The following is a 72089-nucleotide window of genomic DNA, read 5'->3' as shown; positions in this document are numbered from 1 at the left end:
TAAATAAAATTTTGAATCCCATAAAGTGGATTTTTTTTCTTCTTGTAAGCATCCTTTTTTATTCATTTGGTATTCATTCTCTCTATTTTAACTACTACAATTGAGAGATCTTTTTCAGCTATGAATAACTTAAAAATAAAATGAAATATAAATTTCTTGCTAATTATCTTTTAATTATATTGAAAAGAAAATTGCTAAAAAATTGACACTGATTCTATTATCGATGAATTTTATGATACGAAGAATCGTCCACTTCATTAATAAAAAGTATATACATATTTTTTGTACTTTAAAATATATTCTCTATTGGTATATTTTTGTAATACATTTTACATTATATAAGTTTTGCATAATTTTTTAATATTATATATGTTATTGCCCCCCTCCCCAGTGATAATATTTTTGGATCCATCCGTGCCTTTAACTATGTCACTCCAAGGCCCATTAGATTTAGGTTCTTCATTTTTCATGACAGAATTTGATATATCATTATCATTACACGATGCCACGATGCGCTTTCAAAGAGCTTTTGTCCTCCGCTGAAAATCTCAACCACATTTGTATGGCAAATACGAGGGTGTGCTACTCATTGCTCTCGTTCAAGATGGTAATAACAATATTCTGGCTATAGCGTTTGCATTCATAGAGTCTGAGTCTACCGAGTTATGATCATTTTCTCTTAAATTTGAGATAGTACATGACTCCCTAACAGGGCCTTTTTATCATATCTAATAAATCTCAAGTCATAAGTGGCGCCCTTAATGTATTCAATAGTAGTTGGTATCCTATAGCAGCTCAGTACGTTTATTGTATACATCACATGGCTTTCAATTTTCTGATTCGATTTAAATCGATAGAGGACAAGATGTATCTTATTAATGCAATGTATAGTTCAAACAAAGAGGCATGTGAATGGTATTTGGACGCCTTGAGAGCATTATCAAAAAATATGTTGGGTAGCGTTTGTTTTTAAAGACAAAACAGAACATGACACTGAGACAGAGACAATAAGACGGAGATATTAAAAATTATTGTTTGTGTATTGTGTTTGGATACGATGTACAAGACACTAATGTAATATCCAATATTATGTTTGGATACATATGGACAAGACTAAAATATTATATGAAATGACTAAAATTGCTATGTGATTCTAAATTTTTTGTATCAAGTATAAACTAATTTAATAGAAAATGAGAGTAGAACTTGAAAAAAAATATTTGAACGGGCAAAAAATTTTAATAAAAAATTATATAATAATATTTATTTTAAAATAAAATTTATAAATATAATTATTTTATTTTTAAATTTATTATTAATATGTAGGAATACATATGGTTAATATTAACAAAAAAATAAATCTGAATTTGATGAATAAAAAATTTTGTTTAGGTTAATAAATTAAATTATTTTTAAATAAAAAATCAATTTTATAAAAGAATTCATTTTTACATAAAAAATAGCTTTTGTACATAAAAATCTATTTTTATTTAGAAAATTAAATTTTTTTATCTAAAAATCGGTTTTTATTTTCAAAAAACTGATTTTTTTAAATTATATAAAATCAATTACAACTTATACTTTTTTTTAGTATTTTAAAAGATTAATTTTACCTTTGATAATATTTATCTTTCAAAAATTCCAAGACTAATTATTTTTGTTATTATTTTTATTACAAATCAAATAATTTAATACAATATTAAAATGATATTGAAGTAAAAACGATAAGAATAAAAATTCTATAAAAAGAAAAGAGTACCTGAAAAAAAAAAAGAAGGAGAACATAGAAATAGAGAAAGAACATGGAGAAGAAAGTACGTTTTCTAAAAACAACGCAAATTAGAAAAAATAAGAAGGAATAACAGTGGAATAATAAAAAATATCTATAAACAAAAAGAAAAAAAACTCATAAAAAAAGTTCGTGTCCCTCTTCCAAATCTCGTATCCATCATTGTCCTTCGTAAAAGAATAAACACAAAATTATAAAAAACTATCTCGAAGACAATGTATTTAGTGTCTATATCTCTACTTCCAAATATTTTTTAAAAATGTGCTGTTCATATCTCTTTATATTGTCTTCGAAAACAAACACTACCTTAAAAATTTGGAATGGACTATGAAATTTAGGAATGCCCTATAGCTCCGTCATTGTGTGTTAGAGGTCATAAGTATAGTTACATGAGTTTTCAAAACTTGGAAAGAATTTAAAAAATGTGCAAACAAACTCTCCTAATTATCCAAATTCTTTCCAAATAAAATAAGAAGCATATCTCAACTTTACCTATATATAGCTGCGAATGTACTGATCTCGAATGTTGAAAGTAAAAAATCTTCTGTACCACATCCCAACTGTAACATCACCCGAATACGTGTTTACTATATATATCTCAGATGCACCTATAACCCCTTAAAAAATTGGGCAGTGCTATGATGAGGATGGTAAATTTTTTCAGCATGTGAGGAAAGGAGGTGGATATCTTATAATGGAAACACGTGTTAGAATGCTCTTGGTTAGAAGAGACAGGTCCTGCTAGAGGTTTAGGTAGTGCAGATGTTGTGGACCAACCTGATGTTAATTGATGCAAGATTAGATTAGCAGTAATTGTGATGTGGTGATAATTAAATTATTGAATTTTTGGGTGTTAGATCCAATAATTTTTGTTAAATGGTGGACTTATGTTATTACTGATTGGAACATAATAAAAGAGGTTGGGGAAATAACAAAAAACAAATGAATGGATAAAGACTTGCGTTATTTGGGCCGAGTAATTATCTTTTGTAGTTAGATTATTTTTGAAAAATAAATATATTAGTCCTCATTTAATAATAATAATAACAACAATAATAATAATAATAATAATAACTATGTGAAAAAAAATGTTAAAAATAACGTGAATAAATTATTTTTATAATTAAATATAATTATTATTTTTTATGCTTCTCATAAGTTATTAGATTAATTTAGTTGAACTTAGTTATTAATTAAAATGACTCAATTATATAATATCATCGTATTATATTTATATATTATATATTATATTTATTTATTTATTTATTGGGTATATTTTTCACCGAATATATAATACTATATTTATTTGTAATTTTTAAATGAATTAATGAAATATTTTTTGCTAGACACTTAGACGATCATTATTTTAGTTGTCAAAATTTTCGTCGAAAATTGGAAAGAGTTAAAAATCTGAAAGTGCTTTCTCCATCAGAATAGCTGTAGCTCAAAATGTTTATTCTTTTATTATTATTATTATTTTGGATAGAAGGTGTTTTCTTCTTTATTTTTTATTTTTTTGGACATCTTTATTTTTCGGACATCTTTAATTTAAAAATAGTAATATTATGCTTATTTTTTAATTTAAAAACTTAGTTTATCAAAATTAAATAAAATTGTTAATTTAAATTACATCCATTTAAATTTTAAATTAAATTTTTATAAATATAAATTATTTAAATAAAGTTAGATTAATTAAAAAATAAAAACAAAAATAATGATTACCCATTCCACCCAATCCAATTCACTGGCTTCATAGTTAACCCTACCACGCACTTGTTTGTGTAATTTTTGTTATTGTTTTTATTTTTTGATTTTACTTTTGTTGTTATTATTACTATTATTCTTTAGGTCCATATCATATTTTTTGCTTGGTTTATAACGTTATTAGTTATTAGAATCCTATCGTATGGATTACACAATATTTAGACTAGCCCTACAAAACAAAATCCAAATATCATAGACCAAAAATATTCTTCGAGACACCAGACAAAAAATTCAGAAAATTATTCATGGGATTACCAATTAATCATCCATTAACATTATTGACAATTCGGTGGACAATTTCTGTCAGTTCTGTGAATGCAGCAGCATATTGTAGGGTATTTGGCAGCGTCACAACACGTGTCAATTAGCCACATCATTTCAGCAGCTGAGGAAAAAAAATTTATTCAGCACAGTAGCATTGGTCTTACTTTTATACTGTATTCTCTGCACCATTTCATTATATATAAGTAGGCCAATGCTATTGTGCTGAATGAATTTTTTTCCTTAGCTGCTGAGACGATGTGGCTACATTAAGGGATTGACATGTGATGTGACGCTGCCAAACACCCTGTAATGTGCTATTGCATTCACAGAACTCGCAGAAATTGTCCATCGAGTTGTCGATAGTGTTAATGGATGATTAATTGGTAATCCCATGAATAATTTTCTGGACTTTTTGTCTGGTGTCCCAAAGAATATTTTTAGTCTATAGTATTCGGGTTTTGTTTTATAGGACTAGTCTAAATATTAGGTGATATATACGATATGATGCTAATAACTAATAACGTTATAAACCAAGCAAAAAATATGATATGAAACTAACGAATAAGAATAACAAAAATAAAAATAAAACAAAAAAAATAATAACAAAAATTACACCAGAAGCAAATATGGTAGGGTATGAACTATGAAGCCAGTGAATTGGGTTGTGGTAGGGTATGAACTATGAAGCCAGTGAATTGGGTTGGGTGGGATAATAATTATTTTTATTTTTTTAATTAATCTAACTTTATTTAAATAATTTACATTTATAAAAAAATTAATTTAAAATTTAAATAGATGTAATTTAAAATAACAATTTTATTTAATTTTGATAAACTAAGTTTTTAAATTAAAAAATAAGCATATTATTACTATTTTTAAATTAAAGATTTTCGAAAAATAAAGATATCCAAAAAAAATAAAAAATAAAAAAGCACCTTCTATCCACAAAAAAATAAAAGAATAAAATACATTTTGAATTATATAGCTATTCTAGTGGAGAAAGCACTTTTTAGATTTTTAACTCTTCAATTTTCGAAGAAAATTTTGACAACTAAAATAATAATTGTTTAAGTGTCTAACAAAAAAGTTTCATTAATTCATTTAAAAATTACAAATAAATATACCCAATGAATAAATAAATAAATATAATATATAATATATAAATATAATACGATAATATTATATAATTGAGTCATTTTAATTAATAATTAAGTTCAACTAAATTAATCTAATAACTTATTGAAACATAAAAAATAATAATTAAATTTAGGACAATTTACATAAATAAATTGTTACCCCTTTAAAATTACGCAAATGCATTGTTTCCAAAATGATGACGCAAATACATTGTTTCATATATTTATAGAAATTGCTACTGGCAGTAGCGGTTTACATAAACACAGAACCTGCTGCTGTCAGTTACGGATTACGTTCAAATGTAAAATCGCTAGAGCCTATCGCGGTTTCTGTTTGTTTGGGGTTGGTCATAATAATAATTAAATTTAATTATAAAAATAATTTATTCGAACTAATATATTATTATTATTATTATTATTATTATTATTATTATTATTATTAAATAAGGACTAATATATTTATTTTTCAAAAATAATCTAACTACAAAAAATAATTACTCGCCCAAATAACGCAAGTCTTTATTCATTCATTTGTTTTTTGTTATCTCCCCGACCTCTTTTATTATATTCCAATTAGTAATAAGATAAGTCCACCACTTAACAAATACTATTAGATTCAACACCCAAAAATTCAATAACTTAATTATCACCACATCACAATTACTGCTAATCTAATCTTGCATTAGTCAACATCAGGCTGGCCACAACATCTGCATTACCTAAACCTCCGGCCGGACATGTCTCTTCTAACCAAAACTACTCTAACACGTGTCTCTATCAAAAGATATCCACCTCCTTACCTCCTTTTCTCACATGCTGAAAAAATTTACCATCCTCACCATAGCACTACCCATACTATGTTTCTTATCCCGGGTGCATACCACCCGTATCTAGCTTTAGTAAAAGCATAATTTCAGTGTCTAAAGTGTGACACAATACACATAACAATAAATATTTTACATGTTGCACACTTTTATAAATAAAATATTTAATTAATTTAAAAAAAATTCTGATACAAAATCAATAATTAGAGATATGACGCCTGCTCGTTCCAGACTATTCATTGAGAAGGCACACATACGTCAATCGTCATCAACTTTTTTTAATGCTTATACCGATGTCCTGGACAACTCACAAGCTAGTTGAAACAATAATCCTATTTTATATCATATTTTTTTAATAAATAAATTAAATTAATTATTTAAAATATATATTTTTAAAATTATTTATATTTTTTATATATTATTATTTATCTCGTTTATAATATCAAAAGAAATATATTAACTGATTTATATCTCGTTTAAATTTAAATATTTTTTCTTATTTATTTAATTCGTTTACATACAAATGAAATACTTTTAAATACATCTCATTGTAAATGAGAAAGTGATAATATAAAAATAAAAAAATAAAAAACATATATATAAGTAAATAATAAATTTAATTATTTATTTAAAAAATATATATCATACATTAACTTTTGAACGCTTATTTGGTCTGAAAATCTTTTAAAAATTAATAGAATTGATCTTCAAAAGACTTATAATTTTATATAATAAAATATTTTAAAAAATAAATTGATATCACAAAAGAATACTTCACAAAAGGAGATGTATGTAGCATATTCACTCAGAGGGTTTCTCTTTTTTCCTTAATGTTAATATTCTAGTTTTTTGTTAGGATTTTTTTAAAATAAATAAAATAAATATTTTAGTAAATGAATATTTTATTTACCAAAAGATGTAATTTGTCGTAATTTTATAAATTAAAAATGAACCTTATCCAACGAGATAAGATTACATAACGTTGACGTGTATATTTCGTTTATAATGTAAATGAGATACGTACAATCTTATTTCATTTACATTGTAAATGAGATACGTGAATAATTATGACGTTTACAGTATAAAAGAGATATGTTACGATAAATTTTCAACACATATAAAAGGATGTACAATCTTTCGTATTCTTCACAAATATTTAACTACTTCTTCTCTACCCTTTTCTTCAAATAATAAACCAAAATGTCTAGTAGTGGATATTTGGTTGTAATTGTGTATTCAAATTGCCATATGAAAAATAGTGATAATGGGGTAATATTTGAGTGTGAGAATCTCACTCTGTTGCGTATCCAATGAGTAAGTTCTTTGTCCGAGCTAAAGAGTTTGATATTGAGTAGCGTCGGTGGTAGCAGAAGAAAAGAGATCGAAAGGGTGGGGTACAGGTTGCTATCACCAATAGAAACAAGAGTTTTTTAGTTTCCTCTGTTTTGTCTCCATAGCGACGAGTATGTGCGCCTGATGTTTGACATCCATGGGAGAATCATGGTAGAACAAGCGATGGAGTTTTCTCCGGAGGTTGGTGACATCGATGGCGGTGGATCTGGGCATTCGGACTTCCTGCAGGATGACCCACCTCTCGCACCACCATCGCTACACGTTGCTTGTCCAGTGGAAGACATGGACATTGACGGTGAGGACTCAGACGAGGAGTATGTTGTGAATAGCAACGAGAGCGGTTCTTCTGAAGATGATTAGGAAAAGGAGTATGTACCGGAGACCCTAGTTGAGTCATCACGTCGGTATCTTCTACCTGCCTCAAACTCAATTCCGGCCTTGTCATCTGTACCCAGTCACTATCATACATTGGATCTGGGCACGATGCAAGAGAAAAATCCATTTTCCAATACTGGTGAAAGACGATTACAACTTAGACAGTAGTGTGGAATTTCGGATTGGCCAAAGATTCAAAAGCCGAGATACAGTATGTGCGCCTGATGTTTGACATCCATGGGAGAACCATGACAGAGCAAGCGATGAAGTTTTCTGCGGAGGTTGGTGACACTGGTGGCGGTGGATCTGGGTAGTCGAACTTCCTGCAGGATGACCCACCTCTCGCACCACCATCGCTACACGTTGCTTGTCCAGTGGAAGACATGGACATTGACGGTGAGGACTCAGACAAGGAATATGTTGTGAATAGCAACGAGAGCGGTTCTTCTGAAGATGATTAGGAAGAGGAGTATGTACCGGAGACCCTGGTTGAGCCATCATATCGGTATCTTCTGCCTGTCCCAAACTCAATTCCGGCCTTGTCATCTGTACCCAATCACTATCATATATTGGATCTGGGCACGATGCAAGAGAAAAATCCATTTTTTAATACCAGTGAAAAACGATTACAACTTAGACGATAGTGTGGAATTTCGGATTGGCCAAAGATTCAAAAGCCGAGATGCAGTATTGCAGGACGTGAAGAATTACAGCATTCGCAGAAGTGTTGAGTACCGAGTTGCGGAGTTGGATCGATTAAAGTACCATATGTGCATTGCCAAAGTTGCTCCCGAAGCCATGTCAGTTTGAGGGAGAAAGACTCCTTCCTATGTGCTCTCTGCTGGTAAACCACGGGAGGCCGGGCACCAAGTAGCCACTCTACCAACTCTCAGATCTTCGTCCTATACCAAGTGTGCAAATTGCAGAAACACCCACCTACTGGCTCTCCATGCGCCCGTAACCTAAGGTGGTATGCGACGTCCTACAGGGTGATGGTGCATTCACCCCATGGCAGATGGAAAGTTTTCGTCTCCGGACATCAGTGCTCCATGAATGTTGTAATCAGAAGATTGTCAAATACGAAATTTTTAAGAGGCACCGTGTCGCCGAAGCTAACCTTCTTCAAATAGGGGACAATGACATTCGGTGGGACAAGTGTGTGACTAACTCACCTTGGAAGAAGCAACCGAGGCTTCTGATAAAAAATAAGAAGTTGAATAAAAAATCTATAAAGCTATGAAATTAGATTAATTAACACCAAAAAATACTCCCAATTAACATTCACATAAAAAATTAACTTAAATAAAAATATTTACTTAATAAATTAACTTAAAAAATATTAGCTTAATTAATTAATAATTTTATTAGTACACATGTACTTAATAAATAACTTAATTTAAATAAAAAATTATATTAAATAGTTAATAATCAAGATACTACACAATTAGTTAATTAATAACTAAATTAAATTAATAAATAAGTAAAAAAATTGGCAAATGAGTAGAAATATTTATTTAATAAATTAACTTAAATAAAAATATTTACTTAATTAATTAATAACTTTATTGGTAAACATGTATACTTAATTTAAATAAAAAAATCATATTAAATAATTAATAACAAAAATACCCCGCATCTATTGAATTAATAATTAAATTAATAAAAAAATAAAAATAAATTCGACAAATAAGTAAAAATATTTACTTAGTAAATTAATAAACAAGTTAGTTAATAACTAAATTAATAAACATTAAGTTAATAAATAAATTTAAATTACTAAAAACAAACTCTATTAACTATTTCTAACAATACATTTATCCAATTAAAATGTCTTTGTACACTAGTTATATAAAAGTACCTTAATTATAGTTTCACTCATACATGCTCTAACATAAACACAAAAACAACAATACTAACTTCGAAGTCGGCTGTTCCTACAATGTATCATGCCGCATTTAGGCGATTGATGTCCGGATCATGTGTATCTGCGCGCGTCATGCTCGCCTAGTAAATCGATAATATGGTCAGAAAATGGTAGAAGTTAGAGAAAATTTGAAAAAATGGGTGAAAAATAACTTCAAATGGTGTTGTAAACAAATTTGGTAAAGAAAACATTTATATCATTTACAGTATAAACGAAATAAAATTTCACATATCTCGTTTACACAATAAACAAAATAAAATCCTTACACAATACATATATAAACGTGATACGGCCACGCCGTTTCATATTATAAATGAGATAGTACAATTTGTATTTTTATAAAATTGCTACAAATTATAATATTTTATTTATTTAAAAAAATCCTTCTTTGTTAAAATTAATATGTTTGAAAATTTTCTAAACCTAATAATATTAGGTTTTCGTTCAACCCCTTTTTTTAGTCTGATTCTCATTTGGTTAAGAGAAAAGATTACGAAATAATTCAAAAGGTTAAAGGCCCAACTAAAACGGTGGCCCGTGGGTACATTTAAAAAAAGAAACATTAATGGGATTATCATTGGACCAAAAAAACTTTAAAACGGGAACTGGAATACCATCTCTTGCGTACATGGATTTGGTTTTCTTTGATTCTTTTCTACCTATGTCCAATTTTGAAGATTATGCAAGTCACTTATTTGGATTCTCTAAAATTTGAATTTTATTTTAGAGAATAAAATTTAAAATATAATCTCTTACCATTAATTTTATAGATAAGACTAAAAATAAATATGAACGAAAAATTATTCAAAAATAGAAGATCACACTTTATTTTTTAAAGTAAAATTTAAACTTTAAAAAATCTAAATCCGCAAGTGAATGTCTTATTAACTTACAGTTGAAGTTTTAGCTAAGTGGTCCATCATTATGCTTCTTAATAGGATTGAATGGGAATCCAAATCTCACTAGAGATAATGGATGAACCCTTAAATATATGTGTGAATGTGAAAGTGTGTGTGAGTTATATATATATATATATATATATATATATTCAACTTATCATTCCTTTCATTCTCCCCATCCAGTTAAAAAAAAAAAACATACATGGTGAATATAAATAGTGAACAAACCGTCCATCTCTTTATTTTCTAATGGTTGACGTTTTGAAGTTCTCACTATAACAAAACATTCAACTTTTTGAGAATTTTTTATTTTAAATTTTAAATTATAAATTATAAATATTAAACAATAAATTTTAAATTCTAATAATAATTCTTAAAACTTAAAAAAAATTAAAAAAATTATAATAAAAAATTAGCTTAATTAAAAGTTATTTTTTATACGTTCTCGTGAAAAGATAAAATAAGCATACATTTGTTCTAAATTTTGAAAGAAAATAAAAAAAAGTAGCTCTACGACTTATATATATATAATATTAGTTTGGATTGACCTTATTTAAGTAAAAAAGTATTTTTATTAAATTTTAAATACATTTAGATACAATTTTTAAAAAATATTTTTATTAAAAAGTTATTTATTTTTTTTAAACGCTAATAATATCTTAATTAAAAAAATAAAAATAAAAGACATTTTTAATACTTTAGAATTTTTTTTAAAAATTGGTTAAATTATTTTAATATTAAAATACAGTTGGTGTTATGCATCGTTATGATGCAGATTCATGTTTTATTGAAATATTGGAAAGAAGCAAAAATCGTTGCCAACAATTTGTACGGAGTAAAAACAGGACAAAAAATGCCAAAAATTGGAAGGGTGATTATTGCGTGGATGTAAAATAAATTTTGAAAAGAAAAAAATGGTGGGGTGACTTGATGTACGGTTAAGGCGATTTGTCCTGAAAAAAATTGAATAAGGACTCAACGAGGCTTTATATTCATCTTGTTGTTCCTCTTCTTTTCTATTTTTGTTTTTCTAGTTTATTTGTTGTTGTTGTATTTAATTTAAAAAAAATATTGAAAAAAATATGGATGATAGAGTTAGTTTAAGAGTACATTATAATGGCCAAATTTTATTTTAGACATATGAAGGTGTAAGATTTATGTGTGAGAATTCATGTGATATTGTTGTTCCTTTCACCATATTATTTGAAGAACTAAAAGGTACAATTTGTAAAAGAATAGATCTCAGATATTGAAAATAGTTATTAATGTTGTGTACAGATAGTCAGATATCCTATAATAGTATTTGGAGGATTCATACAATTCAAGACGAAATATGTCACTGATGAAGCAACGATGCAAGAAATGTTTTCAATATATTACAAAAGTCGATCACAAAACTTCGTCATCGAGCTATACATTGAGTTCGAACACTTGACATATGGGGTTGAAGAAGCTGATTGAGACATGGATTGAGAAGGCTACAATAGTGAAAGCGAAGATGAATTTGAAGGCAGTTATGAAATAGATGATCCAACTATAGATGAAAACGATGTTTATTGCATTAAAGAGCCAGATGTAGAAGAAGTGGCAAATTTCTTAGCAAGCCGACATTCGTTTAGGGAGCCATCTTTTATGCGCAATTTGGACCATGCAGCTTTAAATGCACCGGAGTTTCTTAAGTATGCGCATGCTGGTATGCGAATATGATATTAATAGAGTATATTTATATTTTGTACTATGAGATGATGATTCTACCGTGGTTGCTAATTGTAATGTATAATTGCTTTTTGTGGTATTGTTGCAGACCCACCTATTTTTACGGACTCTGAATTTGTAATTGGGATGGAATTATGTTATGGAGAGATTATGATCGCAACCATCAAAGACTATACAATTCGTAGAGGAGTTGACTACCGGGTATATGAATCTGAACCAACGATATTTTATGCTAAATGTGTACAATATAAAAACAGTTGTGATTGGCTTATCAGGGCTAGTTTAATCCAAAAAAATATTGCTGGAAAATAAGATGTTATAATAGTAGCCACACCTAATCTACCATTTCTCAAGACCATTACAAACTGGATTCAGACATAGTCCCAGAAGTGATATAGCCATTATTGGAAGCTGACCCATCTCTGAAAGTGTGATCTATGATTTCAGATGTACAGGAAAAGTTCAATTACACAGTGCTATCGTAAAGTATGGTTGGCAAAACAAAAATCAGTGGAGAAGATTTTTAGTGGTTGGGAGGCCTCATATGAGGCTCTGCCAACATGGTTTGCAGCTATGTATAAAAAAGAACCATCAGCAGCTGTGCAGTTTGAAACAATGCTTGTTTATCGAGGGGATGAGTTGGCTCAGGATATCCAGGTATTACAGTGAGTGTTCTGGAGTTTTTACCCTTGTATTAAAGCATTCAAACATTACAAACCAGTTGTGCAAGTTGATGGCACACACTTATATGAAAAACACAAGGGAGTTTTGATGGTTGCAATATCACAACATGGTAACAGAAATATTGTGCCTATTACCTTTGCCATTATCAAAGGAGAGACCGTTGATGCATATTACTTTTTTCTTTCTAATTTAAAAAGACATGTCGTAGCTCGGGATGGTGTGAGTCTTATTTCTGATTGTCATGAGTCTATTACTTCAGCCATAGCCCGTAGCAATGGAGCATGGGATCCTCTGAGAGCTATCCATATGCATTGTATTATGCACATAGCAGCAAACTTTTTGAAAAAGTTCAAGGGCCATCAGTATGCTTTGGCATTTGACGGTAGACATAGATGATGCCATATGACCACGAATCTAGTTGAGTGTATCAATGGGGTCTTGAAAGGGACACTCAATTTTTCAATGACAGAACTTATTAGAGCCACTTTTTATAGATTCAATGAGTTGTTCACTAGAAAGAGAGCCAAGACCGAGGCTCGCATTAATGCTAGAGATATTTTTTCTAAAGCTATTATGATTAGACTTAAACAAATCAGCAAGCATAAGAAAACATTCAGGTTAGTATGCTTGATAGGTGGAAGGAGGTGTTCGAGGTCCGTGAGATACCATCCGGTATGGAGTACGAAGTCAATCTACGTCGCTGGTAGTGTGATTATGGTGATTTTCAGGTGGATCGAATTCCATGTCGCCATGTGTTTGCATGTTGTGCGAACTAGTGTCTTGATTGGTAAGTTTACACGAATGAGGTTTATCAGATGGATGAGGTCAGAAAGGTCTATAGAGCCAAGTTTAGGCCACTAGAAAACCCAACTACATAGTCAGTGGTTGAAGGACCAAGGATGATACCTAATCCAAACCTCAGGCGAGTGTGCAAAGGGCGTCCAAAAATCACTCGATTCTTAAATGAAATGGACATGCGCGAGATGCATGCTTCAAGGCAATACGGGCTATATGGTGCAGAGGGTCACAATTTTAGTAGATGTCCTTATAGGGGTGGATCAAATGTAGAAGGCAATGTTCCAAATAGTAGGGCTGCACACGGATCGGATCGGATCTGATATAAACTAAAATTCTATCAAATCTGCACTGCTCCCATCGGATCGGATCGGATATACCATATCTGCATTTTTTTAGGCCGTATCCGATCCGTAAATGCGGATCAGATCGGATATCGAATATATCCGTGTAATAAAAAAATTGTTTCAAGGCCCTTTTTTTTTTGCTGTTTTTTGCAAAAGATGTCTATAAATATCATAAAATTAAAAATTAAAAATAAAACAGCAACTCAGCAATTAAAAATTAAAAATAAAACAGCAACTCAGAAATTAAAAATTAATATATATATATATCATAAAATTTATGACAACACTTGGTGAAACAACACACTAAATCATTATTTTAACATACTAAAACATACTAAAACAGCAACTCAGCAATTCGGCACACTAAATCATACTAAAACAGCAATATCAACATACTAAAAACACTAAAACAGCAACACTAAATCATACTAAAACAACAATCTCGGCATACTAAAAACACTAAAAAAGTAACTCAACAAGTTTCAATTGACATATCTCTTCCAGTCTTTCAACTGACACTATATCAGCAAGCATTCATTCCTGTTAAGAAATAACAAGTGAGAAAAATTGGTAAAACATGTTAGAATAATAAATTATTATATACCAATACAAGCACTATTGAATACCTAAGATGGTTGATGAGATTGCATTCCACTTGAACTTCAGGATCTCCGACACTAGTAACTCCAGAAAATTCTATTCAATTCAACAATAACAAAATATGTCATGGTATGTCAATGCTCTAAAATGAAAGACAAAAAATGAATAATAATTAATAAAATATAAATGAACCAATTCATTATATACCTGAATCAACAGCGGCATTTCCTTCATCAAGCTCAACCAATATCAATTTTGAGTGCAAATTAATGCCTCTATAGTGGTGGGACTCAAACACCTGCGATAAGGGTCAAGGACACGACCTCCCGTGCTAAAAACTGACTCAGATGTCACAGTAGAAACAGGAATGGCTAATATATCTCTAGCCATGCAAGAGAGAACACGATACCTCAAAATCTTTCCTCTCCACCACCTCAATATATCAAATCCACTAAAATCTTCCGCCACTTCATCTTCCAAATACCTATCCATTTCATTTTTCTTCAACTCACTTAATTTTATCCTCTGAGTTTGCTTCCACTTGCTCATAGGATCTTCAATTGTAATACTATCATTCTCACTCATCTCTACACTAGGATTTGTAGTAGTATCCGAAAAAATGCTAGCATCTTGAGTGTCTTCAGCGGGTCGCGGATTCCATATGCTATATTACTCAAACAATTTACCAATGATATCCTTCAATTTTCTAAATATCTTTGAAGATTTCTCACCTTGACCATACATCTCAGACAAAGTAAACTGAATATATTCCAATTTATACCGCGGATAAAGAAAAACAGCAACAAGTAATAGATAGTTCAGAGATGGCTTGTTTGCTGAAGTTAAAGGAGTAGAAGTATAAGAATGATCAGAATCATCCCAATACTTATCAAATTTAGCCTTCATCGTTGATGCCATTCCATTCAACATTAAATCATCACTCGTAATCCATTTATTCAAAGTGCATAAAATCTTACACAATACATGGAAAAAAATATTTGAAGTGACATTCAAAGAACTAGAGAATGAAAGCGGTGCATGATAGAAAATTTGTAAAAAACGTATAAAGATACGAGCTCTACTCCAATCTTCGTCACAAGGAGGCCCCCCATTATCTTCAAGGTATCTTTCAAAATGAGCATCTTCCCTAGCAAGACGAGCAAATGCCTTTTCAAATTTTTTGGCCACTTCCAACATCATATAAGTAGAATTCCACCTCGTCGACACATCAAGAATAATCATTTGTCGACTCATAATGTTTGCCTCATGTGCACACCTCCTAAAGGTTGCTAACCTAGACAGATATGACTTCATAAACTTACAAGAAGTTCTAATCCTAGCAATAGATGACTGTAAATCTTTCAAACCATCACAAACAATCAAATTTAAAATATGGACAGCACATCTCAAATGAACGAATTCCCCATCCAACATAGTACAATCATTCCATTCTCGCATGATTTTAACCAAAGTATTCACAGCAACAAAGTTTGCACTAGCATTATCCACAGTTACAGTACAAAGTTTTCGAATACCCCAATCTTTTAAATATTTTTCTAAAACTTTTTCCATGTAACACCAGTATGATCAGCAATCAAATTAAAAGTCAGGATCTTCTTATTCAATGCCCACCCATCATCAATATAATGAGCTGTTACACACATATAGTTCATGTTTTGAACAGACGTCCAAGTATCAGTAGTTAAAGACACCATCTAATGATTCAGCTCTAAAAGGGACTTAAGTTTGATTTTTTCCTCTACATACAACTGCATACAATCCCTAGCAACTGTCATACAACTCGAAATCTTAAATTGAGGTTCTATTTCACCACAAAAGCCCCTAAAACCCAAATTTTTCATAAACCTAAATGGAAGCTCATCAATTATCACCATCTTACAAAGTGCAAGCCTACACCGATCTTGATTAAAGTCTACTGCCTTTAATGTTGGTGGTTCCTCTAAATTAGAATTTGTGAACACAAGAGTTTTCTGTTTTTTATCAACATGATTTTTCAGGTTCTTCGCAAAAGTTCCAATATGCTTTTTTAGGTTAGAGCTTAGAGGTCCCATCCTTACGACTATGACATTGTAACCATTTCAAACAATGTTTACATTGAGCCTTAGTTTTCTTATCTTTTTTTTAAGTGATCCCAAACAATAAAAGGGGGTCTATTAGACTTTTTTTTTTTACTTGACTGGCCAGATTGTGCTGCTGTCGCCAAAGAAGGAGCATCACTTGAAACTGGATTGGTATTTGTTTCTCCTCCCCTTGTTGATTCTTCTGGTGTAGATCCAGCGACACTTGGTAGAGTAGGAATGCTCCCAACTTCAAACCCACTTGCATTGTTAGTAAGTGCTTGTTTATCAGCCATTCTAATTTTCCAACACAATTTTACAAATAAATAAACCATATCACTATATCAGATTACAGACAACAGACCCTCAGTGTCATATGACTGCAATTAAATAAACCATCTTAATTTCCAAACAATTAAACCATATAAACCATATATCACTATATCAGTTTACAGATCAGATTAGGAAGGAATACGAGTAGCCGCTCAACAATCTATGTTGTGCATCATTGGGCAATCTATGAACTATAAATTAAGGTTCTAACTACAAGATTTTCATCATTCAAACATAGCTTCATGTAACTGGTCAGAGAACAATGTATGCGTCAAAATTTAGGTACGGATTTCATTTTTCTTTTGAAAATTTCAACAATCTGAAAACATAATAAAGTAGCAAAAATTCAACACAGAGCAATATCACAAATAAGGAAATACCAGAACAGATAAAAATTTTAGCGAAAATATGCAGAAAGCCAGAGAATGAAGAATATGATTTAGATTTTAGCAGCAAAAACAGATTAGGGGTTAAGGGATTTATAGCTTTGTATGTGCGCTATATATAGTGGGAACCAGATCTTTGCAGGGAAGAAGAAGAATGAGAGAGATCCTTTACGTTCAAGGAGAGCAATGCGGGAACCAGGTCAGTTCCAAGTTCTGGGAGGTCGTGTGTAAGGAGCACGGCATAGATCCAACTGGTAGGTACATTGGAAATACCGATCTGCAGCAAGAGTGCGTCAATGTGTACTACAACAAAGTAGAGCCGGTCAGAGAGGAGAGGGAGAGGCTAAGAGAGGTGAGGAGAGTCTGAGAGTATGGGTGAGAGTCTGAGACTAAGAAGAGAGTCCAAAGTCCAGAGGCAGAGAGTGAGAGTCTGAGAGAGGTGAGGAGCGCCGTAAGGTAACATTAGGGATTTAGGGTTAGGTCAGAATAACATTAGCTATTTATATGATGTGCGGACTATCGGATCTGCGGATCGGATCCGCGGGTATCACTTCCAAAAATTCACAATCCGATCCTACCACAGTGCGGATCGGATAATATCCGCAAAATTTGGATCGGATGCGGATAATTACCGCAGGTATGCGAATATTATCCGATCCATGTGTAGCCCTACCAAATAGTTAGTGGTTGAGGTGATAACGTATGTAGTCACACCATTTTAGTGCCTAATGACAATGCCTTATTGGTATATTCTCCGTTTGCATTCAATTGTCAATTTATGTTCTAATTTTCGTATAATTTAAATTCTCGCATGAAGTGTCACTTTAACTACAAATCAAGAAAAATAATCTCTGATACGTCAAATTTAACATAGTTCAATGTACCAGATTAAAGTCTTAAAAATAACAAACTACAATAACAATAAAGTTCAACATAATCTATGGATAGAAACACGATAACAAAAATAACCTAGTCCAAGAAAAATACTAATCACAATTACAATAAACTTCAATATAAATCGCGTTGTGAAACACGATAGATAAAAATGACATAGTCCTAAATGAAACAAACCACAATAACAACAAAGTTTAATATAGTCCATGTTTTCAAACACGATATAAAAACACCATAATCTAAATAAAATAAATTACAATAACAACAAAGTCCAACATAGTCTGTGTTTTCAAACACGTTAAAAAAAAAACAACATAGACATAACAATAACAACCCAAATGAGGAGATACTACTTGCTAAACTTGTTCTTCACTGCCTTTGCCATACTCTTCATTTTTCTCCCAACATTCTTCTTGATTGTTGTCGGGGTAAATCAATTATGGCTTTTTCGCGGAAGATCAGTTCGTAAGTCATAACCCCTATCACGAACACATCCAGCACCCATATGATACACAACAATAATGACATCAATATAAAGTTGCACTATGTAAATTAAAGATAAATCCTACCCAAAACACAACCATGCATTACTAATAGATTCAGTTGTATGGAGCTAAAGTTAAACAAAATTTATTAGAATAACTTTGGCGGGTGCACATGCATCCTCAACTACCCCATCATCATCATCCTCATTAGTGTTGTCATCATCATCATTAGCATCCTCGTCGTCACTGTCTTTCACCCTATCACGGGGTGCATTCACTGAGGTGTGTATCAAGGCATCTGCCTCCGGCTCTTAGTCCTCCGCCTCGACCTCCTCCTAAATTGTTGCTGCAATCGCGTTAAGATCAAACTGAGGTATGCTCCCACTAGGACTTGTGGGATTGACAAATTCAATGCCTCGACTGAGACCACTCCCACCTGAGTCAAAGGAGAAATGACCCCCCATAATGTCCAGACATCGATCGCATGTGAAGTCTCGAATCTAAAGACATACGGCCAGGCACCACTTTAAATGGTCTATCATCTTGAGGTTGGAGGATTTGACTTTGACTTGGATAACTTTCCCACTTTCATTGATCTATATCATCAAGAAACCTCCAAATTTGATTCATCACGGCTTGAACCATTTTAGGGATAAAGAACTATTGTTGGTCCACTTGATTTTGACGACATCCTAGGACCATGATGAACTTGTTGTTGTGGATGTGCTTGTGACGGTTGGTGTGGAGGCACTGGTTGTTCACCAGGAATATTGAATGCGGCCAATAGCAAATGACGAGAAAATTGGCATCTGTACTAACTCATATAAAACTCAAACGCATCATAAGTAATGACTGGATTAAGATCAGTAAGTTGGCGACCAATTCGGTCCTACCATATTAATATCTACTTATCGTATGCTACAATCCAATTCAAATTTTTTGGATCGGTCAACACATTGTTATGCACATACCAAACTGTCTCGTCATCCTATCGGTGGGATGCTATTCCACACACTCAAATGAAATCAGAGGAACCGTTGCATTCCATATCTGTCCATCGTGACAGATATCGACCAGAACCAGGTGGGGAGGAAGCATGTCTTGATTGTATAAATTCCACACAAACTGCATCAACACGGCAAAAACCACATTTTATTTCAACAGATGCTAAGCATTATAAATAAAAATTAAATGACAACTAAATTAATATATGAATCTATACTCTAACAACATTATCCACCATGTCCAATAACTCCTTAAACTGTCGTGTTGTCCAATTTTTATAATCATTCGACGGAGATCTCCAATCAACCCACCTATTGAAACACATTTCATTACTCAAGTAACTATGTTATTATGTGAAAATAGTTAAGTCAAATAAAAAGTATAAATTTAAGATACAATGCACCACATTATACAAAGTAACACATACTGGCAAACTAGTAGAAATTGTGGAGATTGAGAAACCGAAGCTAGTAAAGACATCCGCTCCCAAGCCCATATGTGGAGGAGAAGAACTAGACCATCTATGTCCTTACAATTAAAACGTGATATCCGTCACAATGATCGATATATATGAGTAAAACATGCTGAACCCCAAGTAAATTTCCTTATCCGGTGAAATTCATGGAGCAACGCTAGAAATTTTTATTGGACTCGAGTGCTAGATTTATCATAGAACAAGGTCGTTCCAAACAGTAACATAATGTGAGCTTTTAAATACCTTTGTATAGCAATAACATCAATCAAGTCAACATTATCTTTATACCACTTAAGCCACATCAACTTAATGAAACTTCCTTAAAAATCCTTTTCTGTGAGTGCACTTCCAAACCGATCCATGCACTCATCCACTAGGAGGTTGTGACTACTTATTGTTAATCCTGAAACTAGCATGTCATCGCTTCAAAAGCCAAGAATCATTGCTACATCCTCCAAAGTTATCGTGCATTCATCAGTCGGAAGGTGAAAGGTATATATGTCTAGATACCATCTTTCAATCAAGGTTGTCAATATTGGCGAGTGTCATTATACTCTTTCAATGCGAGATATGTATCCAAATTCAGTCTTATTTAAAAATTCAGTAGCAATTGAATCACAGAATTCTAACACGTTCAGATGTCTAGATTCCAATAAACAAATAAAAAAATTACGATAAGACTTAAATATAAAGTATATATCTTTAATTTTTTTTCATACTTTAAATAAAAATCTAACTTAAAACAAACGAATTATAGCCATTTTTTCATCTTTTGAATAGTTTTTTTTTTCATTAACATTTAAATACAATAACTACATATATAAAAAATACTATTTCTAAACAAATTTTTTATTTTAATTATTATTTTTTGCAAAACAACAATTTGTTTACTTTTCGATGAAACAGTATTTCTACACAAATTTAATAAAATATTTTTAAAATATATTAACATAATAAAATATATTTTATTAACAATATATTTTCCGTTGTTATTTTTTTATTATGTTATTTTATTAATATAATAAAATATATTAAAAAAATCGTTCATACAATTATTATTACAATTTAACATGGTAACATAAAAATAAAAATGATACTAATTATCTTCTAGTATTATTATCTGTAATGAAATTATAACTTTTAATAAACATATTTTTAACTAATATTAATAAACATACTGCTAACGTTAGTAAACATATTTTTAAAAAATATTAATAATAACTTTTAATATTTTCATTCTAAACATATTATTACCGTTAGTAACAATTTTTTTTAAAAAAAATATTAGTTATAACTTTTAATATTCCACTCTTATTAATCACGTATTATTTTAGAGAAAATTCCACTCCCCTCCCCTGTGAGATGCTAAAATGACATTCCCCTCCCCTCTATTTTATAAATGTACATTTCCCTCCCTTCTAACTTTTAAAAAACCTCATTTTTAATCCATTTTAAACTTTTTGTGTTAACTAATGTTAACTTTATCCATTTTTTAAGAAAAAAAAATTATTTTTTAAAAAAATATTCATTAGCAAAAATTTTATTTTTTATTATTAAATTTTGCTTAATAAAATATTCTTTAATAAATTATTTTTTTATTGATTAAATTGTATTTTTAAAAAATTTAATAATTATGTTATTTTTTTAAATACCCTTTAATAATTTTACCAAAATTTTTGTTAACAATTTGTTTATATTTTACTATTAATTTTTCGATATCTATATATTATTTTAATATTAAATAAAAAATTTTAGTAAGATTATTTTTCAATATCAATAAATATTAATTGTTATACATATTACCAGTGGTAAGATTTTTTTATTTAATATTAAAATAATATATATTAATATAAAAAAATTAATAGTAAATATAAAAATAATTGTTAACAAAAATTTTAGTAAAATCACAATTTAATAATTAAAAAATTATTGAAAAATAGGTGTTTTAGAAAAAAATAATTTAATTATTAATTTTTTTGAAAATATTTCGTTAAAAATACAATTTAATTAATAAAAGAATAATTTATTAAAGGATATTTTGGTAAGCAAAATTTAATGATAAAAAATAAATTTTTTGTTAATGGATATTTTTTCAAAAAATAATTTATTTTTTTTTCATAAAAAATGGATAAAGTTAACATTATTAACACAAAAAATTTAAAATGGATTAAAGAAGAGGTTTTTTAAAAGTTAGAAGGGAGAAAAATGTACATTTATAAAATAGAATGGAGGGGAGTGACATTTTAGCATCTCGCAGGAGAGGGGAGTGGCATTTTCTCATTTTTTTATTATACTTAAATATATTACAAAAAAAATTATAGCACAAAATTTTAAATTTTAACTAATCACATCAATTTTATATTGACTCTAAATATTTTAAAAAAATTTACTCTACATATTCTAACATTTTAATTAATTGTAAACACTTTTTTAACTAGTTATTTCCAAACATATTTATAAAAATTAAGAGTACAGATTACTTTAATAATATCTTAACTAAACTAAATTTTTAAACTACACTAACAATTTTTAACACATTAAAGGCCTCTAAACAACACTAACTAATAATCAACATTAATATTAATTAAAATTAATATTAAATAAATTAATTTACATATATAAAATATCTAAAAATTAAATAATATGTTCTTCAAATTTAGTATGAGCCATCATTGTTATTTCATTCTTTTAAATTTAAAATTTTAATAAGTACACACACTCATATACTTTTCAAGTTTTCATATATTTACTAATTCTTTTTTGGTCGGATACAGTCAATAGGAATTAAGTCTCAGACCTTTGAAATGAAAAGAGACAGAATGTCGTGTGAGCTAAGGTTTATTGGCTTCCCTCTTTGTAATTTTAATGAGTGAAGATAAAAATGGCTTCATTTCACTTTCCTTTGTTTTGGTAAAGCCCAATGAGATCCATTTTCTCTTTTGTTGTGGTTTTTTTTTTTTTTTTTTGGTCCGAAGCCACCTGTTGTGGTTCACTTGTGGAAAAGAAAGAGAAGCAGCGAGCCATGCGTCCCCCGACGCGCGCGGCCAGCTGCATGTTGGACAGTTGGCATCTCTCCAGCCCAATGCCTTGTCATGAAATCCCGAAAATGTCCCTTAAATTGGGCTTTCATTTCCAACGCCACCCTCATTTTTTCTGGCACAGACATAATTCGTCCTCTTTCATTTGAGTTTGATGATTGGATTCCGCGATTTCAGTCCTTTTAATATTGTTTTTCATAAAACTGAATTACACACCAAATAGTTCACATAAACAAAAACTGGCCCAATAATAAAAAAATTTTATTTAACTATGAAATAATTTTTGTTTATTAAAAAAATAAAAAATAAATATTTTTTATAAAAAATCAAATAAAACTGCCTCATAATGCTTAAAAGCTAAAAACTCATCGTTTTTATAATTCCGATAACTATAGAATGTTGAAATGAACTATATTGACTAGCTTGTATTTGACGTAAATAGGAGAAAGTATAGGTAACTCTGGCCTGTGTATAGTGTGCTAGTTATTAGAAATACCAAAAATGTCCAAGATTGCCTAATTATGGTTGATATGATTAGATAAAAGTAGGTTATAGATCAGATGTACCACACTACACAGTAAGAGGGATGATGACAGAGTAACTAATTTAGTCAGGAATATCTGCAATTCGATCAGCCATCATAGTACTTTACAATTCAGAAAGGTAACACTTCAACTTACTATGTTAATTAGTAATTAACTCACCTACATTATTGTTAACATAACAACATTTTGGTGGTTATATTATATTAAATAGCCAATTGAACGTCTGCTATGCCTAAATTAACTTACGCTTTCAGAAAGAACAAATATTGGACAACATCATTTATAAGTTAGTTACTAAAATTAATGTAAAGATTAAAAAAAAAAACTCATTTAGATATGAAATTTATCTTTATATATATTTTTTCAGTATAAAAGAGCTCAAAATTTTATATTAATGAGTGATTTTGGTGGTTAATTTGAGTGTACATGTAGGATAACTCTATTTGATCCTTTTTAGATTCTCTGTTGGTGGATAACTTTTTTTGATACCCTCAAGAAAAATATCATTCATAACATAGTACAATTTTAAAGATTTAGTTAAAATATGATCTAAGAATATATATTAAGAATGTAATAATTAAATTTTTTAATATATTTAATGTATCAAAAATATAAAAATATTTTTAAAAGAAATTTAGTTAAATATTTTTTTATATATATTCTTAAAATATAAAGGCATATTTATTATTAGCAAGGAAAGAAAAGAAATTGAGTAGATTTTTATTTTTCTTAGATGTGTTTGAATGAAAGGAAAATAAGAAGGAAATAAATGTTATAAAAAGACAATTTTACCCTTATATTATAAAATATATTGAAAAAAGTAAAGAGGTAATATTGGAAGTAGAGAGAAAGAATTAGTTTTCTCTCTATTTTCTCTTCATTGTTGGAAAGAAAAAAAATTGGTAGATTCCATCCAAATTTTTTCATCCATTTTCTTTCTTCTCCCATTTCTCTCCTCAACCAAACAAAGAAAAATAACTATTTTCCTTCTTATTTCTTTTTTTTCCTTTTTTTTTTCTCCCATTTTCACCCAAAACAAACACACCATAAAAGTTGTCCTGGAGGGGCATTGCTTAAGGAAGTAAAAGAGAAAAGCTTTTGTTTTCCAATGCATTCTTACAAATTTTAAAACATTGGCATTTAGTTTGTAAATTTTTTTTTTGTTAGTATCCTTAACTATTGTCCTTAGAGTGTTAGTTAGTAATATCCTAATGTTTTATTGAAATCTTTTACTTATGATATTTTTAAAGAATATCTTTGAAACAATTATTAGGAGCATTAAAAGATTTTTTTGTAAATTATTAGGAGCATTAAAAGATTTTTTTGTAAATTATTTTAACAATCATATTATATATGTATATATATAATAAAATTATTCACAAATCAGATATTTATATGAAATATATATTAAAATATATAAAACAAGAGTTTGACTAACAAATACTCTAAAAACACATAACTATTAGTAGCAAATTTAAACTTCTACTTTAATAAATACACAATAAATATATTAAAATTTTATCATCGTTTGACTAACAAATATTCTAATGGTGTGCATTTTTTCTATTTTTAGGATTTTATAAAAAATAAAAAAAAATCAGTTTTTTACTTTTACTTTCTATTTTTTACAAAATTTATTAAAAAATAAAAATATAAAATGAAAATACAAATTAAAGACACCATTATATTTTGTTTTTTATAAAAAAAAGTTATTCAATAATCTCAATATAAACATGTATTAGTTAAACTAACTCATAAAATAATACATATGAATATATCATAATTTCATTCTTAATTTTTGAAATGCAAAGAACATATTTTTACTAGAGATCTCTTATTACTTTTTTTTGTTTTCTACGGTATCTTTCAACTCGACAGGTCAATAACTAATTCGTCGCGGATCTGAGCTTCATTTAAGGGTCTGTCGTTGGCCAATAAATTACTGCATGCACAAGACATGATTCGAATCCCAACACTTACTTAAACGGACGAGTGAGCTGACCACCATTCGACCAACGCAAATTAGTTTAGATCTCTTGTTACTAATCTAATGAGTTTAATGTTGAAGATTCCCGTCAAAACATAATTATTGGAATGTGAAGACTTATTATGGTCCAGACACGTGCGACGTTTGAAACCATTTGGAAAACTTGTATCTCACCATGTTATTGGATTTTACTTTGTGTTCAGGAATGAAGCCAATCAAGCCACCACTTCTTGATATTTTTCTCTTAAGATTCTATTCCGATTCCTCCTCCAATTCACTGGTCTATGATAATGTTTGGTTTTTCTTATGAAATAGACGAGCCAGAAATTTGTGTTTGGGAGAAAATTGTGTTTAAAAATGACAAAAAAGGCACAAAATTGAACTTGTTCAAGGATAAGTTTTATTTATTAGGGGAATAATTTTCGAATTATAATTTCTATATTCAAAAAAGAAGAAATAAAATGTGATAACTTTTACTATTTCGTCGTTTATTTGTTTTAGAGTGAATATCCACTCGATCCCTGATAATTATCTCAAAAGAACGAGATTTTAAAAAAAATACCCAATCCGATTTCTGATAATTTTTTTGGTACTGATTAGTCTTTATGCAAAAAAATAACATTGATTTTTTTTGGCACATGAATTAATCAGTCCCATAAAAATAAAGCTTAGGAACTAGATTAATATTTTTTGTCAAGAATCTCATTATTTTTTGAGGTAATTGTGAGGTTGATTTGAGTTTTTCTCTTTGTTTTAAAATAGCTAGATTCAACATTGCTGTATTATTGTTGTGGTTGTTAATTAATATTTTAAATAGGATAAATTGAGAAAAATAATTTTAAAAAATAGTTAATATATATTTAATCAACATATAAATTTTCATGCATAATAGAACAGTTTTTAATATCCGAACCTGATGGCAGAAGCAAAAGGCCAAAAGGGACATTCAAATTCAATATCCGCCGCTGGTTACAACGTGACGTTTGTATAAAAAAATTTGTCTAAAATGACAACCTTATTATTCTATGCTTCATTAATCATTATTATTATGTAATAATATCCGCGCACCTAATTGCTTATATTATATATGCTCCATATAAGGACAATCCCTTCAACAGTTCCACGAAAAGATTAGTGTTAGCTTGCAGATTTGCTTACATATAGAATATTGGAATATGCATATTCTATTTTTTTTTTTAAATGTCGGGTGATTAATATTTTTTGCTTATTTTGTATTCGAGTAAATATTGGTTTATTTTTTACTAAAAATGTTCATTTCTAACATTTTTTCCCCTAAGAATCAAAGTATTTATTATAGTTGGATATAGTGATGATTTCTTTTACTAATATAATTTATAAGCACTTAAATGGATAAAATAACCAGCTTAAGATTTTAAATTTTTTTTCATACTCACAACAGAAGCTAAACATTGAATACTTAATTAAAAGAGAATAAACTTTTTACGTTCAATCATACTCCTCCAATGATATATTCTAATATTCTGCTTCAGTGATGGATGAATATTCAATTTGAGTCCATCAATTAGTAGGCCACAAAAATCTATTATATCTATATATTATTAATTTTATAATTAAAATGTGTCACATATCACTTTTTTATTAAAATTAAAATTAAATCTTATTTTTTAAATTAATTTTTTTTTACTAATTTTATAACCAAAATGTGCCACGTGTCACTCTTTTATTGTAATTGAAATAAAATCTTTTCCTAAAATATTAAAGAATTCTTTTCTTCTTCTTACTAATTTTACAACCAAAATATAACACATATCACTTTCTCGTTACAATTAAAATCAAATATTTCTCTCTAAAATTAAAGAATTCTCCCATCATCCCTCTTTCTTTCTCTATCTCTCTTATTCCTTCGGCCACTCTATATCTTTTATATATCATTACTAATGATGACTAATTACGAATTTAACAATCAAAATATACAACATGATATTTTTTAATTGTATTAAAATTAAAATTGAAATATGAAAATTGAAATATACTTATATTATGTATCATGTATTACATACTATTTAATTTAATAACCAAATGTGTCACATGACATTTTCTTGTTAAAATTGAGAGAAAATATTTTTCTCCAAAATTAATAAACTCCCTTCTTAAGTTCTCTCATCTACCTCTCTATTTTTCTATTTTTCTCTACCATTTTCACTCTATGTATAATTTATATTTTATATTAGTAATTTGACAAATCTCATTCTTCATCTTTATCTTTCTTTCTCTTTTCTCTTATTCTCTATTTTTTCTACCTTTCTGTTCCACATAAAATAAAATTAATGAAATAATATAATTCAAATAAAAAATATTATTATATATATATTTTTAGTTTTTTAAGTTTTAAATTTTCAACGCTTATCTTTCTAATTTATATTTTTATTTCTCTTCTTTCAAAGATTTATTACATATAATTTAGAGAAAATACTAATATTATAATTAAAAGTTAGAATCAATATTCAATTATTTAAAAAAATTGAGTTAATTTTATAACTATCAATATAAACTTTTTATACTAATATCTAATTATAATTTTATATACATAAAGAGAAAAAATATTATTTTTAAATAAAAAATATAAAAATTAATTATTTCTATTTGTATAATAGACTTAACACCTAGTTATATGTAAAAATATACAGTTATACACGTTAAATTATTTCAAATTTTAGATAACAAATATTAAAATTAATTTTTTTATTATAAATAGCTAAAAATTTTATTATCTAATTTTTTATCTATAGAAATTTTAGTTTTTTTAGTCAAAGATTTTTGTTAACTTATAATTTTTTTGTAAAAGTAATTTAATTTTATAAATTTTTTATATTATGTATAATTACTGTCAGAATAAAATAAATCATAATTTTAAAAAATTTATATTTTTATAATGTTATTATGAGTAAAAATACTAGTAATGACTAAGCTTCTAATCCCAAACTCAATAGAAAAGGGACACCTGAACACAACGTCGATACCAACATGTTCATTAAAAAATATTGTCGATATATAGATCAGTGAATAATTCGATATGTAAAAAAGGACAGAGAAAAAGGGGGGAAAGAGCCATTGTAACTAGCCAATGGCACGAACATTTTCTTATAGTTATTTTATCTTGTATATTAAGCTTATGCAAATAGTTTATGGGTATTTATCTTATATATGGTTAAATTTGAAGGATTATCATGTGTTTATAATACGTAGTGAAAAAAAAATAAAAGTAATTCTAAAGATCTATTTTGTGCTTAAATTTTATTTTAATAATAATATATAGATCAGATTTAAATACCTGTGTGTATGCTAGTAAAAATCACTTTCTCATTCGATGGTACGAAGGCGCTATGCGTATCTACACCGAGACTAATCTTTGCTGTCAACTCCTTAACCAATGGATATCTGATCTAAATTGAGAAACCTCTTGCAACTTTTTGTACGCCATAAAATTCTTTTTCAAGAATTAGGCTCACATACATTTATGTGTGTAGAGGTAAAGGAATAAAACTCTTGTTATTCTCTCTGTTTTTCTCATGTTTTCCTCTACTTTTGGCATACATATATATAGTATGAGATTTGTTATTGATTTTAAATTGGAATCTCAATTCAAATTTAAATCATATCTTGAAATTCTAAATCTCAATCCTTCAAATTTATGAATCATATCATAACTCAATTTGAAAACAGAATCATTTAGGATCTCATCCAAATTTAGAAATAGAATAACTAATTATTCTCAAATCTCATTTAATATTCTCAATTATCATACTATTATTATATTCTTGGTGCTAGCAAAGAATATAATAATATTCCCTTTGAATTAATATAATTATTTATTTGATCAAATCAAAATAATAATTAAATAATTCTACAACAAAGATTAGAACACTCGTTAGTGTGTGACCCCATAGATTTAATACTAAGCGGGTAGTAAACTAGTCATACTAAATTTACTAATCAAGGTTGACGTCTAGCAACACTTCTCAACGACCCGATAGTATGAAGTAATATATTTTTACTAAGAACTTTAGAAGAACAAAGTATAATTCCTTCCATCTTTTCAGCTCTTGATTAACCCTTAGAGTATGGTTTAATTGTCAAACTCTAACTTGTTACCATTATTATAATGAGCTGTGAATGACTTAAGAAATTCATTTCTTCATTCATTCAATCCCCTTGGCCAAGGTTTTATTCATCTCAGTCATTATAATCATAGAGCTCAAACTCTTTACCGAGAGTTGACGGATTCCTTATTGACTAATCATTAATTCTACAAGTATTTAAATCATACCCAATATCCATTCAACTAACACCCTAAGCTATTAGGTGTCCGGAATCAAAGTATAATAAATACATTGTTAATTACTATGATAGTCGCAGGTCAAAGGAAACTCTATTACTATGTTCATCTTGAGAATATCCTATTGACAAATATGCGGTAATTATAATCATTAGGAATTCTCAGAGTGAACCAGTTCAATGGTCATATCCCTATATGCACCATCTATATATATAATTTAATAAATGAGATCTATTAATCTTCATCCAATGAAGACCATTATATATATATTGATATTTCCGGATTATTAATGTCCTTTTTAATAATCCTATGACCAAGAATAATTTAGATTAAATTATAAAAGATTTATCTCTCAATATTATGATCACTATCACAATGATAAATCTCTAAATTTAATCAAGAACCTTATTATATTAACATTTTAATATAATAACAATAACAAATTATTTGACACATGATTGATTAGATTGTGGTCATACTCCTTATTCCCAACAATCTCCCACTTACACGAGAGCCAATCATGATAGATTGGATCTTGGGCATACTATTATAACAATAAAATTTACAACTCATCTATTAATGAAAAACTATATGATAACTTCTTTAATTTTTTAAACAAACTATATATACACGATCAATAGATTTTGGTTGTCTTATTCATAATTTTCATGGATATTAGATAAAAAATTATTCTAAAAAATTAAAAAAATACTAATGTTTTCCAAAGTAAATTCTATGCTATTTGAAAAGATTTAATCTTTGTTTGAAAATATAATTTTTGTGATGTTTGTTGTGAGATAAATTGTTTTAATACTCTTCTTATACTGCACAAGAAAAAGTTTTAGGATATTATTCTAAAAAAAATTCTAACAAAAAAGATTTAAGAGACTTTAAGTTAGAAAAACTAAAAGTCTTGCATTATTTTAATTTAAAGAATAATTACTTACGCAGCTAGTTTTATGGTTAAAAATACTGTTTTAAATTCGGAGGAATATATAATATAATTTCAGTCTTAGCTAGAATGAGTTCCATCATTTTATTTATTTAGGTAGGAACTAAACCAATAATTAATTTGGCTTTATTTTTTTTCTTTTCTTTTTCGTTTGAAGAGGGAAAAAAAAAACTACATGCTAACTTGAGACTCCAACGCGCTTGCCCCTTTAATACGCAGCAAGAAAACACTATGTAAGTTGCTTTCCTTGTTCTCAGTCAAAAGGGTCCCAAGGGTAAAGTAAGTATGAAACACCACCATGACATAAGGCTGGAAAAGTTAACTAATGATATTTCCAATTGAAGATTTTTATAATTATTTGCCTATTGAATGTGAGTTTAATCATAGACTCATAGGAACAAAGCAGGTGCTTGCATTGCTAATGCCAAACATCACCATAGATATTAGAGATATAGGACCAACATTATAATTTGGGCTACAAAAAGAAGGAAATCGATTATAGATAGGTTCATTCCAAGCAGAAGAAATAGGAGTTTGGAATTTGTATCGTGACTTTAATTTGGATGTAATAATAATATAAAGTATTTTATATAATTATTTAATTGTATTTTTTTAAATTATTATTTATAAAATTAATATAAAAATAAATTTTTTGTTGATATAATAATTAATAATTATATATATATAATTATTTTATACTAATAATATATTAAAATTAAATTCTTTGTGGTATCTTTTCTTTAACCAAAGGTTAATGGGCTGCAAAATTATACTAACTAAAAAAATCTCCATATCTTACTAAAAAAATTTACAAGATTAATAAAATTTATTATTTTTAATTAATATTTAATTAATAAAAATGTTTTAATTTTAAATTTTAATAAAATAAAATATTAGTTCGTATTAATAAAAAATGTTGATTTCATGATATTTCTTTATGAGAAGTAATTTTGGTAAAAACTCAGGTGCAGTCGACTTCACGTGAAATTGATAATTAAGAGTCGTTAGATGATTTGACTAATTTAACTATATTTTCATTTAACGGTTCTCAACTATCAATTTTACGTAAAATCCACTGCACCTGAGTTTTCACTAGTAATTTTATAACTGACATAACTTAATAAAAAGTAAATAAATATTTCTTTGTAAATAGTGGGAACATAAAAGTAAAATTATTAACTATATATTAGTTTTTTTGATTTTTTATGGTATTCTCCAACCTATACATTAAAGACTAAGTGTGTATTTAGATTACAATTTGCAAACAGAGGTTGGTATAAAATTGATTTTGCAAAAATTGATTTTGATCAAAAGTAATTTCGTATTAATGTGGTTTATATTTGGTAATTTTTATTCAAAATGGATGATAGTAAACTAAATATTGTTTGGATTACATTATTTAAAATTATTTTTAAATAAAAAATTATAGAAAAAGACATAAATTTAAATAATTATTTTATGTTATCTTATAATTTTATTTTAATATTTTTGTTAGTACTCTCTGTATTTGTATTTCTTAGTATTCTAATAATATTAATATAATTATACTACAAAGTAAAAAAAAAATTCTATACAAAAAAAATAATGATAACAATAACAGTAAAAAAACTCATATAAAAAAACAAAAATTTTATAAAAAATAATAATATACATAAAAAATATTAAAAAAAAATATTATAAAAAAATAATATACATATAATAATAAAAGACATAATTGATATAAAAAATATAAATTTTAATCCAACACAAAAAATATAAACGAAAAAATTAAAATTTATAATTTTTGATAAATATAAATTTAAAGATAAAAATTATTTTTGTATTTAAAGAATAAAAACATTGATAAATATAAAAATAAAGCGTTTAAAAAATTTAAATACATTTTTTTTTTCAACGTAAATTCAAACACATTCTAATTCATTGCGGTATTAAATTTTATTTAAAAATTTGTAGTGAACAATTCATAAGACCATAATTGATTATATATCAGTGGAAGAAACTCTTTAGTCACCTAATCTTTCTCCGCACCTTTTAATAAGCGTCTCCACATGTGGCCATTCATATTTTAGTCGTTACATAAGTTACAACTAGGAATGTAAATAGAAATGAATTTAAATAATTTGATTTTTAAGCGGTGACAATAATTTAATATCTATCTATAAAATGAGGCCCCACAATGTTGGCCTTTTATGTTGATGCAAATCACTTTAGTAGTAGTATTAGTGGCATTAACGGATAAAAAGTCTTGAGCCTATGGATTGGCTTTCAATTAAACTTTGTTGACTGAAACCTTGTAGTGTAGTATCTCCCTTGTCTGTTTTTAATATTCGCTTATGTCATTGTCTAATCTTGCTTTTTGTATGCCTAGCATTAATTATAGGCTGTTGTTAAATTATTTTTAAAAAAATATATAAATAAGTTCGTATCTTTTTATTTCAAAGATAAATATTTTTTTATTAAATTTATTTATAAATAGATTCTTGATATATATATATATATATATATATAATATACAAAAAATACATAAATCTTTTCATACTAAATTTAAATTATGACTAAAAAATCGATGTATTTCTCATTTATAATGATAATTAATTAATTAATTAATTAAAGAGTTGTGATATTTGTCTTTTAGTATATTTATATGTACATTTTTAATTTTTAGATATAAACGTGAATATAATAAAAAAAAGGAAATAACTATGTATCATTTAAAAAAAAGAAGAATGTATAACATAAGATGTGCCCAAAAAATAATATAAATATCATTTTCATAATAAAATAGACTAGTCAAAGTGACAAATTTTGTTTTCCCAAACAACCTCGGCTGTTACTCACAACAGGGGATTAGAAGTAATTATGATGAGGATGCATCAAAACCTCAACTTAAAAAGCTCTTTGGAAGTATGAAAAAACGTTCAATAGAATTGTTGACCAGCACAGTACAGAGAAATGGACTTTTGACCAAAACATGAAGTGGTTAATTTTATTAATTACCACTATACAGTATTATTAAAAAAAAATGCATGGTGTCAAACAAAAGAAAAATAATTCCTTAGAGTCCAAATCATTTTAACTTCACTCATAACATCATTTTATTAATAATTATTTTATTTAATTATTTGTAGTAATTAATAACTATTTTATATTCTTAGCAATAATATTGAGTACTTTCTATATCTTAAAAACATTGACTACATTTATTTTTATTTAGAATAGTATTTATTAAATAGTAATTAAGAATATTTTTTCTTGGTCAAAATAATATTGAGTATTTTCCATATCTATGAAACATTGACCGTATTTACTTTTATTTAACATTGAATTTATTAAATATGATTTATTATATTTTTAAAAAAATATATTTAAATTATCATTAAATAAAATATATTTTTTATACATAATACAAAAAAATTTGTACATAATACATAAAAATATAAATATAGTAAAAAAACATATATAAAAAAGAATAATTAAAAAAAGTGTAGAAAAAAATAATGAAAAAAAAGAAAAAAAGAAGCACACTGCATATATACTATATTTTAAGAAAAAATACATTGTGAGTTAGTTAAAGACTTAACGTAAAAAAATTTAGACACATAACTTTATTGTTCTTTTTATATGGAATATCTTGTATTAGTAATTTAATATCTTTTTTATTAATCTGAAGTCAATTATCAAATTATATTTTACGGGAATACCTTTGAATAATTCAAGCAGAACATCTAAAACAATATACTAAACAATTAACCATATTTCCATGTTTTTTAAAAAGATTACTAATATACTAATTTATTATTAAGACTAATAGGTTTTCACTCGATAAAGGAATGCAATAAATTAATTCTTTTGGTGAGAACTAAGGCAAATATTAATAGTTTTGAGAAAGTAAAGAGTACATTATTTTTAAAAAATTAAATTGTTATTAAAAATTTAAAATAAATAAAACATCTTAAATTTGAACTATTGCCATAAAATATAATAGATAAAAATTAAAATTTATTTAATTAACAAAAAATATAATATCCTTACTTGATAAAAATGTTTAAAAATTAGGGCTTGTTTGGGTGTGCTTTTAAGAAAAGATTTTTTTTGAGTTATCTTTTTTTAAAAGATCTTATAGAAAAGTAAAAGTAATTTTTTGTTTGAATATCTCATATAAAAAGATATTTTTATCTATCAATTATGTTTGGGTATAACAATATAAAAGTATTTTTTGTTTATTTATTACATGAAAAATATCTTTTTTTAAGGAAAAAAGATCTTTAAAAAAAAGACGTAAATTACATCTTCTCAAAAAAGATTTTTTTTTATTTTACTAATGCTTTTATTTTTACTATTAGAAATTTGCCAAACACATTAAAAAATAAAAAAAATCATTTTTTTACAAAATAATGATATCCAAATATACACTTATTCTAAAAGAAATTAATATGAAAGAAAAAAATATACAAAATATCAATTCGTTTCTAATGATTATGGAAAAGCTCGGCAAGACTTTTTAAATATACGGATAGGAAAGTCTTAAGAAACAACAAATTTTATAATTTGTAGTTATTAATTAATTATTATTAGTATTTTTAGTAATGTAAAATTATTTATTTTTTATTAATTAATTACTGGTTAAATTTTAATAAAAATGTTTGACTCTATAAATTTTTTAATCTCTATTTTTGTTGGTTAAGTATCCATTTCTTTACTTCTTTAGTAAGACACTTATTATAACTAAATTAATGTGAAAAATAGTAAAGGCTTGGTTGATTCTGGGTTTGGGTGTATGAGGGCCATATTCGTGTTTTCTATTTTTGGATGGAGCCATCATTCTCGTGCTGGGCAATGGGCATAAGCTGATTTAAGATTCTGTGTCGTGGCCGAACCGGTCACTGCCAAAAGCCGAAGGCATCCTTAACAGGTTTGACCTAAAACAGTGACTTTGACCCAAACACTCCACGTGAATGATTGAATCGTCCCCTCCCTCTACTACTATACTGCTAGTAATTTAATAACTAAATGTTACATTTCTGAAATTCAATACTCATCAAGCAATCCTTTTTAGTTTTAGCGAAGGTTATGATAGCAAGAATAATTGGATGAGATTTTTTTATTTTTTATTTTGGTAATATTCAGCTTTTGTCTCACTGGAGTTACGAGTCTATGACACATAGCATAGCACCGAGTGTAGTGTGACGTTAGGCAATTAATATATGAATTATTAGTAGGAGATAAGATACACATGATGATATAAGAGTAGTAGCGGAAAATGGATTCGCTAGTTCCCTTCTTTTGTGCCATTCTGTCCTGTTCTCTTCTTTGAAGCCTTTGTAAAAGAAAAAATAAATAAATAAAAATAAATATTAATTATTAAAAGCAGTGAAAGAACAGAAGCACCAAATAGACAGAGACATATTCCATCTTTTTTTTCCCCAACCATTTTCAAAGTTATTCAGTATCCACATCTTGCAACATTTATCTCTGATTAATTAATTAAGAGAAAATTATTGAAGGAAAAAGAAGTATATATAGAGAATATTAATATTGAAGGAGTGTAGAGTTTTGGGGTCCCTAGTCTCTCATAGTGTGGGCGTGTGATAAGAGCAAAGAAAGGGTAGCAGCAGAGAAGTCACAACATTTAGATCTTGAGAGAAGAGAAGAGTGGCGTTGTTGTGGGAAATGGATAGTGCAGAAGGAGCAGCACCTCAAAGTAACAGCACAAGCAGAGACAACTACCTGAGGCAACTCAACAAGCTCTCTCAAAAGATCTCTAAACCCGCCACCACCAGCACCACCGTCGCTAAAAAGCCCAACCCCTTCGAAGCCCACCAGAATCAAAACCCAACCACCAACGCCAACAACAACAGCCTTCAACTGTCGTCGCAGCATCAGAACCTGCAGCACCAGCCACCAGTCTACAACATCAACAAGAACGACTTCAGGGATGTTGTCCAGAAGCTCACGGGCTCACCGGCCCATGAAAGAATCTCCACCCCTCCCCCCATTCACCAGCCCAGGCCCCCGAGCTCCCGTCTCCAGAGGATCCGCCCTCCTCCGCTTCCTCAGATTGCTAACCGCCCGCCCTCTATGCTTCGCCCCCATCAGATGCCGCCTCCGCAGCCCACCGTCAACGCTGCTGGCCTTGGAGGCTTTTCTGGCTTCGGCAGGCCAGCAGCGCCGCCTCTCTCTCCTCTTCCGCCGTTGCCTGCTGTCCACGCTGCCGCTGAGTCCCCTGTTTCCGCCTACCTAAGGTATCTTCACGGTAACAACGTGGACCAAAGCTCGAAGCATTTCTCAGGGTTTTCGCCGTTGCAACCTTTGGTCTCGCCACGCTGGAACAGCTTCAATCCACCGCAACCGCAACCCCAATCTCAGCATCAACCTCAGTCGCAGTCTCATCCACAACCAGAGTCAAAGCCTCAGCCTCAGGTTGCGTCGGAGCAAGAATCGCAACCACCACCACAGCAGATTCCATTGACGCACCAGGCGGTGGTTCCCTCGGAAGCGCCGCCACCGCCGCAGCCGCAGCCGCAGCCAACGGTCACATCGCAGGCGCAATTTCCGTTTCCATCTCCTCCTTCACCATTTGGGTGCTTGAATTCACCGTTCGGCCTTTCCTCTTACCCTCTGTTATCTCCGGGTCTGCTATTTTCCCCAAATTCAGGTCAATTAGGGTTTCCGCAGCTTCCTCTTTCACCAACCGTGCCTGTTCCGAGCCCTAGGTGGAGAGGTCTTTGAAGTAGGTAAGAAGCAATGGGCAATGGCCAGAATATGATGTTGATGATGGTTTTTCGAGATTCAGGTTATAGGATTGGTTCTTTTGTTGGTTCTGTAAATGGTTTTAGGAGGCAGTGGTGGCGGCAATGACGGTTTATTCAATTTGTGGTGGTTGGACTTAAACTAGTCTACTGCTACTTCTTAATTTACTTTGCTTTATTTTATTTTCTGTAAATGGGATATCAAAGACATGAGAAAGGAACAATTTTGCATTTATCTATGGTTTTTTTAGGGATATTTGGATATTTGGGGGGAATCAGGAGAAATTAGGTTTATACAAATATAGTTCGATCATGCCTTTCTTTCTTTCTTTTTTTTTTTTAAATGTAAAAACCTTTTATTGTTGCCTTCAACATTTCTCTTTTTATGATGTCTTTTTTATGTTTTTGCTTTTTTTTAATCTTCTATTTCATTTAGTTGAATATGTAATTGTCTTGTAATGTACTAATGTAGATATTGCTATTTCTTTGCTGTTTGTCAGTCTAGCTATATTAGCAACATTTTCTGGCTTGAATTAGTTGGTTTTGAGATAATGGTCCCCTACCTTCTTTTTTAAGGGGTTGTGGTCTTGCAGTGCTGCATCTGGAAGCCTCAATGGTCTTGAATTAGAAATAGTTGACCAGTTTTGCTGTGAATGTCTTAGGGAGCAGTCTTGCTCCTTGGAAATGTTATGGTGAAGAAAATTTGGTTTGAAATTCTTCCATTGGAATCATGGTTAAAGAAATGTCTTTGTTGGTGTTGTTGGAGAATGCCAATGGCTCTACCTTGTAGAGATTTCACTATATTACATGGGCATTCTTTTAGTGCTTTATGCTCTATAATGCATGGCTACTTATAGATGATTGTTGGATTCATTTATTTATATTCCACTATTCACTTTTAGATGATTGCCATATACATATATAATGCACTGGTAAAGCTTGGATGATTATTATATCCATTTATGATGCTTTGGCACATTTTAAGGTACTTGCTGTACATGGGAGACTTTCTGGGGTACATCCTTGTTATTGTCTAATGCTAATGAAGTTTCTCTTCATATTTGAGGAGAGATGCGAAATATACTCGTAGGTTTATTTGGTTATATTGGTTGTGATTCTTGCTCTTTGAACTTAGCCTTTTGGATAAAGTTTTCATGGTGGAAAGCTCTCAATCTATTTGCTTCTGAGTTGATTTGATTACTCATGTATAAAGTTATGTGATGTAGTATGGATGTGGAGTTCAAGTTAAAGTGGTTACAATGACAGTTTGAAAGCACTGATAAATTTTATGTTAACTCAACCCAAGAGTGGGTTAAACTGATGATAACTGATTACTGTGTAGAGATTTCTTTGCTTCATTTTGGATTGTTCCTTGTTCCTCAAACTTCCCGTTGCAATGGAGAAAATGAAATTGAAAATGCATACAAAAACTAATTGAACTGGTATAGTGATTAAATTGGATGAGCAGTGTAAAGAGTCCCTAATTCTTGTTTCATTTGGATGTTATAGCTATTGTCTTAGGTGCAATGTTGAAGTTTAGAGAATGATGGTTAGGTTTAGGGTGTAGAGGAAAATTGCCTTGGAATCAGTTGAAAGTCAAAGTTTCATTGAGAATCAGCGTTCCCCTGTAATTCACGTAGATAGCATCTTTTGGATTACTTTGTTATCACTTTAGATGGTTCTATTCTGACCTTAAAATTCGGATTTTGGATTGGCATGTACATTAACAAACAACGTTGAATATTATATTTTAAAAAGATAAGAAAGCCTCTTCCAACTCTATGGTATACGTGTTTATCCCAGGGCTTCTGCATGAGACTCGTGAGGTTTTTAGGAATAAAAATCTTTGGGTTGTGATACCATTAAAAAAAAGTTGTTTTGCCATGTTTAGACATCGTGGGAATACTGACCCAATAAAAAAGACATCGTGGGAATATAAGTGTTCCAAAGCTGTAAAGGGTTCTGAGCTTGAAAGTAAGAGGTGGGAGGTGGCGGGGACAGTCTTGAATGTGCTTTCAGGTTAGCTCCGAACAAGGGGTAAAGGGTATATATAAGAGATTTTGATATTTAAGTTAACAAGAATTTTAAACAAGTTTGAGCATATTAGGATTGAGAAACACTTGATTTGGCCAAGTACGTTGGCATGGGACAAGCCCATAGCTGATGAATTAGTTTATTTTGGTAGGGGTGAGGACGGGTAGTGGGTACCCGATTATCCGTCTGAACTCGAATCAAACCAATTAAATTGATTTTGAAATCACCGGATAATCGGGTCTAACCTGAACCAAATCGATAGCTATTTATAGTAATTGGTTCGGGAATCGGTTCTAGGATACGAAATCCGAATCAATCCGTAAACCTAATCATATATTAATTAAATAAAAAATATATATTTCTATTACACTTTTGTATTTAGCTTCTAATATGTTTGGTATTTAATATGTTTGGATTTTAATGTGTTTAGTGTTTAATATGTTTGGATTTTAATGTGTTTAGTTTTTAATGTATTTGGTGTTCAACATGTTTAGATTATTTCTATTGATGTTACATGTTATTGTACTTGCTGAATTTTTAAAATAAAAGTTTGAATTTTTTATAAATTTTAAAGTCATCGGATACCCAATTATTTGAATCGAATCAATCTATTTTTAATCGGTTTGGTTTGGTTTGGATATATATACACAAAAAAACACAAATCCAAATTAAACTAAACCAATTACTTTTTAATTGGTTTGATTTTAATTTTACTTTAAACTCGAATCAAATCGATCAGTGCTCACCCCTATATTTTGGACCACAGCTTTATTCATTTTGAGCCATGGTAAGAACTATAAGAATATGTATCAATGAATTTATCTATTTAAGAGACGGAAACAGTTGCGCTGACTGGATGGCCAAGGAGGCAATGAAAGAGCAACCAGGAGTGAAGTTTGTAGCTCAACCTTCAAGCGCTCTCAGTTTAATTATTGATGATGATTGAAGAGGGGTAATGTTACCCCACAATGTTTCTTCTTTTGTCCTATAACCTTCGGGCTTAATGCCCCTTCATGTACCAAAAAAAAAAGGAATAGTAAAATTTAAGATTAAGACTGAGAATTAAGGAATAAATTTAGTTTAATACAATAAGAGTGATGCGTAAAATTCTGTTATCCCTTTAATAATTTTCCAAATCTAAGGCATGATTGATTCAAAGATGTTATGTTAACCGAAAAAAAAGTGTAGGCCCTTTTCGTATTGGTGTGACTTCACAATTGGAGATGGTTAAAGTCAAATACAGATGAGCCAAGCAATTGTTTTTGGTATATGATGGGGTCATAGGCCCAGAGGAAAGGATGGGGCCACAGACCCAGAGAGAAGGTGCTCATGGGCATGGCTACCTCCTTCGGCGGAACGTCCCAAAAAGTAAGCCCGGGTTCCAATTCTCCATCCAAATATACGGTGAGAGATCATATTTTATTTTTTAGTCTCACTAGAGAGTTAATGGAGTATTTGTACAATGTGTATATTTATTTGGCCCAATATGAATTAAAAAATGAACATTCAGAATAAAATGCTACTAATTTCTCAAACCCAATCCACCTATATTATTCAAAATAACCATCCGGATATCAGAGATAATAAACATCTGATATTCTACTGAATCGCTATATTCTCATTGATACTTCACTTTCTCTTTATTTTTTCAAAAAAAAAAAAATTGTGAGAGGATCATTCCTCTTTGAAGGTATGAGAGAAGTTATTGGAGATTCGAAATTTCGAATTCAGGCACATGCGGTTTGTATTAGTAGTCCCTGTTCTGTTGCCTTCTTCAGTTTCTTTTCTTCATTTGGGCCTGTAGGCCCTCTACTCTGACCAAAAACTAAGTCCAATGTAAATAGTGCAACGTGTCTACTGGTTATTCACTTTTCATATATACTTTCTCATCAGTTTTTTGTGGTTGAACTAATAATCACACAAAATGTTTTAAACCATAGATGTATTAAAATTATTTTTCCAAAAAAATGAATAGTTAAACAAAGTAATTTTTAATATAATCTTTTATGTATAATTAAATGAAGGTATAAAATTTTCTTATATTGATAATATTACATTTTAAGGTTAAGTTTCGATTTGATAAATTTTAGGCTTTTTAAAAATAATTTGTTAAAATTAGCTTTTTTAAAAGAAATAATTTTTAACATTTATAGTAATTATATTTGATAAATAAAAATAAAATAATTTTTAATAAATACAAACTATAAATATTGTGTTTGATAAAATTATTTAATAAATATAAAGTATAATAAAAAAGTAATATATATATATATATATATATATATATTACATTTCAAAATTAAAAGCTCAAACACATAATCTTTTATTATCAAATACTAAATAAAATAATTATGTTTTTTAAATGACGATTATGGCTATTCTTCAAACTCAGAATAAAGCGAATGCACAGAAAAGGAGGCAAGCAAAACAAAAGGAGAAAGCAAGAAGGAGTCGTCCTAAAAATCGAAATAAGGTGTGTAACACAGTACTTAAATGATTTACAATTATTGGAATGTGAGGGGCATAGAGGGTGTTGAAAAGTTGGGAATGAAAAAAAAAATTTTAAGAGAAAAAATAAGGTAAACATGTTATGATTGATAAAAATAAAAAAATAGGTAGTGACTAAGTTTGATGTAGTGCAAATTTGAGAGAATGATGCGGTGAGTTGGAAATTTGTGGGATCGGATGGTGCTTTTGGGGGTTTATTGTTGATGTGGGACGACATGATGTTTAAGTCGAGTAATTGTTATAAAGGGGAGAGATGGTTGTGCGTGGAATGAGTGTTGACGAATAATAGTTTCAATTGTGTGTTTTGCTTGGTGTACAGTGCACATGCCAAATAGGACAAATTTATTGTGTGGAAAGAGTTGAGCTTTATCTCTGGGTTATGTCAAGTCCCAATTTGCTACATGGGTGACTTTAATGAGGTTGTGACAATGGATGAGAGAAAAGGAGCCAGTACATTAATAGCATCAGCGAAAGATTTTAGAAGCTAGATACAAGATATGGAGCTGGTAGATTTAGAGTTGAATGATGGTAAATTTACTTCATTTAAGGGCCAATCATGCAGTCGTATTGATCGGGTGTTGGTTAGCGTGGAATGGGTTGAAGAGTTTCCTGAGATGCGACTTAAAGGTAGACAGAGAGGTTTATCGGATCATTGTTTGTTGATAATGGAGGATAGTAGAGTGCGCGGGGAGGGGGGCCAAGGCCGTTCCGAAGTTTAGATTCTTGGTTCATGCATGATGGTTTTCTCAGAATGGTAAAGGAGGAATGGAGAGGGCTAGAAGAGGTTAATTTTACTAAAAAACTGAAGGCTTTAACGATACCGTTTAAGAGATGGCATAACGAGAAGTTTGATGATATTGAATTGAGGATAAACAAGCTAGAGGATGAAATCTGGAAGGTAGATGAGTTGGCTAGTAATCGATGCTATGGTGCAACTATGGAGGCAAGGAGGAGGGCTCTTGTTAGCGTTTGCAAGAAATAGTATATCAGGAAGGAGAATCATTGGAAGCAGATGTTAAGGTCTCGACATGCTAAGCACATGGATAAGAACACTAGATATTTAGTCTCAGCTTGAAGACAGAGCAATCACATCGATGCCTTAGTGATAAATGGAAGGGTGGTGAGGAATCAAGCCAGGATCAAACTCGCCATAAGAGACTTCTGCAAGAACTTGTATCATCAGGAAGCGTCACATTTGATAGGCTTCCGTGATGGGCTAGTTAATAAGATACATGAAGAGGAGTCCGCAGAGTTAGATAGGATTCCTTCGGTTGAAGAAATAAAAGATGTAGTGTAGGATTGCGAGTCGTCAAAGGCGCCTGGGTGTGATGGCTACAATATAAACTTCATTAAGAAGTGTTAGGAAGAAATTGGGTCTGACTTCACTAAGACTATCATAGATTTCTTTCAGTCAACAGAGTTACCAAGATATTCTAATGTTACTTGGGTGGTGCTGGCTCTGAAATTTGTTGAAACTAGAGAGATCAAAGATCTTTGGCCGATTAGCATAGTCGGATGTGTGTATAAGGTCATATCGAATGTGCTAGTTCGGAGAATATAGAGGGTAATGCCAGGATTAGTAGGAGAGACTCAGAGTGATTTTGTGAATGGTAGGAAGATACATGATGAGATTTTGATTACGTGTGAAACGGTGAAGTGGTTGAAGACGAGTAAGAAGAGGTCGGCAATAATCAAGCTGGATTTCCAAAAAGCTTATGATAGAGTGAAGTGGACTTTTATGGATATTGTACTTCAAAAGATAGGGTTTGGGCAAAGATGGAGAGGGTGGATTAAGGAATGTATTTGCAGGGCGTCGATGTTGGTTTTGATAAATGGGTCGCCTTCTAAGTTCTTTAAGATGGAACGGGGTTTAAGGCAAGGTGATCCTCTTTCTCCATTCCTATTTGTTCTTGTTGTTGATGTCTTTTATAGGATGGTAAGAGAGGCAGTAAGGAATGAAAAGATTACTCATCTGCTGGTTAGTAAGAACAATATTGAGTTATCCCACGCAATTTGCAGACGACACCATACTATTTTGCCCACAAAAAAGGAGACTGTCAGGAACTACAAGCGGCTTCTGTGGTGTTTTGAGATGATGTCAGACTTGAGTGTTAATTTTTATAAATCTGGCTTTATTCCGGTTAATTGTGAGCATGAGTTGGTACAAAGGATGTGTAGAGTGCTGGGGTGCAAAGAAGCTTCGCTGCCAATCAAATATCTGGGTATTTCTCTGGGAGCGAATATGAGATTGGTCAAGACTTGGAAGCCAATAATTGACAAAGTGGAAGAGAAGCTCAGTTTGTGGAAAGCCAAAATGCTCAATAAAGCTGGTAAGTTCATCTTTATTAGATCTATACTGAATAGCCTGCCAATTTACTACTTCAACTTATATAAGATGCCTAGAGCAGTAGTAGAGAAGTTGATCTCCTTGCAAAGGAGGTTCTTGTGGAGTGGAGAGGATGGCAAGCACGGGGTACCTTTGGTGAAGTGAAAAATTGTGCAAACTCCAAAACGGCTAAGAGGGTTGGGAGTGAGTGATGCAGTTGTTCTAAATGTTGCACTATTATTTAAGTGGTGGTGGCAGTTTTCGAAGAAAGATGGTTCATTATGGAAGAAAATTGTGTGTCCTTGCAATGACATGAACCCAAATATTCCATTTTCTAGTAAGCTTATACCTAAAAGAGGAGGTCCATAGAGGAATATTTGTCAGCTACAGATAAAAGATCAGCAGGTGAAGGATAAGATGGTCAAAGGGTTGTCTTTGAAGATAGAGGATGGAAGAAGAATTTGATTCTAGGAAGATAATTGGTTGGCCTGTCGTGTGCTGAAAGACATTTTTCCATGGCTTTTCTCAGTTTCAAACCAAAGGGGATCTGTAATTAAGGATTGTGAGTCTGGGATGAGTTAGAGTGGATATAGAATTTTCAATGGAGAAGGAAACTGTTCCAATGGGAGTTGAAATTAGTGAATCAGCTTTATGGGGTGCACAATTTGTCAATTTAGCATCCGAGAGAGAGGACAAAATAGTGTGAAAATTTGATAGATCAGACATTTATTCTACTAACTCCTTTGTGCAGATTTTGTAGGCTAAACACTCTTGGAGAACATTTTCACTTATCGCTTCACTTGTTCCATTTGGAGGGGGTTGGTTCCACCAAGAATTGAGTTGTTCACCTGGTTTGTGTTAGTTGGCAGGGTCAATACTAAGGACAGATTAAGCAGATTTGGCATTATTGATCAAAATGATACTAATTGTGTGTTGTGTAAAAAGGATTCTGAGAATGATTACCATTTATTTTTTGTTGTAAGTTTACTTGGTAGGTGTGATGTTCTTGATTGTTCGCCTATAAGAAACTATGGTCTGTTCCAAGAACAATTAAGCAACACTTCGAGAGTTGGACATGGACTCCTTCTAGAAACAATGAACGCAATAGGTGGTTGATTAGTTTTTGTACTATCATCTGAAATATTTGGTTAGAAAGAAATAACAGGATATTCAGAAATCAAGAAGCAAATGTTGTGGAAATTATCAACAAGTTTATTAGGAACTACAAAGAGTGAACCGATTTTGATTCTTCTAGTTATTGATGACAATGCCGAGATTACTACAATTTAATTTCCTATTTTGTTACCTAATAACTTGGTACTTTCTAACTACTCCATCTTATTATATTGAACTTTTGGTTTTTTAAAAAAATTATGCTTTTTAAAAACTCACACACTTTTCTAAAAAGTTTGCGAAAGTGTGTAATCTCAATGAAATTTTTCAGAAAATGGAGTGAAAATTTATTGGGCGGCATCTCCAAATCTCCATCACAGATGACTGACTCAGTGAGGAAAATTAAAAAAACCACCAACCAATAAATATTGTCTATAATATCTATTAAGTATTGCACTATTACGTGACCCCCTTTGGATCTATTTTGGTGTTTAAGTAACTTCTTCAAAGGAAATGGTCTATGCTCTAAAGACAAATGGTGGGATTGGATATTACGAGGAAATATCCTGCTTTTTGGGTTGAAAGAAACTAATGAATTCCTTGCTCTTTTCTTTTGCTTTAGTTTTTTCTTGATATTAATTAATTGCAAATTGCAAAACGTAAATTGTCCTAAGTGTTGGAGTTTCTCTGACATACCATTGTGATTTAGTTTGCATTTTTTATTTTTATATTTAGTATTTTTTATTTTTAAAATTTTGTGTAGAAAAAACAGACAATAAAATCTTTTTCTTCACTTTTTGTTTTTCTTTTTATAAAATTAAAAAAAATACAAACCAAACACACTCTTTAATTATCTAAATTTCTGAGTTTGGTCTTCAAATATCACTGATAAAACAAATAGGGTTGATCATTTAGCAAGCTATCATCCTGATATTTAAACTCAATTTTTATCAGTGTTATGATAGTCGAACTCAAAGAAATTATTATTAATAATAAAAAAAGTTTCACCAATAATTCAATCCAGAAAGGTCAGTTCTCGTCTTGGTAGAAAGATTACCCACTTAAAGCTCAATTAATGATATTATATTTAAGCACAAAAATTAAGTAGAGCATCCAATAACAAAGACATAGTTTATGTTTCTCAAATAATATTTTGTGTAGATTATAGCCATAATAATCGCAATACGGAAGATATATTATGTACTTGTTTTATGAAACTAGTATACAGATTTTGCTCCTGTAATACATTGTTCAATTCTGTAATATTTCTTGTACTTGTTCTTGCTCACTTTTTTTTTTTTATTGAACTGGGTTCTTGCTCACTTGATTTCCACTTTCTTCGTCTAAAGCATAAGTGAAGTAAAGCCTTTCGGCCACTAATTTTTTTATTTAAATTAAATAAATATAATATTTATCAAAATAAATAAACATTAAAAAAATTATTAAAATACATCTTCAGTCATATTTTAAGTACTGAGAGTCATTGTCCAAAATGGCTACATCTCGAGTGCATTGACTCATTGTGAATGCAACTGTGATATGAATATAAACATATTTTAGATACACTGCATTCAAGATACGCACGTTTATTCAGGTCAGTATATCCGAGATAAGGAAAAATTACCAGGATATTACCAGACTAATCTTCTATTTGTTTATCCATTTTGGTGAATACTTTTTTTACAAAAATATTGTAACGTAAATAAAAAATGGACCCGTAATTTCGAAAGTAACTAGTTATATAGAAAGGATTATAATAGGTAACCCATGACTTTCTTGAACATGAACAATAGGCCCTAAAATTGGCCCAATTCAAGTAAAACACACTATACCCCAAATTACTCACCTAAATCTTAATATTAGAATAATCATCCACACACCTAGGGAATTGAACATCCGATATATCCATTGTTCACATTGTTCAATATTTTCATTGTCTACCTATACTTTTCCATACAGAAATCATGCTTTATTACACATTAAACACATTTAATAACAATCATTACATTAAAGTGGCAACATTGGAACCAAAAGGCCTAAACTCTAAACTGCATGCGTCGTCATGGATTCGAGTGGGGCGTATTGGGACACCCACGTCTGGTGTGGCCCTCTCTGCGACGGAGCCCACATCTCTTCTTCGCACGCTCAATGGCATCTATCTCATTCCGGATCCGAGTGGATATCAGCCTTCCCGATGCCTTCCTTCGCATGGCTGAGTTGGGCTTCAGGCGTGCACCGTACTATGGATTCAGGCGTGCACCGTACTATGGAGGCCACATCTTGTCGTTTGGTATCGACCGAAATACCTTCTCATACACCTTGAACACAGAGGTCATTGTGTACACGGGATCCACGAAATGACCCAATTCAATACTCGCAGCTGCACATGCCGCTAGGGCATGTTAACATGGGTAATACAGTGACTGGAACAGGCCGCAGTCACATGTACTCGTACTCTCGGTCAGACGAATGCGATATAAAGTCTGTGACCAATCATCCACCGGCCCTATTGGGAAAAACCACCACAAAGAAGAATTAATTGTTCTCCATCAGAACAAAATCGAAAGAAGAGAAAGAGAAGAATGGTTTGTGAATTATGTGGAGAGAGGTATTGGGATGGTCTTTATAAATAGACTTATTCTACAACATATCTTGGGTACATAGATATCTATACTATAATGCACATATCTTGGATGCTGAGACCCTAATTATAATCTTAACTATATCTCGGATGTTGAGGGGGGCATTTCGATATTTTTCCTTATCTCGGATGTACGGACTCGAATCAGAAAATGAGTGTATCTCGGGTGCAGCATATCTCAGATATGCTTAGTTCATATCACGATTGCATTCGAGATATGATTTGCAGATACCATATGGCAGCATGAAGTCAGTGCACCCGAGATGTGATCATTTTAGACAATGACCCTCAGTACTCAATATGTGACTGAAGATATATTTTAGTAATTTTTTAATATTTATTTATTTTAATAAATATTATATTTATTTAATTTAAATAAAAAATCCTTTAGACTACTCAATAATGTTTCTATTAGCAACAATACTTTAAAATTTAAATTGATTTCTACTACTCTTTAGAGAAATTAATCTTTGTTTTTTTATAGTATTAGATTAATTTCAGTAAAATAAAAAATAAATTATTTATCATTCAAAATTTCAACAAAATAATTCTTCTATTAAATAACTTTTTGAAAAAACTTACTTTTTTCTCACTATAAAAACTATTAAATACGAATTTATCAATCTTTGTATTTGTATCTAATTAATGAGAAGGAAAGAAAAAAAATAATTTGGACATTACTCTTCTACTATAGCACTGATGTGATTGGAAGAGCATCATGCGAACTCCGATTTTCATTTATTTGGACGGAATGCTAACCAACGAGCTCAATTCCATATCTAAAGTTTGGTCAAAAGCACTCATCAGTGCTATGCCATAAAGAAGTTATCCGCATTTTTATATTTTTCCATCAATAGCATAGTAGTATATTATATTAGCATGTTACTAATATATTCACCAATAAAATTTGAGTATATCTATACACATATTAAATTTACAAACTAATAAAAATTTAATTAAAAATATAAGAAATTTAAATTATTAATATATTTATTTTATATTTATTAAATAAAAATATTTAAAATTTTGTATTAATAATAAATTTATCAAAAAACATATTTTAGCTAAACGACTAAACTCATCAAATTTATTCAAATTTATGATCAAACCGATTTTTATAATTAAATTCATCCAAATTTTTAAAAATTAAAAGTTTTATGTTTTTTATACGCGCCTCTTTTTTTCACATCTTTTTTTTTAATGTTATTTTTTTCTCAACTTCTCTTTTCTTTATTCTTCTTTTTTTTTTGTTGATTTTTTCTTTCTTTCTTCTGTCACCAAAATTTTTCTCCTTCTTTCGGATGCCTCTCTTCTAATTTTCTTTCTGTTTTGTTCAAATTGCTACTATTAATGAAATATTTTATTCAAATAAATCATTTTAAGTTAACATTATAAAAACATAACATAAAAATAACACAAAAAAACAAAAATTTTAGTTAAAAAAATATATAAAATATTTTAAACTTACGGAATTTTCAGTTGAATAAAGCAGAAGAACAATACATAAATTTTAATTGAGGAGTACATAAATTATTTTAAATTGTGTAAATTTTTTAGTTAAGTAATACAAGAAAAGCATAGAAATTTTAAATAAAAAACATAAAAATGTAACTTAAATAACACATAAATATTTTGAATTTGTATTAACCATACAAATTTTCTATGTTTGCTTTCTATATTTCTCTTCAAATATCTTTAAAAATGTGTTTATCTTAAAAAAATTTTGTTTATCATAACAAATTTTTTATCATTGATAAAATAAAATTTTATATTTGCTTCTTATGTTTTTTCAAAAAAATTTGTGTTTATCGTTAAATAATTTATATTTGTATTTCATGTTTCTCTTTAAAGTTTTGTGTGTTTAACTTAAAAAAATTATGTTACAACTCAAAATTTGTGTGTTTGCATAAAAAATTGATTTTTTTTCATATTAATTTTTTCATTTGTTTATTTTTTTCATAAACTTTTTTAAAATGAGAAGTTTTTTTTTTCTTTTTTTTTGCGTTTTCGATTTCTTTGTAAACTGCTGACACATCACACATGTACCATGTTATGTATAATTTATCAATACTTATTTATTTATTTTTTTCATTCCACGCCATAAAACACACATCATGCTGATTCCAATTCCACCCATATTCCACCCACATTCCTATCAATTTTATTTTAAAAAATATAGTCAAGGAAAGGGGTTCAATGTATTTCTAATAAAGAGAACCAAAATGGAAAAACCCAAAACAAAAAGAAAATATTATGTTTATTTTTCATTTAATTATTCAAATTTCTTTTACATTAAAGAAATCTTCTATGCTTGCATTGTTTATATATATATATATATATGTTAGATTTACATTGTAACGTGTACTTATTCATGCCACATGCATGATAATTTGGCCTGAAAGAAAGAAATTTTATATAATTTAAACAGAGTAAATACCCATAATTGTTCTTGAGATTTGCGTAAATATTTAATATAATTTTTAAAATTTCAATTTACCTATTGTAGTCCTTCAGATAGAGTTTTGAGTACTCATAGTGGTCCCTGAGCATATTTCTGCTGATGTGTCATCACCGGAACGCTTATATGGCGTCGTTTTACCATACTAGAGCTGAGCTGGCTCATTTTCAATTTGTACGCACATTGGTCCCTCACAGTTGGTGTTATTGTACAAAGCCCCGCTCCTGCACGTTTCACTCTCCCTCTTCCTCGCGTTTTTTCATCGCATTCTTTAGGCTTTCAATTCTCTTCCTTTACACTCTCCAAACCTACATCCACCTCGATGCCCAACCCTCCACCTCCAACGGCCTTCCTGCTGCCATTCGCCACCCTAGCGCCCCCAAAGGCCCTGCTCCCGACCTCAGAAAGCACCACAAGAATAAGGACAAGCTCGATTTCGAGTAGAAGAATGCCTAGATCTTCAGGCTCAGGCTTGACCATGCTCACCTGTGCATAATCATTACTTGTGCCTTGTGGATTATGGTACATTGGTAGTGGTGTATTGTGTGTGTGATATGGGAGGAACTTTGTTCTTCTGGTGTTTTGCTTCTGATGCTTTTGTTTTGTGTATTGTCAGCATGGAAGAGGCAAAGAAGAACATGTATGTCTTTAGCACCACACCTACATAGGATTCCAGTGCACTGTTGACGAAGCAACATCTGAAAAATTCAAGGGTAATGTTTTACAATTCATGCAGTTGTCTTTGTGGCCTTGTGTCATTACTTGGTAAAACATTTTTGGATATTCTTGGTATAATTTATGATTGCTACTCTTGTAGGGTTGTCTGTTGTTCTTTGGGTGCTGCCAGACTTGTATATAGATGTTAAAAACAAAGACTATGGAGGTTAAATTCGCTTATGGAAGAGGCACACAAGCTATTCGATAAAATGTCCGAACGAACTGTTGTTTCATGGACAACTTTGATACCTGCTTAGAAGCTCTCGATTTGTTTGACTCCATGAAAGTTATGGGTCCAAAACCAAACTATATAACAATGCTTGGGGTTCTATTTGCATGTAGTCATGCAGGGCTGGTCAATGAAGGCTGAAATTACTTTCGGTCTATAAAGAATTTTTATGGAATAGATCTTAAAATAGAACACTATAGTTGCATGCTTGATCTTCTTGGAATAGTTGGAAAGCTTGATGACATGGTTAAGCTAATTCAGGAGATGAATTATGAGTCGGATGTTGTAGCATGGAGGACTTTGCTTTATGCTTGCAAAGCCCACCGAAATGTGCGTGAATCTCAGGAACAGTTGCCGGAGAACACCCTTGTTGGATTAGTTACCTTTGACTCCATGGTTTATATTCATGATCTTGGCTATTCTGAGTGCTCAAAGGTTATCCTATTCCATGGCGATCGTGAAGTTTCGTCTAATCAGGTACTAAAGGTAGTTAATTCTAATTCATTTTTTAGTATTTGGCATTGTAGTCTGGTTATTCAAATTAATCCGATTAGCCACTCTGAGGAGGCTTAAAGTGTGCGGGCTAGCTTAAGTTAGTGATTGAGATAATTGTGACTAGTGATTGGTTTGATAGTTGTAAAGAAGTAGAAGAGAATCACAGATTTAGTTGGTAGGAGTTCATTCAATCTTGTTTTAAGTTCTACTTTTTCAAGGACTTACATGCTATGCTGCTTTATTATCATTTACTGTGAAATGTCATAATCATAAGCTAGATTAAGTTTCTACTTTTTTCGTTGCAGAACAATCTAATCTACACTGTCCCTAAAATATTTGGTTTTTTTTTTCTTTGTTCACAGACCAGATAGTTCCTCAACATTAGTCACGCCTACCACCAGCTGCATCATGGACAAACAACTGTTGTCCCAAAGCAGGGATATTTGTTGCCAATTTCAGAATGCGAGTTCAGCATCACCCGGCAATTGAAGAGATCCATTGTATGTAGAAGTACGAGTAAATACCCATATGAAAAAGAAGAAGAAGAGATGAAGACGAAGAGGAGATGAACTGTATGAAAATTTGGGGATTTAGGGTTAGGAACCAACATGGGTACAAATTGAAAATTAGCCAGTTCAACTAGCCATTGGACTCCTCCAGTGTAGCAAACCGAGTCCATGTCAGCGCTCCGGTGATGATTCATCACCAGAAATATTGAGTGCTCGGAGCTCTATCTGGAGGACTACAATAGAAAAATCGGGATTTTAAAGATTAGATTGAGTATTTACGCGAATCTCAGGGATGACTATGGGTATTTACTCGATTTAAATATTATATGAATATATAAAAAGTATTTTGATATTCAAAGAACTAAGGCCCAATTTGGGTAAATAACTTAAATAAGTTCTTTTGGAAAAAGAGCTTAAAATATAAGGACTTTTATTAATAGTAGCTTATAAATAAGTTATTTTGTGTTTGGATTTTTAACTATAGAAGTACTTATTTTAAAGTTGTAGCGTTTAGATAAATAACTCAAAAAATACAATTTTTTTAACATAAGAAGATGGATATTAAAATAACGATGATAACAAATACTTTCCATTATTGAATGTTGATTTTAAAATTGATATTTCTGAAATACAAGAGAATGGATATTAAAATTGATATTTCTGAAATAATTTTAAAAAATGCAACATACCTGAGTCTTAGCATCCCACCAATCATCACTTGCTTGTATGGTCTTCTTAATAGGATCCCAACCAAGACCGGTCTCTTTTCCTTTTAGTTTAGCCCATAGTCCCCATTCTCTTTTCATAGCCTTCCACTTGTTTTTAAATTGTTTAGACTCATAATTTAAACCAGTCTTTTTCAAGAATTTTGTTTTTAAATTTGCCCAACCAACTTTGTTAAAATGTGTTTCAGGTCTATTTCCAGCCACCATCTCTTCTTTACATATTTTTATGAATATAGCATAATTTCGTTCATTCCAATCAGCTTTAAATTTTCTTCCGGACTAGCCACTTTCATGAATTTGTTGGGAAAGAACATAAAAAAAAATTATAAAACTAATTATAAAAATAATAGCAAGTTGTATAAAAATAAAATCACATATAAAAAAATAAAATTAAAATCACATGTAAAAAAATAAAATTAAAATTCAGATTTCATAGCATACATAATGTTCAATACAAATTTAATAATAAAATAGAATGATAAAATGATAAAAAAAATACCTGAAAGGAATATATGTTGGTTCAGATTGAACAGAAGATGGTGGTGAAGGGTCAATACTTCCAGCAGATGAATCATTACGTGAAAATGGTGGTGGAGGGCCAACACTTCCAATAAATGGAACATTGCGTAAAGATGATGGTGGAAGGTCAGTGCTTCTAGAAGATGGAACCTTGCGTGAAAATGGTGGTGGAGGGCCAGTATTTTCAGCAGAAACAAAAAACATTTTTTCACAGAATCAAGAATGAAAGTAGATTTTTTTGTTTTGAAATCAATTTTTTTCACGAAAGTGATAAAATGACTTATGGAAAAGGAGATAAGTCATCTATTTCTACTTCTTCCAAAAGTTGTAAATTAACTTTTCGGAAAGTCAAAAGCTCTTCTTTAAAATGGTGTCAAACACGCTTATCGTAACTTTTCATAATTCAAAAGTAAAAAAAGTAGCTTTTGGCACTTCCCAAACGGGCTCTAAGTGTCATTATAACTTTTAGAATATTATATTTTATAATATTTGTATAATATTTTAGATTATTTGAGATAGAATTTTAAAATGTTCTAAAATATCTCAAAAGGTTTCGAAAAATCCTAAAGAGTTCTAAAAAACTTTGAAATATCATAAAGTATTATGAAAAAATGTGGATATATATAAAAGTATGAAGAGTGGTATAGAATAATTTAAAAGAGTTTAGAAAAATGCGATAAATTAGATATTTGTAATGAAGATTTTATACACTTGATTTAGACTATTTGATTAAATTTAATCATAACCGTCAAGTAAGGAGGTGGTTGGCTATAAATAAAAGTGATAGTTTTGGCATTAGTTGTATGAGTTATTTATAACAAATACTTGTGTAGTGAAACATTCTTTTCACCAAAATCTCTTTTCTCTTGTGTTCAGCTGTATTCATAATTTTATTGTTAAATATTGAGGATTAAACTAACTTGGTCTTAATTTAAGAGGTTAAGTAAGTTCAAATATCAGCACGGTAGTGTTGGAATGTGTCCAAAGTGGTGACAATTTGACATCAGAGCATGATTCAAGAGAAAGCACAATTGATTCGTGGGTATGACTTCTAGTATAACTATGGAGCATAAAGGAAAAGTGATATTATTCCTTTTCAATGAAAAAGGAAGAACGTGCGTTCTTCAACTGAGATTAAAGGTAAGGACTTTAACTTTTTTGTAGAGAGTGTTTTCTTATTGGAAAATGTGCGTTTTCAAATGATAGAACATTATAAGGAGACCCTTGAGACTCATGTGTTAGAAGAACTAGATGCTTTCAAAGAAAGCATGCTCTAAATAGAAGAGAAACTTAAAAATTCCTTAAAACTATTCAAGGAAGAAAAATCTCGACCGACCATTATAAGAGAGACAATAAATATTTGGAGTATGCTTTCAAAGCATCTAGTTCTTTCAATACATGAGTTTTGATGGTCTCCTTGACATGTTCTATCATGTGAAGATACACATCCATAGAGGATAGAACCTTCTCCAACAAAAAAAATCGCTCTTCAAAAAAATTAGAGTCTTTGCCTTTAGGTTCACTTGAAGAATGTACCTTCTTTCTTTCCCATTGAGACGGAATAACATCTATTCCCCTTTGAGTCTCAACATGCTCAATTGTCACATAGAAGCCTAACCACGAAACACTTATGTTTTCTCTCGAACCTTGTTCTGATGCCAAATTGTCACGGCCTTAAAGACATTCCAACGCTACCGTACCGACCCTTGGACTTAATTAACCTCTTAAGTTAAGATCAAGTAAGTTTAACCCTCAATGTGTAGCAAAAAAAATTATGAATACAAAAAAAAAAGAAGTTTTCGTAGGAAGAATATTTCACTACACAATTTTTTTTTTAAAAATAACTCTCACACCCAATACCAAAATTTTCACTCCTATTTATAGCAATTCACCTCCTTAAGGTAGCCTTTGGTGGAGAGACAGAGACGGAACGACTGAGATTAAGAGACGGAGACTAAGAGATAGAGATTGAAATAAATTTTAGTATTCTATTTAGTGCAAAATAGGAGACAGAAATTGAAACAAGAATGAAACTCTAATTTAATTTGCACAAAAGGTAAAATTGAAATTAATTAATTTAAATGAGGATATTTTAAGTATAAAATGTTATTAAAGTTTCAGTCTCCATCTCTAAAAATTTTAGTCCTCTGTGTCTTCACTTTTTGGAGGTACTGAAATACTGAAATTTTAAAGACATAGACAGGAATTTCAGTACCAGTCTCTAAACCAACAAACATCATACTGAGTCTCAGTCTCTCAGTCTCTGTCTCAGTACCTCAAAACAAACGCTACCTAATAGACAGTTATGATTAAATCTAATCAACGGTCTAAATCGAGTGTCCAGAATCTTTATTAAATATCTAATCGATCACATATTTCTAAATTTTTTTAGATTATTCTATATGACTTTTTATACTTTTACATATATACACACTTTTTTAAAATGTTCTATAACCTTTTAAAATCTTCTAGAATTTTGTATGATCTTTTAGAACTTTTAAAATATTTTAAAATTATCTAAAATAATCTCAAACACTCTAAAATACCATCATAATAGTATTAAATATACCATTATAAAAATTATCGTGACATAAATCTCCTATTTACTTAAAACAACGGTTAGAATTTTGTAATAGTACAAAAATTCTTATTATGATAAAAGAAAATTTGTATATACATAAGTATACGTAATATCTAAAAACTAAAATAGTAATAATAATAATTACATGACAAGTGAATCAATAATACACCATAATGCATATACTTGATATTAAGGTTTATTTTTTTTAATATTGGGTGATAATGGGAGTAATGCATAATTATGATATACTTGTATGTTTTACTGACATATTAAAAGCAGTCTTAAATTAAAGAAATTGCTTCCAATAATTTATATAGATAAGCAACAAGACAAATAAAATACTAAGGGTGATTTAATGTTTGGTGGAAGTAATTTTTAAAAAAAATAAAAATTTTAAATATAATTAACATCTAGCACCTGTCAAACCACAAATCGCTCCACTCCCAGCAATTTTGGCACAAATTTTTTTTTTTCCTATAATCAAGAATTACATCAGCTTAGAGTAACAATACTATTCGAATTTATAGGTATTTATTTTATTTCTATCTGTTCGGGACAAATAATTATTTATTTCTGCATTGAAATAAATCTTTAACAAAACAAATTTTGAGTGGAATGAGATTAGATTTAGGTTAAACCCGTCTTTATTCGCTCCAATATATATATACTTTTAATATATAATATATGTAATATATATAAAATAATTAATAATATTATATTATATTTAAATTTTTATTTTAATTTATGTTATATATATAATGATGATTATATAAATTTTAAAATTTAATTTTATTTGTTGAATTTTAATAATTATAAGAACGAGTAGAAATAGAATGGACTAAAATTTAACTTTTTATTATCTACAAATAAAAATAAATGAATTAAATGCGAGTTATTGTAGGACGAAACGAGTCGGACAGGGCAAACATCCCATTACCACCGTTAATCAGCGTTGACTCATTTACATACATTACATGTTCGTGGGACCATTATAGAAAAGAAAGTTGTAATATTACCATCCAACTATTTTAAAGAATGAAGGAAAAATAAAGCTATGTATACATTTTGTATTATCCATTTGAATCTAAGCTCTTTTGCATGCAATAATTTTTATGTTAAATAGGATTTTAATTAATAAAAAAATTGGTGTGTAAATTATACAAGTACTACGGAAGTTCTTAGTATTTATTTATTTAGTCATTAGATCGTGTTATTTTTATGAATTTATCTAAAATATGTTAAGAAGTTATAGGATAAAAGAGTAAAAAAAATTGAAATTTTCAATGTATTTAATATATAAAAACTTTAGAAATTTGATTTATACCTTTTATTAAAATTGTTTACTTGCAATATTCTTAGCAAAAGCCTTTTTTAGCAAATTTTTATTTTATTAATAAAAAATTATTTATTTAATTATTTTTTTACTGGGAAATATGAATATAAAACTGGGGTGGAGCGTGTGAATAAATTGCATCAAGACGATTTTGACAACTGGAAAAGACATGTGACTATGTGAGGACTCTGAGTATGACAGTTGAATAGGTAAGTTTTCTTCAGTACTCCGATAATCAGGTTTAGGCGTCATAGGCCTCGGTACAACTCCAACAATAACCATCCTATAGGTTCCAAATAGATCAAATTGCGAACACCTTTTCACATTTCCTTCCAGGCTTCCACAAAATCCTTCCACGCCAATCATGTTTATACTACCATTATACTTCCCGGGACAGCGTGGTTTCATGGTGTTGCTATGGACCGATGGTGTTTCTCACTTGTTGATTGTTGAAGTTCATGCTTCAGGTTCTTTTGTTTATCTCGCATTATTTAGGTCCCTCTTAACATTTTATTTATATGATTTAAGTTAAAATAGAACGGTGACATTAGGGATAGAGCTATCAAAGCCGTACTTTGCGCAGAGGACACAGTTTGTTGCAATCAGGACAACGAATTCAGTACCGCATGTGTCTCAGCTTTCTCACTAACAAGCAAAGCCGTCCTATGCTTCTTTCATTGTTTGTCCTTAGCGGAGAGCATTTTATGATTATGAATATCAAGAAATGGCACGAATCAACAGAAAATACAGGAATTGGGTACGTACGTAAAAAACAAGCAGTAATCTCGGGTTAATTATTCGTCTGGACGGCGACTTCGGGCCAAGTAGTTAATTCAAGAGTACGTAGTTTCCGATATGAACACAGGCGAAGAGAACAATGACTAAGAACAAGTCAGCAGCGGCAAATTCTCTAGTGGTGAAGTGAATCTTAAAATTCCAATTCCATGTAATAAAAACTTGGGTGTCCTCAAGAAAATAAGCAATTTAGAAACACTTAAAAGGAAGGACAAACTAAAAACGGCCCAATACATCCATAATTCATAACAGACATGAATGCCTAAAATCTCAGTACCCAAACGAGATCAAACAAGCAGCTTCTCCTTTGAAAAACATATAGAGGAGAAGTTCAATTCTAATTAGCAGTAAAAATTTGTTTACTGCTGTTCATCTGGTTTAGGAGCTTCTTTTATTTCATCTGCTCCATCATCCTGAAACCATAACAAAGAACAAATAGAAGTTCAATACATAGCTCATGAAATGATGTGACAGACAAACATAATATGGGGGTTCGAATCAATACCTGCATGTCAGAGGTCCACAGGGTGAGGTTATCACGGAGGAGTTGCATGATCAAAGTGCTATCCTTGTAAGACTCCTCTCCAAGTGTGTCCAATTCAGCAATGGCTTCATCAAAAGCCTATTGAATATAGAAGTGAAAATATTCATCATCATGTTCATGAGTATATAAACAATATACTACAAGATCAGGACGAATCATGAAGTTATTCTCTAACGCTTGAAGGGGATCGCTCATCTATTACGAGTATATGACTTGTCAAATATTTTATTATTTATTAGCTTTATTTTTAATGAACTTCAAAACATTTATTGCTTAGCAATAACTCGATAAATATTTTGCCATAGTGGTAAAATAGACAGGTTGATTTGAGTTATTCAAAAAACACTAAACAGTAACCGTTGATGATGGCACTGCAAACGGGCCCAGTCCACAGTTTTTCCCTTTCTATCGCAATCCATCGAAACATCTGATAGAAGTAAACAGTAAAATAACAAGGATCTAGCAAAATCTAACCTGTTTTGCAAGGTTGCAAGCACGATCCGGAGAGTTGAGGATTTCGTAGTAGAACACAGAGAAGTTTAGAGCAAGACCCAGCCTGATTGGGTGAGTTGGTGGCAGCTCCGCGTTAGCAATGTCCTTAACAACACAAAGAAGCACACAGTATTAGACCTAATCACGTGTAAAACTTACTACATGCATAAAAGTAATAACAAAATAAGATAAAACAAAAAAAAGCCACATCAAAATTTCCTAATTCAAAATTGTTTACAAGGATAATCTCACAGATATTTCACAAATAATCATGGAAATTTTTAGCAACCATGTCTGATGACCAAAATATTTAAAATATTTAAAACCAAACATGCGTAACCGCAGAGTATCAAGAATAACCAAGAGAAAGAGTGCAGATTTGAAGAATCACAACAAAATAGAAGATTAAAATCTGAAATCTGGCTAACAAAACTTAACAGATCTGAACCGAAATATAACAGAGATCTACAAGAAACAAGAAAACTGATATACCTGAGCAGATTTGTAAGCCGCGAGGGTGCTCTCGGCTGCCTCCTTGCGCTCTGCGCCGGTCTTAAACTCGGCGAGATACCGGTGGTAGTCTCCCTTCATCTTAAGGTAGAAGACCTTGGAATCGCCGGAGGAGGCGGAGGGGATGAGGCGGGTGTCGAGGAGCTTCAAGATCCCGTCGCAGATGTTGGAGAGCTCCGACTCGATCTTGGATCTGTAGTCACGGATCACCGCAACGTGGTCCTCGTTGCCGCGACTCTCCTCCTTCTGCTCGATGGAAGAGATAATCCTCCACGACGCACGCCTAGCTCCGATCACGTTCTTGTACGCCACCGAGAGAAGGTTCCTCTCCTCCACCGTCAGCTCCTCGTTATCGGCTGCGGCTGACACCTTTTCCATGAACTCAACCATCTCCTCGTAACGCTCTGCCTGCTCCGCCAGTTTCGCCATGTATACGTTCTCCTCCCGTGGCGATGGTGCTGCCGCCATTTCTCCGAACCTAGAGAGTGAGCGTAAGAGCGAGAAAGAGAGAAAGAGAGAGAGAGAGAGGGGGAGAGAGAAGAGATCTGGTTTCTAGAGAGAGAAAATGAAATAGAGAGCGATGAGATGGTAGAACGCGGAGAAGGCGAAAGTGAGAGGGGTGGTTTTTGAGTCTGCTGCGTCCGATAATTGCGTTTTGCGAAGCGTGGGTGGGGCCGTTTCTGAAACGCGATATGGACCGTCGGATCGTTTTATTTTTTGTATTTATTGTGTGATTAATTACTATTTTATTTTCTGCACCATTGTCGGTTACCTGGACATTTTAAAATTTGGAATTTCTTCGCTGGTTTTGATATTTTTAAAATTTTAAAAAATGCGACAGCTGGCAAACACGGGGTTTTGATGCCTCTTCTTGTGTGTGGGCGATAAAGGTTAGTCTTTCTTTCTCTTGCACACTGTCCTCCTCCTCTTTTTTTTTTTTTTTTGGACATGCACCCATTGTCCTTTCTGTCATTGTGAATTTTGTGTGACGATGGATCCTATAACCAAGAATAGTATTCGGTTTTGGTTGGTTCGAAGAGGTTGAAATTTTAATAAACATCCAAATTAGTTTCTTTCTTAAATTAAATTAAATATTTTAATTTTAAATAAATTTTTATTATTTTAAAAATTTTCGATACTAGTGCGTCTGAAATAAGGATTCATTTGTCTTATAAATTTATCAACGATTTTATTGTCTAATAATAAAATTTAGGTAAAACTTATAACGATTCTTAATTATTGATTTTATATAAAAATAATTACATATAAATTTTTATTTATAATTTATTTATTTAAAATACATATTAAAAATTTTATTTAAAATAATAGAGAAATCAATATATCTGATAAGTGTAGTTTTCAGATATTTTTAAAACAATAAAAAATTATTAAAATTAGAATATTTGATATAAAATTTATTTGAGACTAATTTGAATATATACTTCGACCGAAAAGGGTTCATGAATTCCATTGAATGATAATCAATTTGGGGTGGAAAAAGAAAATGGGCCGAAGTGGTGTGGTTAATGCCTTAATGGGTCCATTTATGAGGTTGGATTCTCCACCGGCCACTGCTTAAGCCCTGAATAAAGCAAAGCGCTTTTTTCTCTGCGATTTTCCCTTACTTTTCCTTTTTTCTTCCACCACAGATCGTGAGAATTTAAGAGAACAAAAAATGAAGAAATAAAAGTAAGAAATAAGAAAGGGGATTGGTCGGTTCATCTATTCAGTAGTTGACTCGTACGTGAAAAAGTGCTAGACTTGTCACCCCAACCGGTCACTGCTCAACTCAACATCATGTCATTGTACTTTCTAAAGTAATTAGATTAGAGAAATTTTTTGGGTACAAAATATAACACTTTTTTTTTTAATTTTGATATGGAATAAGTAATGGTATACGACATAGTAATTAGATATGGAGTAAGTAATGGTATAATTAGATTAGAGAAATCTTTTTCATTGGGAATATAGTGACTGCGTCAAGTAAATTAGGGTTTGATGGGAGGGAGAATAATCGAACGGTTCGATTATAGTAATTGGATACTCCGATTTGTGTATTCTGAATTTATTTTTAATTTTTTAAACACAAATTGAATGATTTAATTTGTATATTTTTATAATTTTAAAAACACTAAAAATTACAATATTAAAGTATATCATTCATCTTATTTCTATATCAAAAATTTTTAACCACAGAATAAGATTAAGTAAAAAGTGATGAATTTTATTAAATTTATAGAGTATATATATTGTATATAATATTTTTTGTGATTTTTTATTATAAAAGAGTAATTTTTTGTTTTACTAGAAAGTATAATATACCACAATATTGCTTTTAAGTTAGAGTTCAATCAAATTTTAAAAATATTTGTACATGAATTCTATTAAGGATCTAATGGAATATTTGTATAATGTGTATAATGAGCTATATGAGTTATAAAATAAACATTATCCATAATATCTAGAACTCTAATACCATGTCATTATACCACTCATCCCAAAAATTTACACTGATAAAAAAATTAACACTAATAATTATATCTCTAATATTTCCTAAACTTCCATTATACACACTATATAAATATTTCATTAATTATGTATATTTTCTCTTTGTATATTAGTAATTTTAAAAAAGGTTTTAATAATTTGTGTAAATATAGTTAGCCTTATGTATTAAGCTGTTAACCATAGCGAAAAATATGGCTAAATAGCTAATTATGATAATAAGGTCAGCAATGATTACAGGGATAAAATTAAATTAGTTGACATAAAGGACAAAGGAGGGCTATACTTATGTCTCATGAATTTTGTAAAAATTTATAAAATTATTTTTTTAAATTAATTTGTATTTTTTTAAGGTTAAAGAGTTTAATTCAAATTTATATATTGATAAATATTTATATATATTAGAATTATTTTATAAATTAAAAAACAATTTCATTAAATAAAACTTTTGTAAATTATACTTATCGAAATAAAAGTTACTTTTTGTTTTACCAACATAATCGTTATAATATTTGAAAAGTTATGTTTAAAAAATTAATTTTAATAAACTATTTTTTTTAAAAATCAAAGTTTTATTAAACCATGCTTTTTACTTTTTTTATTTTCACTTTTACAATATCTCCAAATTTAACAGGTTAAATTAATTTCCTATAAATCTGAAAATCTATTCATATACGTATTTTGATTGAAACTTTATCAATAACGCATAACCGCAAATAGCTAAGAATAGGAGTGGCAAATTGGCAATGGGTTGAGTAGGGTAGGGTTTGAACCCGACCCTAATTTTATCCGCGGGTTGAGTTGTTAATCAACACTCAACCATATCTTACCTGTAGGTTGAGAAATACCCAACCCTAACCCTACCTGCACTCAACCCGTGGGTATCCGACCCTACCCGTGGATTGACAAAAAGAAACATTATAATGACACAAGTATCTCATAAATAACACAAGTATCTCATACACAACATAACCATCAAATAACACAAGTTATCCCATGAGCATTCAAATAACACAAGTATTCAAACAACACAAATTATTCCACAAATAACACAAGTATCTCATACACAACATAACCATCAAATATTAAAATACACATAAAAGTCTTTGTCTAAGTAAATAACATAAACATAAATAAATTATTTAATTTTATGTCTCCATGAGCATTCCATTTGTTGCAACAATACCATCACTAGTTTATGACTTCAGATACAGCATCATAATCATCATCATCATTTGCAGTTTGATAATCAGGTTTTTTACCTAAAAATCAAAGATAATAAATTTATTTATTAATCAATCTATATATAAATTTAACATTACCATAAACAAATAGAAAAGTTAAATCATAAATAACCTCTTTGACGATATGCTGCCCACAACCAGTTTTGATTACACATAAGAGTTTCCACGGTATCTTCATGAAGACTACCACGATGAGGAGCAATTACTCGACTACTTGTGCTAAAAGAAGACTCAGAAGCAATAGTAGACACAGGGATAACAAATATATCTCTCACAATTCTTTAAAGTGTTAGAAATCTAGCCCTATTCACTTTTCACTAGGCTAAAATATCAAATTCAGCACTCAAAGGATGAACATCTTCCTCTATGTAATGATCAATTTCAGTCTTCACAAATGAACCATTTTCTCTCTTCTTTTGTCTAATATACAACTAGTAAGTAGCAGGATCACCTTGCTTTGCATTCATCTGTACCTCTTGTGTAAAATTCTCAAATGCATTACTTGAATTAGACAGATTGTGTTGGTACTCATGAAGCAAGTCATAGCACATCTGTTTGATCCTCTCAATCTTACTTGAGCACTCATCTTGATTTTGACATAATATTGAGAATTTATACTCAAGCCTAGCAAGCTTATACCTAGGATCTAGAATAATAGCAATGTAACACCCTACCACATTAAGCTTTACGCTTAAGTCGTAAAACAGAGAAGGTATGGTATTACGACTTCTAAAATAAAATGAGTACACATAATAGCAGAAGAATTATAATATGCTAGGAGCCTTGAAGAATAGAGGAAATAAAAATCGCAAAATAAAAGCGCAACGCTCAAGGAACGAGTTAACTTGCGTGCTAAGAAAACCATAACTATTAAACATAAGATAACAGAAGTAGGAATAGAGTGCCAAAGGTACAAAATAACAAGCTCCTGACTCAGCCTGCGAAGTCAAGACTGGCCGGAGAATATACACACATATATACATATATATACATATCCAAAATCCAAATGTACATAAACAAAATCCTGCCTCTCCATACACCTCTATGAGGATAAAAAAGAATAAGTTATGTGGAGAGAAAGCTAAGTACATATATATACATCATAGCATAACAAAATAATCCAGTAACCACTCCGCTTTAATAGTCCAGACGCCTAACGAGATGCCTCTCGACCTGCATCTGAAAAACAACAACATAGTATGGAATGAGAACCGGAGGTTCTCAGTATGGTAAAGGTGCCACACACATAATATATAAGGTCCTGGGAATGCCAGAGGCAATCCTAGAACTCCGACATTCAGATTATAGAGCTTAAAGTATTAAACAGAAGCCATAAAAGGTGGTTTTCTAAGGGTATCTAAACCCTACTTAACTCAATCTTAAATCTAAATCTCATACCGCCATTCCTCCATACCTCCACTCCATCATGCATTTCACAGACAATTAAACAGATAAAGGCAAGCACAAGAAGGTTACAAGTACAGCAGGTAACAATTACACATTTAACATGGCAAGTACAGTTAGGCACACCCAACTAATGCACAAGCAAATAATTCAAGTAATATGCAGATGATGCATGCCTGTCCTATGGTTGATGAGGCTCATCTGTCGGTTATTCAGCCAACCCGACAAGTCTGAATTGTACTTAGACTGTCCCCCGACGTGCATCCCCAAGAGTCTATGCATAGCTTTATCTCAAATAATCAATATTGCTCAATGGGGGTAACATTCCCGGGAATTTATATAGTGCCCGGTCACACTTACGTCGTAGGGTCAACAAAGTATCGAGTTTTCAACCTGGTACACGTGGTGGCAAGTCACAGCACTTAATCCTGGGAATCTCGTATCTCAGATCATTCAAATTCATAAGCCATATAAATAATTCAATTATAATTCATCAACATCCACATCGTTCTCAATTGCATCTCATTCATTATCATATATTAAACATATTCAATCCTTATCCTTCATTATCACACCTCCCATTCCGTCCATCAATAGTTCTAATTCAAAACATAATTCATTCTTTTCTAAGAATCAAACTTCAAACTTAAAACATACTCATTTTCTTAATAACTTAAAATCAAGCCATATAACCTTTAAATCTAAATCTCTTTTAAATAATCATATAAACAAAATCTCTAACTTTTATAAAATTTCGGCAGCATCTCCTCTAAAACTCGGACTTTGCCACCCTTTTCGGGTCCAAACCTGCATTCTTTTCAACTCAACATACCCTTCCTCATCATCATAACAATCGCCACAATAAATCTACCTCAGATCAACAATTATACTTACACAGTATTCAAATCCAACAACCAAAATTTAACCAAGAATCTTAGTTCACAAATCCTATGTTCTTAACACAAAATACCTCATTATCACAACAACCTCCACAATAATTATACCTCAAATCAATAATTCACTAAATCACCAGTTAATTAACAAGCACCAAACCAACCATGTTCATCAATAGGATACTAAGTATTAAATATACACATGCAATTCAACATATCCTACGGTCATCTAGCCTAAGTTTTCACAGAACGTTATATATTAAATGCAAGAAACCTAACCCATACCTTAGCCGATTCCCAAGTATTATTCCAAGACAATTTTCCTAAAAGAACACAGCCCTCAAACCCTCAACTAATCTGCTTCCTCCAAGTTTCAGTATTCACAATTTCAAGCTTCAATTATTTATTCACAACCTAATATACATTTATAACACATATATATCCAATTTAATACTCAAAGCTCAAATCCAATGAAATTAAAATAGAATTATCGTATCCTCACCTTACCCAAGCTTCACATAAGCAAGAGTAAACGTTTTCCTCAAGCTAATTGGATCCTAAAACATTAGAAATCAAAGAAATTTAACTTTCCCATTAAAAATTTGAAAATTTGGGAGAAAGATGGCTGGGAGTGATTAAACAAGTTACCAGTAAAATTGTTCCGATAGAAACGTAGAGCTCGATGTGGTAAATACGTGGCCGCAAACGGTGCGGCGATTGGAGCTCGGACGGGGAAGTTATGACGTACGGAAGTTAACCTGAGGGTTTAACGTTCTTCATTTTCTCTCCTCAATTGCTCTCTGATGCTGCCGAAATGAAGAGAAGAAGAACGTGGCTTTTACTTAAAGGGCTGGTTCGGTTGGGCCCATGGCCCGGTTTGGGCCCGGTTCAACCAGTTTGGCCTGTTCGGTCCAATCTTGGACCGATTTCTTCGAAATTGGTGTCAAAATTCTCGTTTCGATGAGCTCTATCCTAATTTGATATAATATTCACATTTATAATCCTCCTTACTAAAAACTAATTTATTGACTAATTATTTACTAATTTAATCGGGGTTTACAAGCAACACCCATCATACTATGAATTTTTTCCCAATACTTATCAAATTTTACTCGCATACTACATGCCATATTACTAATCAGTGGATTTAGAGAAGCAGACTATTTTTTCAAGGCAATATTTATATCACATACTTTGTTAAAATAAATGTTGGCTGTTGGAACTTGAGTACCAAAAAACAATTGTGTCACATCATAAAACAACTTTAATTTCTCACAAATTTTTTTAGCAAGGTCCTACTCTTTATTGCTTGGAAAACTTTTGTAATTAGGATCCTTTTGTCTTAATCGAGGAAACACATTTCGATACAACCATGCAGTCTCTAACATCACATAAGTGGAGTTCTATCTAATTGGATAATCAAGAGCTAATTTTTTTTTTTGTAAATTGAATATTTGACTTACTACACCAACTCACAAAGGTTTCATGTCTTTTAGGGGTTGAAGTCCAATACATCACATTGCCATAAATTTTTTTCACACTTTTCTTAACCAAATTTAGACCATCTTTCACAATTAGGTTCAAGATATGAGCACAACAACGCATATGCAATATGGAACCCCCAACAATAAATATTTTGAATCTAAGCGCCCTAATAACTCATTAACCATAGCATCATTAGTAGAGCAATTATCCAATGTAATAGTTGACAATTTTCTATCTATGTTCTACTCTAACAAAACTTTCATTAATGCATTTGAGAGCACTTTACTTGTATGAGGAGCGGGAATATAAGTAAAATTGAAAATTGTTTAAAAATATTTTTCAATTATTATCTAAAAGATAAATTAATTTTAAGTAAAAATATTAAAAGTCATATCAATTACTAGAAGTATAATTTAGAAGATTACCTTAATACGCGCATTTGCAAAATTCATGAACGATCAATGTAGTGTGCCATGACAACCATGTATCCTTTTTCTTGATTGGAAGTCCACATGTCAGTTGTAACTGCTATCCGACTATCATTTCCATCCATTAGCTTAGTCATGTTAAGCTTCTCCAACTCATACATTTCAAAAATATCCTTCTTGATTGTGTTTCGACTAGGCACCTTAAAAGTTGGTTGCGTTGATGCATATACTTCCTTCATTCCAACATGTTCCACAAAAGATAAAGGGTACTCATGCATACATATGGCCTTGGCAATTCACTTTCTTGTAAAAGATGGATCAAATACAAAAGCATCCACAACACTCTTTGCATGTTTAGACAATGAATAAGCAATTGTTGATTGCCTAGAGTTTGCTAATTTGATCATTTTACAATAGTGGATCACATTATTCTTCAAATTTGTAGTTCCATTTCTTGAATTGGCTCTAAGAACAGATTTGCAATGGTTGCATTTTGCCTTCCAGCCTTTTTCCTCTTGAAATCGACTAAAGTATTGCCAATAAACACTCTTCACACTCGATTTTTTGCTATTTTCAATCGAAGCGGACTCATCTGGAACAAAATTAGCAGTTGCTTCTACCGGGGGTTCTTGTTGTTGTTCTTCTGCAGTCACATCTTGTGCCATTACATCCATGTTGGTACTTGACATTTCGAAGTGAATTTCCTACAAATATATATATGTGACATGTTTAAATACACTTTGTACTGATAGTCAGATATACAAATAATAACTTGTCCAAATAAAATCAAATTACACACACATACATATAAAATAAAATAAAAAGAAAAAAATATCATCTTGTCATAACTAGTAAAAAATTCTATTTTCTAGTCAGAGAATTTCAACTTCACTCTTTTTGGAAAGGTATAAGAAATTAAGAATTATTGTTGTAGAAATGAGTCAAAATTAATTAAACAAGTATTACTAAATAAAAAACAGATAAACAATAAGCGTTTAAGTATTTATTAAAGACAAAATTTAGCAAATAAAAACACTATTGTATGTTAATTGGTGAATTATATAGGTTATCTCTTCATTAAATTTTTTAAATTATTTTCTACAGTGAAAAGAAAAGAAGAGTTTTACAAGACAGATTAGTTACTTTCTCAATATAAACTTGCAAGGATAATAGACAAATAAAGAACTAAAAATAAAATGATTCATTAGTGAGAAATAGAGTGCAGTTAAGGATAGATCATTGCGACCTTTAATTTTTTCAGGAAAAGGGGGGTCGGGAGGGGTCTTCAAACTTGCTCAGCTTTGGATAAGTTTCGAGAAGAGCAACCTTTAATTTATGTTGCTGTCTTTCCTAGTTTCCTTTTTTTTGTTTAAATAAATTTCAGCCTCAAAGGTGAGTCTTAGTGTTATGGTAAATTATGAATTCATAATCTGACTCCATCCATGTGATGTAAAGAAAGCAGTTCCAAAAGAATATACACCAAAAGAAATGTGTTTACAAGAAGCAAGAGACACAATAACTTAATCATACATGGAAGACATGCTCAAAAAATACTCAGAATAATTATAGCTAAGAAATATACTATGCAATGTATATAAAACTTCACAGTATAAAGCTTACCACTAAGTTAGGGAACAAGTTTAATGAGTCGATAGAGACTAGATCACCGATATTGTTATCACTTGAACGAAGAATCATAGATTTAAAGTCAATACATGTCCACAATCTGTATTTTGTGCAGGATGATGAGCATCATCAAGAGAAATACTACCTAATAGAAAGCCTTCGCGAACAAGTTGGCGACGCGAGTAACGTGAGTAGTGCCGGCGACACGATCAGAGTCCAAAGAGATTTGAATTTGAGAATTGAGAGAAGAGGATTATGGTTCTTCTTGTGTCGTTGAGGGAGTGGCTGTGAAATAAGGGCTGTAATCTGAATGATTGAGGCCACTAGATTGTTAAAAATTGTATTTATATCTCATTAAATGAGAAATACATTTTATAAAAATAAATGAGTAAAGTTTATAAGTTTATAAATTTGGTTCAATGGCCAAGAACTTTTAGCACATGCTTAAGGTCATTGGTTCAACTCCCATATGCAACATTTTTAAATATATATATATATATATAACACATATTATGGGGGGTGCGGCAACAGATCGGGTTGGCAACCCTACCCGACTAGGGTTTGGGCTCAACCCGCACCCCACTCCGCAAGCCAAACCGCCCCGCGCCCAACCCTACCCGCAACAGATCGGGTTGGGTCGAGTTGGGTACCCGCGAATAGGATCCATGCTGCCAGACCTAACTGAGAAGACACTGACAGCCTAACTATATTTTATACTCTAATTTTTTTTAATCTTCATTTAGTTTTTTTTATTTTGTTATTGTTGTAAAGTGGTGTTTTATATCAATATTGGATGTTGTTGTGTTTTGTTTAAGTATGGATGATGACAGCAAATAAATCAAAAAATCAAATTTTCCTTAAGACAAATCGGACGGTTAGTTTTGATATCAAATTAAACCCTCAGATTTGTAATTGGCCAACACACACATGCAAGAATCGAACGATCAAATTTAAATTAATTTGAGTCCCATCGCATGTTAGATGGCCAGAGTTGAATAGTTTGAAAACAGACGGTAGGGATCAGTTCCACAAATCTAAACCTCATATTTGCTCACTTGCAGACACACGTCGCACAAGTGTGTGGTGCATACATGGTGCAAGACTCCAAAAGTCTTTTTTCTCTCCTTCATTGATCCATCTCGTTAGAAATAAGAGACTAAACTAGAGAAAGAATTTGTGTATTATTTAGTGTATTTAAGTTTTCTATTCAAGTTGTTTAGAATGATACAATATAAATGGGTATTTATAGGTACTAAGAGAATCGTAATAATAAAGACATAATCTCCTATACTAAATATTCAGATATACTAAATAATGCTAATTGATTCTAATTCATCCTAATTATATTCTAACATCCCCCTTCAAACTCAAGTGACACCTTGAGTTTGAAACTTATTTAAAACAACGAAATAAAGAGAAAAAAACTGAATAAACTGATAAAACGGGTACAGACGAAACTACCTAAAGGAAGCGCAGACGAAACTGCCGCTATCTGAAGGAAGTGCAGACGGAACTGTCGAAAAGAAACACAGACAGAACTGCTACGAGAAAACACAGACAGAACTGCTATGAGAGAACACAAACAAAACTACCACGAGAGAATGCAGATGTAACTGCCACGAGAGAACGCAGACAGAACTGCCACGAGAAAACACAGACGGAACTGCCGAAAGAGAGCGAAAACTATATGATTTCTTCATGAGAATAGGTAAGCAGCGAATGACAATGGTGTTTGATCATTCTACTCGAAAAAATACAAGACAGAGAAAATAGGCTAGCCAGTGAGGTGAAAAAACATCAAAGAAGTGATAAAAGGAAAAGAAGAATGTCATAGAAAAAAATGCAAAAATTACGGTGATTTCACCACAAGGAAAACAACTTATTCTCTTCAAGGAGGATACCATGACTCTGATACCATGTTAGAAATAAGAGACTAAACTGGAGAAAAGACTTGTATATTATTGAGTGTATTCAAGTTGTCTAGAATGATACAATATAAAAAGGGTATTTATAGGTACTAAAAGAATCATAATAATAAAGACGTAATCTCCTATAATAAATATTCAGATATACTAAATAATACTAATTGATCCAAATTGATCCTAATTATATTCTAACACCTCTCACTCTGACTCCATTCACTCTCATTTTTAATACTATCACTCATAAACCATAAACTAAAGAAGTTGACATCTTAAATTTTGCGTTGTTAACTATCTTAGTTAACCTAATTATATAAGTAATCTTTTTGTAATTTTTT

The 72089-nt window shown here is 30.6% G+C and overlaps 2 protein-coding genes and 1 long non-coding RNA gene across 3 annotated transcripts; 1 reads left to right on the top strand and 2 right to left on the bottom strand.

The window, feature by feature from the left end:
- Positions 1-36242: 36242 nt before the first annotated feature.
- LOC112706195 (VQ motif-containing protein 9) lies at positions 36243-38087 on the top strand. The gene has a single exon (XM_025757367.3). The coding sequence runs from the start codon at positions 36637-36639 to the stop codon at positions 37693-37695; it is 1059 nt and encodes a 352-aa protein (XP_025613152.1). The 5' UTR covers positions 36243-36636; the 3' UTR covers positions 37696-38087.
- A 20727-nt stretch (positions 38088-58814) lies between these two features.
- On the bottom strand, positions 58815-61226 carry LOC112706192 (14-3-3-like protein). Its single transcript, XM_025757366.2, has 4 exons — positions 60227-61226; positions 59717-59839; positions 59204-59320; positions 58815-59111 (listed from the first exon to the last, which is right to left on the bottom strand). Exons 1-4 carry the CDS (start codon positions 60710-60712, stop codon positions 59058-59060), a joined length of 780 nt encoding a protein of 259 aa, XP_025613151.1. The 5' UTR covers positions 60713-61226; the 3' UTR covers positions 58815-59057.
- Positions 61227-64908: 3682 nt separating this feature from the next.
- LOC112706194 (uncharacterized) lies at positions 64909-67106 on the bottom strand. Its single transcript, XR_011864314.1, has 3 exons — positions 66939-67106; positions 66793-66847; positions 64909-65172 (listed from the first exon to the last, which is right to left on the bottom strand). It is a non-coding gene; the product is annotated as an uncharacterized lncRNA (long non-coding RNA).
- Between the last annotated feature and the right edge of the window lie 4983 nt (positions 67107-72089).

Source organism: Arachis hypogaea, chromosome 8 (genome assembly GCF_003086295.3).
Source record: "Arachis hypogaea cultivar Tifrunner chromosome 8, arahy.Tifrunner.gnm2.J5K5, whole genome shotgun sequence".
NCBI lineage: Eukaryota > Viridiplantae > Streptophyta > Magnoliopsida > Fabales > Fabaceae > Arachis > Arachis hypogaea.
This window is presented reverse-complemented; position numbering and strand designations above follow the sequence as displayed.

Bases quoted from the DNA above. Each gene is read 5' to 3' on its own strand.
- LOC112706195 (XM_025757367.3), top strand. From the start codon at position 36,637: ATGGATAGTGCAGAAGGAGCAGCACCTCAAAGTAACAGCACAAGCAGA.
- LOC112706192 (XM_025757366.2), bottom strand. From the start codon at position 60,712: ATGGCGGCAGCACCATCGCCACGGGAGGAGAACGTATACATGGCGAAA. The intron at 59,840-60,226 runs GTATATCAGTTT...TGTGTTGTTAAG, and splicing joins CGGCTTACAAATCTGCTCAG to GACATTGCTAACGCGGAGCT. The intron at 59,321-59,716 runs GTTAGATTTTGC...TATATTCAATAG, and splicing joins CTTGCAACCTTGCAAAACAG to GCTTTTGATGAAGCCATTGC.